We start from the raw sequence: 61,636 nt of genomic DNA, 5'->3' as shown, positions 1-61,636 counted from the left end.
TTTCATGAATCTCATGGTAATTTTAAATTTCTCTGATAATTGATATCATTTAAAGAAATGCCTTCTTTTTTTTGCTTTCGACAAGTAAATAATCATTTGTAACATTCACATGAATTCTATAAATTATTATTTTATTATTATTTTTTTTTGTTTAATGTAACTAAGAAACATGTGAGTGTATTTTCTACAGTGTATTATCATATTTATCGGGCATACATTTACATTTATTTACCATTGTAATAATATTAAGGTGTATTTAATTTATTACGTTACCAATCTGTACTTATATTATTTATTTTATTTTTATGCCAATTGTAATAACAATTTGAAATAAAATTTAATTTTATACTGACACTTATACCTTTTAATTAACCATCATTAAACTTCTCCGGTATTTATTTTAAATTAATCAATTAATTAAAATGAATTTATTGGATAGAATAAAGTAAAATATTGTAAAGAATATTTTTTACAAAATTTTGTTTTTGACAAAATAAAAGTTAACCATGAAAATTATTTAATTGTATTTATCAGGAATTTATGAAGTACAAAGTAGTCTCATTACATCACGTCCTTATCAATACATCACAAGAGATACGGACCTGCGCAATATGTTAACATCCTCCTAGTTCATGTTAACAATGTAATAACATGTATAAATAATTTTTAACATTGTAATCATTTTTATTTTGTATAAAAGAGTTGGAGTATGCCTGAGAAAGGGATCGAGGGTAGATATACGAGGGTGTAGAGTCCTAACAGAAGAGGGTTTCAACCCTTTTGCTTTTTATTCTTCGTAAAATTCGTAATTAAATCGATCATTTTTTCATTTCTTTTTAAAATAAAAAATAATTCATTATAAATAAATTTTTTTTTTTTTAATTTAATAAATATTCAACATGAATAGAAATCTCAATAAATAATTCTGCGATATTTATTTTTAATTCTTGACAATTTAATTAATTTTCTGAGTTGAATTAAAGTTTTTAGTGAATTATAATAAAATAATGATTTTATTTAAATATTGTTTATTTATTAATTTTTTTTTAACAAATAAAAATATAAAACTTAATTGTTTTTTATAAACAATTAATGATTCTATATGATTGTATATAAATTTGTATATTTTGTATTAAATTTTATCTAAAATAGTTAATTATTAAAACTATTTATTTATTTAATGATACACATATCCAATAAAAAACAAAAATTATTCAAACAATTTTTTTTTTAAAATCAACTATTTAAATTGGACAATAATCCAATGTATTTATAAAAATTTCTTAAAATGAAATAAACAATTTTGTTCATAAGAAAAAAGCTTTAAACATCAGTTCATTACCCTCTACTGTTATTTGTTGATAAGGAAATTAATTAAATAAATTCTTCCAAGCATTTCTATTTTCTTGAAATTAATTCTTTATATCAGATAATACGTAACTGAATCTAAAGATATTTCTAAAAAATTTTTTTTCAACTCTACAAAAGCTCAATAAAGCTCTACCATTGCATAAAACTCACCTTCATTGCTTTAAAATTCAACGAATTTTGGAATCATCCATAAATGTTATTTAAAAAATTTTTATCACACTTGAGATCTATTAGACAATGACCTGAAATGTAAAAAAAAATAGTTGAACAATTGTTTTAATTGTAATAATAATAATAATTGTTAAAGAATTAAAAGCTCAATAATAAGAGAAGTTTATTCTGACTCACCACATCAATATCTATGCAATGAATTGCTGAAAAAAAAATTCCAAAGTTTCTATCAACTCGGAAATGCCGTAAAAGAAACACTGATATATCAGGAGTGCAAAGAAAGATGCAAGCTGACACAGGAAGTAGTTGTCGGTGTAAATACCACCCTAGCGATAACATACATCTAGAAAATCAATGAATTCGGTGACTGTACAGCGATTTTACCAAGTATTACGATCGAATGTAAACAAACGAAAGTAAACGAGATAGAGAATGATTCGACATTATTAATAAGCCCAATATTACGTTGTCTATTTCTTCAATAGTGACGTAGTGGTCGAGTCACAGTCCCAGATAAATGCGAAGGTGTATGTAAGAGAAATTCTCTGGTCGCATTCCTACTCGGTTTAATATTGCAGCTAATTATAGTTCACTGTTCAATATGATGTTTTAAAAATAATCAATACTTGCAAAAATTTAGCTTCTTCAAAATATTTAATAAGACAGGAACAAGTGGAAATTTCTTCATCTTCAATGCATTTTTTAATTCTGATAAAAATCATTGGAGTTTGATGATCCTAGTCTTATGATAAAGCTATTGTGCTTTATGATTGTGATGAAAATCCTGAAAGAAAATTTGGAAATTCATTAAAAGGTTGACAAAATATGTCTAAGTGCACTTGGTACTTACATGATGAATGGTCTGGAGTTATGTGTAGGTATTAACAACAACAATATTTCGTCAATGTTGGTCTGATTTATCATCAATAATGATCATTCAATAGCTGGAAACTTTTTTTAATTGTTTACAACAAATTGCTATTGTTATAAACAATATGAAGTAGGTGAGAGTCATGGGTGGTGATTGACAAGAATATTTAGTTAATATAGATCCAATCTATCAGCAGCAGTCATCACTTCATCGGTAGCAACTATTTTTCATTGTTTATAACTCATTTAAATTGTTATAAACAATATAGAGTTGTCAAGAGTCATGTGTAGTTGTGTATAACCATACTTTGTTGATGTTGACCCAATCACATATTAATATTGATCATCCAATAGGTAGAATGTGTTTCCACTTCTCCATCACTCTATTTATCTCGTAGTTTCTTTGTTATAAAAAAACAGCTCGACCGAATTAGTTGAAACTTCTTTGAGATCTTCTTTATCGCATTATCTTTCGAATAAAATTAGTACAAAGTCGATATCTTCATTCATTCTCGAGATTTCGTGAACAAAAAAAACCCTGACATACCTACACACATCTTCTCAAAAACTACCCAGCATTATACTCCAAAATGCGGAGATATCATGAAATTACGAGTTTCAGAAATTAACTCCACTACAACCACTTCCTAATCGCAAGTTAATAAATCACCAAAACACCTCGTACAGAAGAGTTACATTCTTTCTGATGATTCATTTAGCTTCTAAAAAATTACATAAGTTACTACATAACAATCATTAACTTCAAAAACGAGAGCTAAGTCCTTCAGAGTAACTTCAAAGTTATCAAAATTAAATTATCTTCATCAATGATTCATAGTTTTAATTAAATCCAACTTTTTGCCATGCTCCTGTTGATTTCTACTCCACCAGAATGATCGAAGAAATCATTTTCCATCAAACTAATCTCCAAAACTATCAACTTCCTGACAAACAGGAAAAGCAGAAATAATGAAAAATGATTCAAAAACCTACCTAGAGATCACATTATCGTTTATCGCTACTCGTTTATTTGTATCCACTTAACCGGATATACATTTCTTAACTGATAAGATTAATTACTTGTTGAAAGATACAAAAATGCCAGTGGTATATTAAGTATTCACCTGGTAGCATGGATAAATAAGAAATAATAGCAAGAAAATTGATATCAAACATCTCATAAAAAATAATCAACACATCACTATGTCTATCAAAAGATGATATTGAGATCACGTATAAAGATACTAGCCACTGATGATGGAATAACCAATTGAATCACTAAATAAACATTATCAGAATTTCATTGACGTGTGAAAATCATGCTGACTTACAAACTATTCAAGGGATTTCTCAGCAATGTGAAATATTCAATAGATATTGCACAGACACCTTTTGGCGTATCAGTTCGAGGAAAGTTGACGTGAATGAAGCAAAATACATTCAGTCAATACCACGTGGTATTCACCAGACAAATAAGTGTGTTAATAATTCCAGAATGTGGTTGAAAAAAATCTGGATAAACCATGAAATAAAGTCATAAACTAGACAAATAAGAAGAGATTTTGTATAAAAATAATCAAGATTCAGAACACATATGTCTTAATTACTAGAATAATCAGAGTAATCGTTATAAATTGTACATTATTACCTAGTGATAATAGCTAATGACATCATAGACAACGTTTTGGATTTGACTTCAAGAAAGACTTGTCTTCAAAATCACAATTTAATCAAAGTAATCATGAAAAAGAGACGTCTATCCCCCGCCAGGAGTCCAACAAGTACGTACGTAATGTGATTGTTTACATTATCGCATATATAAAGGAAGAAGCACGAGGGTTTGTCAATCTCAGTGTTCGATCGTCATCAACTCGCGAGACTTGTTTTTAATACCACAATCTAATCTCCAACGATCAACCTGTGTTTCAACTTATTCATTATCAATAGTTATTGCATTATCTAATTGCTATATTTAAATTTTTATTTTGACATCATGACGACACTCATCAGGACCATCATCATCTTGGGTTGCTTGGTGTACATCAGTTCCTCCAAGCCTCTCCAAAGGACCAAAAGATATACCGTGCCATTCTGGCATTTGCCTTGTGGTGAAGTGATCAGACCAGAACCAAGTGATGTTAGTGATGAAGAAATTAAAAGTCGACTGGAGAGCATTAAGCTCCAGCATCAGCTCACCCTCAATGATTATCTCAACCGAGATTATGGATTCCTATATGAACGTGTACGAATAGGAGTCCATCATCATCAATACATCCCGAACTGGATACCAGGGAAAGAAGAGGTCAATTCAGTCCGGGCATTGCGTGGTGAATCAATGCAATTGGTAAGTTAATTATTTATATTATTTGTTATTATTTATTGCCTATTTTTCTAGCACATTAATTATCCATTTCATCCCATTCTTTTTTGGTCTAAATGATCCTGGTGTTTGTAAGTCAATTATATTTAGCATAGAATAACACTTTCTCCTTTCCTCTCTTCATCTCTGCTTCTTAATGAGTTTGATTAAATTCCTCCTTCGCATTCACTCCTGCACAAAATGAAATAATGTATTCATAAATATTAATATAGACCAGGTGGTGGTCTAATCGGAATTGATTGAGAATATAAGCTGCTAACAAAGACTAAATAGTTGATTAATTTATGATAAATTTTCATTTAGTTTCATTCAAATCACATATTTATCATTTAATTGACCATTGATTAATGTTAAATAACAAAATTTAATGAGACAGTAATTATTATAACGTACCAGGCAAGTAGAAGCTGTTACGATTCACTTCAAACTGCGTACGGCAGTCGAATACTCATACTCCCCGGGTTGTATGACTGTGTAATCATGCGCCTGTCGCGACTTGTTACTGATAACACCTAGATAAAGTTTATTGATGCTCTCTTTTATTCAGCTTTCTTGCATGTCCTTCATCCTGACAAATATTATAACCTCCTTTCACTCTACTTTGTTGAATTAGTGAATATTCAATACTAATTTAAATATTTAAGAGGAAGTTTATTGATTCAATTTAAAGGATTATTATTCAAAATAAATTAGATTGATTAAATCAATGTTCAAGTAATGAAGAGCTCTAGTTATTAACTTGGAGCAAAGCTTCCACTGGAATTTCCACCATCTTCGGGCTTTATTAGGTTATTTAATCAAAATTATGTCTTTTCTTGTCAATAATTTGATAAAATGTGTCTTTAATGTCACATGTTTAGTTATCTTTTGTAGAAATATAATTGGATTATCATTCCTAAGGGTGTTAAAATAGCACACCTCCAGTGTGTTTGAGGTTAAGTTGTGATACATAAACTATTGATCATTGTAGTGATTTTTAACACACTTCAGAATGTATTAGAATCTATAATTTGTTGAAGGGGTTTAAAATTGAACACTTGTATGTATGTTTACTTTGGCACACTTTGGATTTGCAGTGTAGAATGTTATTCTCATTGAAGTGCTATTTATCAATCACAATTAATTAATTAAATACTTGTCAATAAAGTTGAATCGATTCAGCTAACATTTTTTTCATCATTTTTAACCTGTTCGATCTTAATTTTAAATTTAAACATTTATTCCTGCTATAATTGAAGATAATAATGAAAAAATTAGTTTCAATTAAAGGCATTTTTTGCTTGGTTGTTCATTTGTTTTTTTTTAATTATAAAAAATTTGTAGATGGTGACAGATAATAATAAGAAATTATCTTTAATTATTAACTAACAAGTTGATATAATTATCAGATTAAATTTGCTACTGTTGTATTAATCTATGATTATAAATTATCTTCATTCTGAATTGTGAAGCAAAAATGATAAAAATTAAACAACTGTATTTTTACATAGCACTTCTGACTTACCTTATTAATAAATTGGTTCAAAAAATACATCAGTTGTATTTCAAACTATTTTTAACAATTTCTTCTTCCTTTATATTAATAATAAATTATTTCTTCTTATATTTTTTTATTGCAATTTTAACTCAGCTGAAAATTAACCTTAAATTGTATTGTGCAATTAATTATAACTCTTGATAATAAATAATTGCATCTTACCAATTAAAATAATCCATGAAATTAGTGATTTAAAGTGTGCTTCACACGTTTCTTCTTTTATTTAAACTTCTAAACTCAATGGTGCTCTTGAATCAATCACATAGCAATTATCAATATATTTTTTTTAAATTAAATAACGAATAAACAATCCTTATCAGCTAAATCATTGCTTTCCATGTAGTTTATGATGAAACATTATGCTAAAAGATCCAATAGATTCTTCATTCAGACCAATAAATCCAACTTCCTAGTAATAACAAATTTTTCATTCACAATTTTGCTCCAAACTTAACCTTTTTTCTCCAATCACTTATCTGCGAAATAATAAATGAATCAATGATAATGATGTCTAACAATGTTGTGCTTTTATTACAGATTGTCAGCTACCTACCTCAATTCCACATAGACCTGCAGAAGTTTGCTGTAGCTATTGAGGAGTTGCTGAATGACCAGACGACATTGAAGATCCGAGAAGCCTTAAGAGCAACGAGATCATACCTACAGATGATGCTGTGTGAGTTGGAGAGCAACATCGCAGTCTTTCCTGACATTGCACTGGAGGTGAGGGTGAATAGAAACATCATGAGTCCAGTTGAAAGAGATCCTGTTGACGAGACTAGGAGACTGGTACGTGATTGGGGAGTTTTATTGAAATACAGAAATTACCTTCATGCCTGGAGGTATGTTTTTGATTACTAAAAAGCTGGAGAGCTTTTTTAGACCAACAATGACAATCATGATGACTTATAAGGTGATTAATCCTAGAACATGAGGTGATAATTGAGTTAGGTACTTAATTAAGACAATAATAGATTAAGTGAAAAAAATGTTACCTGTATCCAGTCTCTCTTTGAAGTAATTTTAATAAGAAAAGTCTCGTAGATAATAAATGAAGTCTTAAAAGCAGAAGTCAAGGTAGTTTAGCACAAAATATTTAGTTATTTTTATTACTTAGATTATTTTTTCAATTTTAAAGTTATTTAATCATCTAAGGCTGGGCTGAACTTGAAAGTTTTGCTCTACTAGTGCCCACAGAATGTTGTCTTGATGGCAATGGAGCATAAAAAATCTAGTAATAATTTGGTAACAATTTTCTTTCCAATTAAATTCTATTAATCAGTGGATATCATTGCAAATAAGCTGATTAATTAGTCATATCTCTACTCTTGAGGATTTTCTAAGATGGAAACCGATGAAAAGTCCAGCCTTAATGAATGAAATTATTTGAAATGATAGTTTTACTTAGACCTTGAGCATAGAAAAGTAAAAGAAGTTTATTATAAATTAAAACGATGATAAAAATAAGGAAGTAAAAGTATCATCAAGTCATTGACAATTGGAGATAACGATATCATGACTATCAGGGAATACCATTTTCGATAATTCATCCATGCACTTTGTGTAAGTTTGCTCAGTAAAATCCTTAGATACACAAAGGTGCAAATGGAATATTATAAATACATATCAAGTGATAATCTAATAAATTATTAACTTATTTATTCTGCTTATTTCAAAATATTAGCTATTTAACATTATTTATTTGTAAATAAAATAAATATTTTTTTATTCATTATTTGTAAGTAATATTTGTCGTGAAAATAATATAAGAGAAAAATAATTATATTTAATCGTTATATCCAGTGAGAAATTGAAGTATTATAAATAATTGTATGTTTATGAAATTATTTAATTATTTGTAAATGAATTTTTTATACTTTGTCAATTGTATTATTATTTTTTAAGTCTCTTCATACGTTTTTTTTTTTCTTTTTCTATTATAACTAAATAAAAATGTTTTTATATTACATTCTGGTCTATATTTGATTTTTTTACCTTGAATATTTATTTGGAAATGATTCTGCGACATAGCAGCGCCACTCTGAGTTGGTAAAACAAACCGTCGATAATCAATGAACCTTCATTATCGACGTATTACCTACTGAGCAACACAACTGACATTATCGACTGGGAATAAATCCGATAATGAAGGTATCGACTCTGATGATAAACAATAATATTTTTGTTAGAATGATTTTCAATCAATGAAGAATAAATAAATGATTACTACACATTTAATTGAACCTTTTATTTAATGTGTCCTTGATTACCTCGGACAATTGATTATTTATTGCAGGTAAGAATTTTCTCTTCTTTTAATGGATGTTAAAAAAAAATAAAAGTGAATTGATGATACGTAATTTCAGTAAACATTTTTTGTATGAAAAAAAAAGTAATTTTCAATTTCACGCTAATAAATTGCGTAGAAAATAATCAATTAATTAACTTGAGAAGTTTGTGGAATGAGAGATCATTAAAGTCAAGTAGTCAGTCTCATACACATCACAGCCTTCAATTCTGTGGGTGGTCGACCTTGTTAAGTCACTTAGAGTCTATGCAGTTGTTGCATCTATCCTTTATTGCTAGCTATTTGAAGCTCGTTAAAATACTCAGATATTCGTTTCAATGGTCAAGAATCAATAATATCTGTAATGTCAGTTACAGCAATAATCAATCATTGATCTAATTATGTTGTGTTATAGCCATTTTAGAAAATAATGATAATACTTGAAGTTTAATTTAAGGAACAATCTGAGAGCAATTCTTCAACCAATGCCAAGTGAAAGTATCGTTAATCATATGAGACAATATCTTGATTTGATTGACACTTCAGACTTGAGATAAACGTGTCGAGGACATGACTTGAATCTGCGAAAACGAAAGGAACACAAGAAATTAATTGATCAATTATTTGACAATTGTTCTACAATACTTTATGAGAATTGGCAATTAATAGATAGTCTTCTTAGTTTACCATTTATTGATTAAAGGTCACTCTAGCACTCTAGTGTGTTTGAAAATATCATCCATCATCATCCTGGATCATGAGCTCATGTCTTAGGAATTGATAGGAATTTTTTTGATGAGTCTCTTTCTAACCTCACTACTTACATCTCGTTCTCTTGACTGCATCGTGGGTGTGCTAGGGTACTTGATGTTGTTATTTTATTTTGATGGTCATTGAACTCCAACGTTGATTACTTTCTCCGGATGTCGCCACATGTTTCCCGAGGACGTGAACCTCCTCCAACATCGCGTGCTCAAATTATTGGCAAACAACAGTGAGAGAAGATGTCTTGCATGCTTTATTATTGTTCTGGTGTAGGTTCAAGTGGGTTAGGATGAAAGTCGAGCTATTTATTTCCACAAGGCTTGAACTACATTATCTAACTCTTCTAATTCTTTTCTTTCTTTTCCATTCTACACAATCACTCGGTCGGAAATCACCAATCATCATCATATTTATTAACTGTACTTTTCTTGATTGACCTTTATATTTTGGTGCCAAAACATTTAAATTTCCCGAGTTTCTGCTTATGACTGTTTTTTACAGTCAAATTTATTAATTAGACCGCACACAATTGGGATAGATAAGGATTAAAATCAGGACTAAATACTACGGCCACGCATGCGCACAAGAAAGTTGATTCATGCGCATGCGTGGCCGCAATAATCAGCCTATTTCTATTCTTATTTCATTTAATTATGTAAAGACTTTTAAAAAATTGCACATAATACTTTATTCTTGCAATTTTTGGTGTTTTTAACTTTAAATTGTGTGGTGTAAAAAAATTTCGCTATTTAAAAATGATGGGTATTCTTTTAATTAATGTAAAAAAGGCAGGTCAAGTTTGAAAAGTCAGCATAAGAAAGACTTTCAGAAAGTAAAAAAAAAAATTTGAATAATTTTCCTTCATTAATAACAAATTGTTTACTTGTACGAAGACTAAAAATGGATAAACGTTGAATGTAAAACAAGAGTTACTGTCCTTTAAAGGATATTCCTGAGGCTTATTTCGTTAGAAAGATTTACGTCGGAGGTTTGAAGAGTTATTATAGAACAGTAAAAGAGATGAGTTAAGTGTAAGTGAGTTCACACGGTTATTTTGTATGTGTGTTTGTGTATGTATAGGGGATAATAAATGTTTACAACGATTCACGATTCCTTATCGATTCGACATTAAATCACATCCATGAATCCGCCGCTGAATAGGTCAATGTACATTTCCCATTATTGTGCTTGTATCTTTCATTCACGAGCGTTGTCTGTGAGAATCACGCTTTCATCCTCCTTTATGTGTATTATTATATCTCATCCTATATCTTTTGCCTACTGGGTCGGCGCCATTATCTATTGAACTGCAATTACCATCAGCGAGGATTGAGATGAGTTAGAATTCTTTATGATTCACTAATCGTTAATCATAAACTGGCGTTAATCGTGGGAGTTGAAGACTTTATGAATGAGGTAATTATGAATAATATCACAAAAATTGAAAAACAATTACTGTAGTTAAATTTTTTTTTTAAATAAATTATTTGTAAACAACAACTCATGCCACCTTTTTTTGCTAAAATTGTAGATAATGTTTAAAAAGCTGTAGATTGGCGGCAGAATTTTTTATCGAAATGAAACTGAGTGCATAATATAGATCGCATTTTCTAGTTTTTCAAACACTGATTATTAAAGCTTTTTCGATTTTTCAATGCTACGTAAAAAAATATTGAACTCCAAGGTCGATTCTCTTTTTTCTGCTGACATGTCTGATGAAGTTCTAAGAGAAAAGTATTGTTAATTCTCATAAAAAAATTTTTCTTTAAAAAACTTTTGATGTCATTTCAAAGAGGAGATTCCAAGCTTTCCAATGAGCACTGATTCACGTCTGTACCTCAATTTTTACCAGAGTTATTAAGCTCTAAAGCTCAAGAAGAGCTTTTTAGTTTCAGTAAGTAGAGAAAAAGAAAATGAATGATCAAAAATTTTTAAATGTCAAATAAGCAATCAAGTGTTTATTGTAATCATGTATTAGAGGAGTATTTTTGAAATTCTTATTACGAATAATTTGCTAATTTATAACCCATATAGCTTTCAATATAATCTTCTTAACAAAATAAAATTCTTTGACAGGTTTTCTTTATTTTCAATATCGGATTTCGTGCACATACCTGGTGATCATATGGAGTATACTCTCATCTCTCCTCCACTCCCTGTATAATCACGTCCCAAATGCCAGGACGCTCCCTCGTATTCTTCTTCTGGCGGCCTTTTTATTATACCTACCACTTTACCTCGAATCATACGATAATCTGCGGAGGTTTGCCATTCCATCGTGGAGAAATACAGCTTAACGCAACTGCATCGTGACAACTTTGCATGAACTCATAAACTATCGAGTCATCTTTATTTATTTATTGATATTTTTTTTTTGTTAAAGATACTAGTATTTGATTACATTGCTTCTGCTGCTGTATGGGAGTTCAAACAGATACTACATTCAACGAAAAAAAATTCTTCAAACAATTCAATATTTATACTTAACCTAAAAACCTGCAGAATATTCATTTAAAGGTAATAGTTGGTGTAATTGATTACTATTGTAGCAGAAGAATTTTTTTTTCCAGTGTACCTGATTATTTTTCCAATCAAAAATATATTATGGTTTAATTACATGATTGTCATTTCATTATTTAACAGTTTTAACATAGAACTATTTAATTGTCAATGAAATCATAAAATTAAACCCCTTGAATCATGACCAGAACGATATATACATTCAATTACCATTAGGCTCATGCGAGAAGACTAATTGGCAGACGCCACCTCGCGGCGCCCGCGCCAAGTATCGATATAAAATACTGCAATTAATGTATACAAGCATTGATAAAAGATAAAAAATGAATTATGCATTGTTAGAATGATTTTAAATCTTTTATTTAAATTAATTATTGAAAAATATGTAATAAAAATACTAGTACTTGTTAGAGAAATATTTCTAAAGCATTTTAAATTCAATAATTATTTTTCTCTTGTCTAGAAGATAAAAATAAGTAAGTTATCAATTAATTAATCGTTTAGTTAATCAAATGTAATTTTTTTTTAATATACATAAATATTTATGTGATCCTTGGAGAATAATTGCTCTCTTTACATTGCAATTATTAATCTTACAGCGATGACTAATAAACACAGTAGGCAGTGGGTGGTATGTGAGTTCCTGGGAGTGTCTACCAGATAAGTAGCATTCCCTCACTTCTATCCAGGAAATACAGGCTGCAGATCAGATTTAATGACTGTTCACTCCTGCTTTTTGCACTTCATAATAAAAATATTAACGATTTTACCGTTCATTATATCTTACATTATTAGATCTGTAGATATCACTTGTAGCTTGTTACAACAATGACATTATTTATTTACACTGATTCTTATCTGGGTTATTGTTATCATTTTTTGATATATAGACGACATTTTAATTTTTCTCTTAAAGTATAATAAGAATTTTTGCAAAGAAAAATATTCTTAAGTCGTTGAAAAATAATGGGTGTAAAGCAGAAGGTATTTATAACGAGTAAGATTTGAATGAATGATCCTCATCGTTGGAGCAAACAAAGAGCTGACATTTGAATGTCAGATTCAAATACTCGAGTGCAACTTTGAGGATTGAAGTTTATTCGTGACTTGAATTATTCCAATTATTTTTCTCTTTAAAATTAATTGAAATTTCTTAAAGGATCGTTTTCTTGACTTTTAATCTTAATTTAATTATTCTAAACTAAAAAAACTGTTTTGATAAGCATTAAAGCACGATTGAATGAAATAAGAACTAAGAGCTAAGAATTAGGACTACGCATGCGCACTACTTAATTCTTATGTATTATAATTCTTCTGCGCATGCGTAGTCCTTATTGTGTAAAGACCTATAAATTAACCTATAAATGACTAGTATTTTAAGCGCTACAGAGAATTGTTTACTGCTGCTCAATTTCTTTTTTCATTATTTTATTTTATTTATTAACAATTTATGCCTCAAATTGAAATTGCTTAGAATTTTTTGTCGTAATTAAAAGTGAGATTGGAGTAAATGAAAATAACTTTGAAATAAATGAAATAAACAGCGAAAATAACCATATAGAGAATAAACAACAAAGTGATTTGTGATTAAAAATAATCGAGTCTGTTTTCCAATTATATAGCGGTACTTTTTATATTATTGATAAATGTGGTATATGGGAATATCGATATGTAACGTCTTTAACAACTATTCCGATTTTACCCTGAGTGATAAATAGATCTCCCATTTAAGGATTTTGATCATATTAATCTCAATTCCTGAGGTCAGGTGCAGGAGTAGATTTGGATTACAATTTAACTTTCTACGTGAGTTGACTACAATATCCTACGTCTCATTCACTCCAAACAGGTATCGGTAACACAACGAGATCTAATATTAATTGACAGTTTTATGGTTTTATTTATTTCTTTATTATTGCACTTTTTATCGAGTTGATTATTAATCTCTAAAAGACTGGAAAGTTTGAACGTTATAAACTTTATAATATACTCGACTTGAAAAAGTTCTATTTAATTAAATGATTTAATTCAAATCCCCAATAAATTTGAAATTTTTTTTTAATTATTTAATAAAATAAAAACTCTAATTAAATTCATCATTGATAGAAGATCAAATACAGGAATCCGACCCGTAAAATAATAAAAAAGTATTCGAAGGTACCGCACACTTCTCGAAAAGGAACTCTAGTTCCTCTGAGTCCGCTAGGTGGCGAACGCTGCCAACTTTTCCGCATGCGATATCTCACTACCATATGAATCAATTATATATTAATTATTAATCGCCACAGTGACGATTGCTGCTCAATTCTTATCGACTTTTAATTCCACAAGAACAAGTTCAATTTACTATTTATTAATTAATTTGATATAAGATGGAAAGGACAAAATAATACCCTTAAAATTGATCAGATTGTTATCTATAGTAGAGTTGATAGAGGATTGAGTAGCAATTGTTTCTGACCCACAAATGATGATAATAATTTACACGTGCCTTCTAAGACTACAGTTTTAGAGCTAATTAGGTGCACGGAATTTACTTTTTTATACGTTCACTTACACAGAATTAACTCGGTGCAGTTAATTGGGTCTGTGTTGGTGAAATATTATTGAATATCAATGCGTGTATTCAAGCCCAAGATATTTTCAAAGCCCTTCAAATGCCCAAAATTAATTTTCAGGCCCTTAACACGCTCAATTCAGGCCCAAAAATAATTTTCAGACCTTTAATATACCCAATTCAGGCCCAAAAATATTTTCTAGACCCTTAACATGCCCAAAAATATTTTTCAGGCCCTTAACATGCTCCATTCAGGCCCAAAAATATTTTCTAGACCCTTAACATACCCAAAAATATTTTTCAGGCCCTTAACATGCTCCATTCAGGCCCAAAAATATTTTTCAGGCCCTTAATATACCCAAAAATATTTTTCAGGCCCTTAACATGCTCCATTCAGGCCCAAAAATATTTTTCAGGCCCTTAACATGCTCCATTCAGGCCCAAAAAGAATTTTTAGGCCCTTAACATGCCCAAAAATATTTTCCAGGTTTTTTTTAAGTTTTAAAAATATTTTTGAGCTTAAATTAGGCGGGTTATGGGCCTGAAAAATAATTTGGGCTCAAAATGTCTTCGAACATTTAATTTTCTTAACATTCCTGTATATACTGCCAGTATTGGGCAAAAAAAAAATACGACAGCCCATATAAAAAAATCTCGAGTCCTTGTTTGACAATTTAATTGTCTCTTACGTGTCAATTCAATATATCAAATGCTACGAGACTTGGCAAGAACGATACATCGAAATATTTAAATCGCTCTAAAGATTGTTTGATGAATAAAAAGAGGTTGATAGAATATCGAATAGAATTGATGTCCACAACTATTCTTCGGGAATCTCCAACAAGTTGCATATTCATCAAAGCAGTTTGCCTTTCCGGGCCAACATCAATCCCACTTGAGTATTTCCCAATTGAATTCAGATCTCCATATCTCAGTGGTAAATAATCTAACACCTAAATATAGCCATGAACACTCCTCCATTGTATTGTTCGTGATAGGTTGCGCTTGGTGATAGGCTCCGAGCATCCTCGCAATCATGACATGAACATTTCAAGATGTTGATACTTCAAAGACATGTAGGACCTTGTTGTGTCAGACTGTTTTACAACTAATTTTCATTGAAATAAATAAAAGCATGAATTGAATGTTTTGTTAACCTCTGCAGTAGTTCAGGGTCGGACTGGTGTTATTTAAGAGGAAAAAAAAAATAACATGAAATCTTAGCAGCTTGACAATCTCTATTGTATCGAACAATGAATTAAGGTACAAGAGGTGAGACAAGATTGGAATTTAAACCCACCTACGTTAGTGGTTTACTACTGCAGCAGCAGTTATATTATCCGTGACTACGCCAACGCATTGTCAGTTAAATAACATCAATAACAAACTTACATTTGTACATATTGTTGTTGACCCTATCGATATTTTTATTGACTATATCCTTTTTTATGGACATTTATATTAATAATTGTCGAAGGATGTGATGAAATACCTAAGACTTACATATTTTCCTTTTAATTGCACACACGCAAGTATTTATCGTGCACGCGTATTTTGCAATATACTAGTGTGTATGTCAACGCATTTGACCGTGAACTCGTTAGTAATATAAAAATATATTATTGTTGTTTGTTGGAAAGATTAGTGAAAAATTATAGTGATGAGCTAATGTGTGTTAAGTGTAAAGGTAAGTACTTTTTGGAACTTTTATTTATTTATTTTTTTTTTATTTAATACAATTAATATAATTCTTTTGAATGAATTTATTCCTTCTATTATCTAAATTATTTATTAATATTTTTATCTATTAAATTATTAGAAAATATTTATATTTATTTAATTATTGGAGAAAAAAAAAATAATTTTTGTTGAAATATAAGTACGATTTTAATTTGTAAAAAATCGAAAAATAAATATTTTTGCATGATTTTTTTTTTCAAAATTATTGTTTTTTTGTGCAGATTAATGAAAAAAATAGATCAACTTTATACGACGACTTGCAAAAAAGTTATTAACGATTATATACAAAAGAGGTGTGTTTATGATAACATTTAAAGTCTTAAAACAATATAAAATCTTTAGGTAAAATATTTTTTGTAATTTTTTTCATAAATCTGCTATGAAAATGAAGATTTTAGAACAAGTTTCATTAAAATCAGATGATTTTTCGATTTTCTAGAGCCAAAAAACTGCGAGGACTACGATAAGATACAATTACTTTTTTTTTTTATTCAAACAAATTTAAAAAAATTTATTTTATTTATATAAAAATTGATTTAAAATTCTTTTTCTTAATTATTTTTATGAAGAGACTCTATTCCCATAAATTTATTCGTTCATAAAACAATTTTTAGTGATAAAAAAGTTTACCAGATGAAATCGAAATATTTGAGGTTAGATAAGACCCATGGCACATTTATTATGCACTTCTTTTTTTTGGGCCTTCAATTTCTAAGTCAGTCGTGTCTCGGATTTGTTTGAAGAAGGTTCAAATAAAATTATCCTAAACCTTAATAATAACTGATAAATTAATCTTTTCTCATTTATTATCTCAATACTATTATTTTTTACAATAAAATAAATTCGGCTAACTTTTAGAGAGCATCGTCTTCAATAAACAATGAACAAAAAATAATAAATAAAATACAAACACATTGAATACATTTCAAAGAATATCATAAGGTTAAAATAATAATAATGACTGACAGATTATTATAAAAAAAAAAAACATCTCAAAATTTTCGTAAATAAACAAATGTGATCAATTTAGATAATTACAATATCAACTTTCACTAAAAATAAACATTTAGTAACACATATTACATCAAAGTTTTTCCACCGAAAGCCTCTTTTACTCCCATTATCTACTCTAACTCCAATGAATTTTCTAAAAAGATCCCAATTAGTAAAATAAGAAATAATACCACGCATCATAACTTGACGATTTATTTAATCGTTATATTATTCATGATGTTGTACAAAGTAATGTTAACTACATTATTAAAAGCCTTCAGATATTTTTTTTGTTTCATCCAATAGACTATTGACTAGACTGGTCATACAAGATGTCCTTAGACACTTATTCACACGCAAGTGGGTTGTGGATTAGATTTTCAAGAAGACCTGTACAATCATTTACGGTATATGAATATAATATTCACATACTTGAATACTTGATGCATAACAGACATAAGGATTTATCCCTTCCCTGATACACAAGAGAAGAGGTGCTGCCATAGTCGAGTATAAAACCGGTGAAAGCGTCTGGCGGCCCTCCAGATAACTCCACAGTACGTCAAAGAGAGGAGCTCTCATAAAATAAATTAACAGGAACTCTTTTTTATCTTACTAGTGATTACATTATTTAACGACGTGACTTATTTTTAAAAAATTTCATTTCATTTTCATTCCATTCAGAAGAATTATCATTTCTCGTTGAATCCTTGAAAACGAAAGGTGTCTGTCTATGCATAGATTTATCTACTTGAGTGCTATTTTGATATTTTCTCTCGGACGGGCGCGAAAAGCGTGACACGGTTGCTAGGACAAATCGAAGATTGTACCAAAAGTGAAACTATGAAAGTTCATCTGATATTGACGGTGGCTTTTTTAGCTACTCTCCATGCTGTCATGGGATATCCGCAGCATCTGATCGTATCACCAGGTAAGTTGTTACATTTTTTTTTTTTGTTCTTTTAAGAGGTGACGAAAAATTTCTCCAAGTGTTTTTCTAAATTTTCTAATTTTCTGATTAAAAAAAGGGGCAAAAAAAAGGATAGATATTAAACCGTGGGAGTTTTTTTTTGGTGAAAACTCGGAGTTTATTTTATAATTTTGGTGATAAAAAATTTTATTTCTTACGGAATGACTTTAAATAATTGAATTTATTACTCTTCTGATCAATTAAATTGTTTTAAAATTAATTTAATTATTGGAAATCCTCGGAGAAATTTTTCATTCAGTTATTAGTGCATGTAATTGATTATTAAAAATATTTTAACTATAATAAATTAATTTAAACATTTTTTTTATTTGTGTTTAATTGCATGAAAAATTATTTAGAATTTCTTAAGAAGCTTTTGGTACTCAACTTTTATAAAAAAAAGTTGAATTTGAATGCACAAAAAAAAATTATTATTATTAAGATTTAAATTAATTTTTTATTTAAATAAAATATTGTTAAAAATTACCTGTAAATATCTCTAGAGAATTGTATATTGTTTATAACAATTTTATATCGCTATAGTCTAGTAGCCATAATTTTAAGCCCTATCTTACACTGAAAAAAATAAATAGCAGGATCAAATAGAGAATTTATTAAATAAATTATTAACTATTGAATTAAATTAATTATTTACTTGTAGAGGGTAATGAGGAGAGTATTGGTGCAAATTTTTATTACTCGGAAACAATAATTACTATTTTTTGTCAATTGTCAAAGTTCGGCAAATGGCGTTTTTTGACCTTTATACCAAAAAACAAAAAATGAAACCTTTATATCATAATTGATGCATTTAAAAATTACACAGCCACTAGACTATGATGATTACAGTCATCCAGTCAGTGGGAATGCTTCAACAGGAAGTTGGACACTTTAAAATCCACCTAGATCCATTTTTAAACTAAAGTCATATCAAATCCAATTTTTCCTAACCTCATTTGAGGAGTGTCGGTTCGAAAGGTCCTATTTCCTAGTAGATGGAAATGGATTTTTGATTTTTTTTAATTTAATAAAATATACATGCATATCAATTAGCCTAATCTGCATTAAATACATTAACAATAATTATTATTATATTTTAATAAACCATTCAAATACTTTCTATTGTTTCCTGTAAAATTTGTTCATCAAGGAAATAGGAAATCTTTTGGAAAACAGACACTCCTCATTTATTTGGCCCTCTTAGGGGAAGGGAGGGACAAACACTTATTGCACTTTTTGTTTATCAATTTTACAATTGATTAATTTATTAAAAATAATTAACATTTGTTTATATAATAATTAATATATTGATTTACATTTTTTCTTGGTGTTCCATTTTACCCCTCCTTCCTTTACATAATTCTAAATATTATCAACACTTGGGACTGATTAGAAATTTAAATCAGGCATACCTGAAGATTATTGATGGTTCCTAATTAGAAGATAATAAGGGTCACATCATCATGACTACTCAAGGAGTGTGAGGTGTTGATTACAACCATAGATCTACTTTTATATATCTCACTTTATTACAACTGAATATTAATCATCAACTTTGATTGCATTCTGTCTCTCGTAAGTCAATAAAAGACTCTTAGAAATGTTAGAAACAGATCAACAAGTTTTTTGTCCAAGTGAAAATCCATAAAATGAATAGCTAAAAAATTTTTCGAAAGTTTGTTTGTCAGTAAAAAATGTAAACCCCATAAAAGTCACATAAACTAAACCCACAGATAATTATAATAATATTTATCTTCGTACTTCTAAACCCTTACAACAAGCTCATTCAGACACATTCGTCAAAACTAGCCATCACCATCAATCAAAACCGACGAAAAAAAAGGCCAACTTCTATTCATGCTCAGCAGCCTCACAGAAATATTGATATCTGTGTGGACTGAATACCCACATAAATATCACGGCACAATGTTGAAATAGATCGCGAAATAACAATAATTCACGTGTATAAAAGTATCAACGAACTCACGTGCTACACGTGATCTTACTAGACCGTATACACGTGCCAAGTCGGTCCTTGCCACGGCAGTGTATGCTGATCTCTTAACTACCATGAAAGATAGTTAAATTGATGTCGAGGAAAAGTCTCAGTGTGAGTCACGTGCATGAAATAACCAGTTGTAAGTCTCTGAACGTAGCTGGTTCGATTCACGCGACTTATTTGCAGTCTTGCCAACAAGCATCATCAATTAGTTCTTGCTCGTCTCATCTTCCTTTTTCCTTTCGTGTGAATGACATTTTTACACACTTTTTGCATCCAATTTACTTGCTAATTTATCAACAACTATGTAAATAAATTATTCATCTTAAATTTAGTGTAACAATATATTTTACTTTTAAACTTACCTGTTATTAATTTGTCTAAGAGGAAGAATTTTTTTTTTGAATTTAAAGAGGTTAGAAATATAGAGTAGTCAATATTAAGACTAAATGTTTTTTGTTTTTTTTCATTGTATATACAGTCAATCGTGCTTATTATTAAAATTCAAATAATTGCGAGAATTGAATAAATTAATGTACAATACCGAGCATAAATGCTGCTTAATTTTTTGGAGGTTATACATGCAATTTCCCTATACCTTCCTATATAAAATCATACAGTATTTATGTCCGGTGCTGTATATGATTAATTATTTTTACAGCTAACTTTAAATAATAAAATTTGTTAATACAAAAATTTATTTGTCAAGTTTTATTGAAATTTCTAGTATTATTCAATTCTTACATATCTCCTCAAATGCTTATGAATGGAATTGAATTATTTATGAGTGAATATTATTTTCCGTTATGTTTGCAGTGATGCGGAACGAGTGCACAAAATCATCTGACCTTCATCTTACATAGCTTAAGTCCGCTCCAAGTGTAAATGAATTGATTAACGCGATAACCTCTTATTAATGAGATATAGCTTTACCTTCGGAGTCTGTTTCCTTTTTTCGCTCTATTGGAGTAGAATATTGAGCCTGTACAAACTACTCACTGTTGATGAAAGTCACGTGTTTATATACGGAACGCCAGTGCAACAGTGTCAATGACAGGAACATAAATACCGAAAAAAATTATTGTAAAAGAATGTAAAAATTCAGACAATTTTTTTCGGTTAATGATTGACAGGGAGACAGTGAATAAAAAATTGTCTAAAAAAAATTTACGGATGTTAAAATAAGGATTTTTTTTTATAAATAATTTTTCAATATTTAATCTCTTTCTACGCTGTTTTTTTTAACTTGCGCATCACCTCCATTCAGCCTTTATTCAACCTATATATAGCCTCTATTTTATCTACATTTTGTGACCACGCATGTGCATAACTCACATTTCTTTTATTGTCGCATCTGTGCGCATGCGTACTCGTAAGTTTTCGCCATATTCCGATACCCGTTCTTCTTCAACCCAATTGTGTGAAGGCTGTCAGACTTTTTCTTAATCTTCCATCAAAATTTATTCATCTTGAAAATAAACAATAAGATTTTAATTATTTCTATCATTACCATTATTATTTTAATTGATCTTTTATATTTCCATTTGAATTTATTATCAGGGGCTATAGAATAATGTATTGAGACTCTTGAAAATATTTTTTATTATAAAAATTTTGATGTTTAAAGAAAATTACTGTGAATGAATGAAAAGAAAAAAATTAATTCAACTCTCCAATAGAAAAGCAATTACGATAAAAATTAATTTTCCATTTGACTAGAAACTAAAGCATTTATTTTTCACAATTAAAAAGTTAAACTCTCGGAACTCTAAACTGTATTAATGTCTATTAGGTAAAAGTGAGTTCCGTATGTATATAGCATGTCTCGTATAAATCAATCGAATAACCATGCAAAGTCTTGCCGATTGCTCCAACATTCTCCAACTGGGTGGGACGCTTTATAAGTGTAATTACATATTTGGCATAAGAATATCGTCAATTACATCATTTATTTCCATTATCTGATTCGATGGTTGTTAATATTCGAAAAAAAATGAATAATAATAAGGAACAGGTTGTCGGATAAAAAAATAAATTTATTATGAATTAAATTGGAAAATAATATAATTTATGCATAAGTCGGCATACCGTTAAAGCATAAAACAATTTTAATTGTTGATAAAACAAAAAACAAATAATTTTAATAAAAAAAAGTATAGACGTTTGTATAATTTTCACAATTTCATCGTGAAAGTTGTGATACAATTAGGAATAAAAATTGAAGGAAGTAAAAAGAAAGATAAAGGCCTGGAGCACATTGATCGTATCACTACAGTAATTGGTACAAAAGAATGTATCCATGCGAGTTTTGTTGTCGTTTTGCAAAAAAATTCTTATAGTTGTAATCATACTAATTATTAATATAAATCATGGAAAAAAATCACCCTTATCTTCTTTAATTGTCGATCAATTAAAAGTCAATTACTGTAATATATCGTTTACTTTGTGCATTGGAGAAAAAAATGTAGTCGTTAGAAGTCAATCTTTTAATCCAGATTAACGATAATAATAAAATGTTTATTGAACAGTTATCATCAATTAAGTACCATTTTTCTTACCAATGAATTCCTTTTTCAAACATTAATCTCAAAGAAATAACATTTTTAACCATTTTTACATACTTTGGGCTGTGGTTCCTTTTTTTACACACTTCAGTGTATGTAAATTTCCTCACATCTATTAGGGCCTATTTTAAACTTCGATATGCCAATGTGTGTAAGTTTTTAGCATATTCTAAGGGTCAATTTTTTTACACACACTTTAGTGTGTAATTTTTGATCCATACACTTCAAAGTGTGGGTTTTTTTCAACATACTTCAACAAGGATGTATTTATACACATCACGAAATATGATAATTTACACACTTTAGGGTGTGCTACTTTTTTACGAACACTGCAAATTAAAGTGCGTGAAAATAACACACTTCGAGAGAGTTCAATGTTATATTGCTATGTATATGTGTGTTTCTTTTAGCGCGTTTCAATTGGCAGTGTAATCTATGTAAATTTTTCTCATAAGGTAAATGTACATTATTCCGGAATAGTATATGTTCACACGAGAGTTACGAGCTGAATGTAATAATGGAACTAAAGACAAATTAGAATTACAGAAAATTCACAAATAATCCAATAAAGTAAAATGTAAGACACGATACAATATCTTAATCTATTTTTACACAATCAGTTTATGTAATAAATCATATTTCTTTCTTATGGGAAATCCTAATTTGTTCTATAAATCATTTTTAACCTACATATGTCTTAAGGAGGTTAGGTCACTACAACAAGGTAAATTAGATTCTTATGAAATTTTCAGACGATATTTATAATTGTAATTAATATTTGCTTTGATTCTTTTTACATTTTTTAGGTAACTATTTCACAAGATGTTGGCAATTAAAGTTGATCCTTATACGTTAACTTGAATTGTGATCATGTGATTATTACTAAAACTGTAATACCTTCCTCATATGGTAAAACAGTTCGTAATCATTGGGAATTAGGGCTCTTGACAAAAATTATTCCAAAAAATTTTTCACCCTCTAGAAACTATCCTGTAAAGTAAAATTAGATATTTTAAGATGGAGAAGAGATTTTCTATGGGGTTTTTTTTAAAGAAAACAAACATTATTGGTCGGTTTAGGTTTAAGATAAAAGAGACACATTTTGATGGACGGATTCAAAAAAATTATTCTTTTGAATCAGAATGATAAAAAAGGTACGGGAGGTGAGGCAAGGGAGGAGAAATCACGTGACCCCCATAAGATAATAAATTATGTTAAGTTTTCATTGCTTCCAGTGATGTTTTTTTCTACACATTTTGAGGTATGTTAATTTCTTTGCATACTAAAATTAACGGATCTGAGTCACCGAATATTGAAATAAATTTAATTGAAGGCAATTATTGCAAAATAATTGAAAAAAAAATCAGATCATTCAATGTATTTTTTCTAATGTCACATTCCATAACATATAAGGCAGATATTTAAATTCATCTGATTAATAGTCAGCTTTTCATCGATCAAAGCAGAGTGTTGATAGGCATTGCGCCCATGTTGGTTATTCTATTGATGCTACGGTGATTGCATTATTCTTAGGGGCTCGACTAAACGTCAAGGCCTACTGTTCCAATCTATCTCTCTACCAGTATAACAGTCGTACACACTTATAATATACCATGTATTGCATTTTGTGCTCACACCTGATTCTGCACGTGATCACGACTTCTAATTATGTATTAACTCAAATTGTATAGCCACAAACACTCACACTAATAACCCAAGACAATCCCGTGATCTTTTCTTCACACTGTAATTATAAATCTCCACACCTGATATAATATTTTACAACTTAAAAAACAGTCCCATTCTACAATTCATCTTATTCAATGCTTTCTCATGGACAATTCAATGAATTAAATTGTCATTTACGAATGATTCCATAAATAAAGCGGCTGTAGAAAATAAAAGTAGTTTAAATATAATGAAAAATGATTTCAACTTTAATTAAGTAAAAGTATGGTTTCCTTTTTATTCACTTGTCACTTGTTGTTTAGATAATTATTTATTTAACGGTATCTCTTTAAATCACTCAAAAGTGAATCTCCGGTTTCAAGGATACTGACTAGACAATGGTCGCTTTTATGGCACGATGTGAATGAGTAACAGTTTCGAATACAGTAGGAAATTGTATTATGTAGTACAGATTTAATTTATTACTACTCCTATAAATAGATTGAAAAAAAAAAAGTTGAATATTTTATATAAACCTATTGAAAAATTATTCTGATGATAAATATTATTTTAACGAAAGATTTCAAAATTAATCTAAAGGTGAGAAAGCTTTGCATAATGCAATATAATATTTGGTGAGTACAGTAATGTATTTTTTTTTAATCCAGTGAAGGATATTCTAAAAATAACTTGACCGATTAAATAATATCTCGTTACACCTGTCAATGGCTTCATAGTAACTTTATTATCCACGGTTCAAAGCCATAAACGAAGTCAGATTACTCATTAAATTGCTATGCAGAAAGCTGTAATTAACTTGGATAATGAGGAATCATCGATGCCATGGTAATTTATGTTGCTTTTGATAGATATAGTTGGTTTGTGAGCAAGATTACATATTTCCTAAACATTCAATGGATTAATATAAATTAATGTGTCTAAGAGTATAATACAGAGAATTGAAAAATGACTAGGAGTAGTTTTTTTTTAATAAAGAAAATAATACGATGTAAATATTTAATTGAATACGTTAGTATACTTGTGGTCTTGTCTGTTAGATTTGCACTTATAATCGGGAGATTCGTAATTTAATTCGAAAGGCTCTCGACACACTACTGTCACGATATAGAGAAGTAGACGAGAAAGGGAGAGACGAGTACCTATCTGCCGACAAATTACAAGAAGTATCAGAGACGGTGTTCTACCAACCGCGTGAGATTTCCTCGCGGATCGTGAGCTAACATTTCGCAATTCTAAACGAGTTGCGACGTAAGGAATAATTGTTTCGATATCGCTTCACGGTGATAGTCTGGTTTATATCCATCAACTCTCAAAAAACATTTTAATTTCACTTTAGTTACGTTTATAGACTTTTTTCCTCATTTTTAGTTAACACTCTCTTATTAATTAATCATTTTAATATTACGTTTTTTTCTCCACAAATTTTAACGGGTATTTAGCATTTTTAATTAATCAATTAATCAAAAGAGAAAATGGTCAGCAAAATAAATAAACATTGTTTTTTGGTTTAACTTTATAATTAATTATTTATCTAAATTAGGATACTTACCATTATACTACCGAGAAAAATATAACATAGATTCATTTATGTTATAAATATTTAATATTAAAAAAAATTCATTCCATTTTAGTTTAAGTTTAATTACTGGATAAATAGTTTTAGTGTGATGACTAAATATTTATGACAGTTAAAAATGTTAGTTATAAAACAAATCCATTTTTTTACTGGTGGAGATACTTATGCTCTCCCTAAATATGTGCACTAGTGTGGAACAGGCGAGCGCAGCCCGGCTGAAACTCAACTTTCAATGATGTTTGACTCCAAGTAGTCAATTACCAGCATAAAGCAATGATCAAAATAACAGATAGTCATAATAATGTTTATCAAAGAGAAAAAAAAATCAATTGTTAGAGAACAAAAAGAAAAATATTCAATGGAAAAATTATTATCCAACTTCACCGATTATTTTGAAATATTTATTAGGCATCAAGAGAGATATATTAACAGTTATACGTCGTGATTGTGAGGAAATGATAATGAAACAATTGTTTTTTTGTTAAAAATAAAAGAAAGTATGCTCACAACGGACTTAACTTAAAATTTAACATGAATCTAACTCAGTTGGTTAAGTACAAACTCTTCATAGCGTTAAATTATTATGCGATAAACTTTACTTTCTCCAGATTACTCAACTAAGACGAAGCATCACAATAGAGAATAGAATCTCGCGTCTCACTACTTCTGCAGTGTGAGAATAAACCACTTATTCGTGCAGCTTTCTTTGTTGATCATGATTCACTTGATTGAACGTTGATCTCTCGAATCTCTTCATCCGTAACATGTCAGCTAAAGGCCTACAGGATCATGTCATAAAAGCCACGACATTCTTTTGATCATATAACTCCTTTTAACAATACAGTCATTGCATTTATTTGATTTTTTTTTTTTAATAAATTAGTAATATCAAAAACACATTACATTTTATGATTATTTGAGTGTGCAATAATTTAAATGACTTAATTACAACCAAGGAAATTGCACGTAATAAATTTATTGCAATTCTTGGTGCTAACACTTTCGTCAATTATTACGCGAATACGTTGTGAAATTTAACATAATTTTACACTGGATTTGCTCTTCTAAAAAAAAGTTCACTTCAAATACATATTTTTGCATAATTTAAATTACATTTTAAATGAAGTTACTAACGAAAAGTGTTAAAAATAATTTAGATTTCTTTTAGAGTGACTTTAATAAATAATACCGATTAAATCATTAATCGTGATAACGTTATACTTGGTGGCTTATTGAATAAGATACAGATGATTCAATGGCGATTAAACAGTCCATTGCTACACTGCTATGTGACATCATCATGACACTAATCGTATTTTGCATAGATCATTATTCTTATTATGCATTCAAAGTAGCTGTGGAATAATGGAAAGCCACACGTAACTGATGGGTAGATAGGCGAGAGATAAGAAAAGGGAAAGACATTTATTGGTGATTTGTGGTTAAATTTTATGCACTTGAAGTTAATTATGTTTTATAACGATGAAATATGTCTTTTTTTAAATTACTAAGAACGACAAAATGTTCACCATTTTATCACATTTGAATATCTAAAGGAAATTAATGGTTTTTTTTTGAATTTGAATTTTTTCCCGCCATTATTTATGACAGCTTATCGGCGATAGATAGAATGGATTTGAGGTTAAATTTAACGGTTTTTTTGGGATAATTGGTTTATTAGTAAACGAGAAATCTTTATGGACTTTTTTTTTAATTTTTATTTAATTTATTTAAATTAAATGCCATCAAACAAATTATTTGGAATCATAGTATAATTAATTTTGAAAAAAAAGGGGACTGTTAGATTTTATAAAGAAGGAGAAAATTTTGTAGTAATTTTTACTGATCAATTTACCGGAAAATTTACTAAAAAACTAAACTAAAAATTCATAGGGATTTTTTTGAGTAAAAATAGCTAAAAAACTTAGGAATAAGCTTTTTTTTGGTTAGTAAAAATTTCTAGAAAGACTTTTAGAAGATTTAGTGATAAAAAGTATTGATCTAGTTGGTAATAATTACCGAAATATGTTTTCACGCCTTTTTTTTGGTTATTTTTTCAATCAGCGCAGTATCTTTATTAAATTTTCTAGTTACTTTTACTAAAAAAAATCTAGTAATTTTCCATTATTCTTGTCAGCAAAATTCCACCGTCAATTAACCGTAATTTTACGGTAATCTTCTGCAAAATCAATGACAAATATCATCGCACCAAGTACTGTATCCATAGCATATCAAAAAAAGAATATCCACTCATATTATTTTGTTTGTCAATTCCATTTGTTCAAACCCAATTATTCAAACAAATAGGCGCCATTTTAATAAGAAAAAAATTACCGACAGTTTGATAAACTCTGCTGTAGATTCAGCGTGAGTTTTAACGAGTTAAAACATGCAGTAATTTTCAAGTAGTGTTGAAAAAAAATTCTAATCTATTTTAATACGATTTTAACTCTATAATCAAGTTTCTATCAACACCGGTATTACTGACTTAATTGATTATTCAATATCAGATAATAAATTTAATAGAATTATTTGTCTGAATGACTAGTGCACCAATGGCTTGATATTCGTGACATAACGAAAGAAAAAGGAAGTGATTATGAAAATTTCACGAAGAAGAAAAAAAATGGTATGATATCGATGATGGGTCTATAGAAATATGACTTCTATCCTCCCCTCCTCCACAGTAATACTACATTCCTATCGTTTCCGCAATTCAAACACATAACACACTCACGTCTCCAACACATACCAAGCTCAGTATTATCTTCACTTTATTACCGGAATAGTTGGATTCATTTAGTAATAAAATAATAAAAGATGAAACTTACGATATGTTGAGGTTAAAAAGGACAAAACATATTGTGTGTTGTTTGAAAAGAATTGTAATTAAGTATTATTACCATGACAATTGTGCATCAAGATGACTTGGGCAATATTACATTCATAGAAATAAAAGTTGTCGAAAGTCGTAATTTATTTATTTATTCTGTTTGCCGCTAAATAGCATGGATAATTGTCGACATAGTTCTACATGATGTCACGTGTGAATTAGTGACAGGAATATAGTAAGGTAAATGAACAAATTTAAGTGAGAGCGTTAGAAATGTAAATGATGTCGGGATTTTTCAAACGTCAAAGCTACTGAGTTCCTCATAACTCTAGCCTTTTTTGTATTACTACTCCGCAACGATGAAGTAACATTTCACCCGTGTCCCGTGTCACTTTATGTCAGGATCATATACAACTATGGCGATGTATCGCGAGCAAGACGATTACGTGTCGATGATCGGTGTGCACATGGGAATAGGTGGATGGACAGCTACACGAATATGGATAGACTGGACAGCTGGAAGAATGTCTTCAGCTGCGGGAGGCCTGTCTAGAAGGTGATGCCACTATTTGCCATATAACGCACTGGGAGAGGGTGTTTTTAGCCTTAGAAAGTTAACTGTTTTTACCCGATTGCGATAACTTGACAGGGTTACGTGGAATTAGCTTGTCTGGATTCAAGTCATTTTTATGACTGGAGAAGCTTATAAATTTTCATTCAACGAGTTCATATTTATTACGTTGAACTGCTTATCAATCAGTAGCTGACTAATTTATTTTATTTAGAAATCATTTCGACTATTTTGTTTTATTTTATTTAATTAATAATAAAATTAATTTTTAAAAATTTATTTAACGTTGAAAAAAATTTTATAAAATTAATTTATTGATTTGGTAATATTTGAAAGGAATGTATTGTTATGCTGGAGAAAAGATTTAGGATTTCAGTCGATTTTTATACACACTTATTTAATTAATTCATTAAGGCTTTTCAAAAAATTATGGCGAATTCTAAGTTGAAAAATATTAGGATTGAATTGAAATTATGATCAACAGTGATTGGAGGTATCAGAGTTTAGGAAAACATTCTTTTCGACACTTTAACTCCACCAAAATGGCGGAAATAATGAAAACAATATAATATCTCAAAAGACGTAGAAAAAAAATTCTAGTGTGTATTGATTTTTACATACCCTGGGGTGTGGATTTTTCACACACTTTTGTGAGTACTTTTCAATTCATATAATTTAAAGTGCGCTTCAGTTCAAACATATTCTAGTGCACATAAATTTTTTACATACCCCGGAGTGTGGTACTCTATTTTTACACACACTGTTGTATGTTATTTTTCTCCATCATCTATAGTAGGCACTTAAATTAGCATTTTTTGGAGTGTGGAATTTTTTTTTGCATACCTCAATGTGTGTTATTCTGTTCACATCCTTCAAGGTGTGGTCCACTCGCGATAACAATTTTTTACATACACTGGAGTGTGGTATTTTCGACACACTGTAAAATCAAGTACTCTCCACACATTACCTTAAACTTGGGTTCATATTGAAATGATTCCTTTTTTTTCAATTCTTCAATGAAAATATTAAGTCTGTTTAAAGCCTACACAAAGGATAAAAGGAGGCTTTCTATATAAGACAAAATTTTTCGACTCAGGATCCATTTTTTTCCACACTTCTACGTATAATTCTAATTACAAAACCGACTTATTTTCTCACTTACAATAATAATAACATAAAATTCCAAAGAATGCTGTAGTAATTTTTTTTGTACGTATATTTTTATCTCAAATCCCGCAAACCACATCAGCCTCCAACAGCTCCATTAACCACTACACTATTTCGCTAACTTAATTTACGAGCGAGTTGTAGCGAACGAAAATATTGAAATCCAAGCCACCGCATAAGTATCCTCGAGTCAAGATATGCAGTAAGCGGGCGGACTATCTATGAGATTTAATAATTACACGAATTTTCGTAATGAGGTCTTATAGTAGGTGAAGGTATTATAGCTGATAGAGTCTTACATTCGCTAAAACGACAGGCACCAAACTACTGCATTCACTACCATGGGGGGCAAAAGACAGTGATTTGCGACCTGCTCAAGTAGATTACTCCTCCGTCATGCCAAGCAAGTTGTTCTGCCCGAGAAAATAAGTGTTGTTGCTTTTATGAGCTCACGATATTCGTGCATCGATGGATGCCAAACGAAATATGAAGGTACTCTTGTTGTAGGGGAGCGTCGACTCGATCCGGCTCATTTCAAAGACCATCATTCTTTTAACGTCCGGGATATCTACATGTATGTATATCTCTACTCAACATTCTCTTTCTTCGCTACACTATATATAGTTACGAAATATGTACATTGCAAATAACATAAGAACGTGATGTGAAGATCCAGGATATATCAACACATGTTGAACCCACTTAAGCTTAACTACGATCTATTTATTACACTTTATCATCTGCTTATGTCCTCTCCTTTGCTTCTTGGTGCACTGAAAATTTTCCCTTGCCATTTCAAGCCCATTATTTCATTTAATTTCAATTAAATAATGATGGTGATGATGATTAATCATTGAATACCAACGAAATAAAATATGCTGTCAATAAAAATTGTCATGATCCGAGGTATCATTGGAAATGAATCTCTGATTGTTGAAGCATTAAAGTAATTTTTTATTGCTAAAAAAAAAAATTTTTTCAAGTTGATGTACCAACGCTATAACAATAAAACAAGTCAAGTTAGATTTTATACGTCTTACGAAAAATCGTCTGCAACAAAATAAATATAAAGACATGGAAAAAAAAGCATATCGCAATCTCTGATCTCCAAATGACTCGGTGACTTTATATTGTCGACTCATCTACTGAAGAATCTACATTATTATACGATACGTATACATGGATGTATACAAACCACTTTCTCCGAATCCAGTCAGACTGGAATATCTTTCACTTATTTATATTGATGCCGATTACTCATCCAACAGTTGAATGAGAAACATCAAAAATAAACATACGTTTAATAGTAGGAGCTAGTATATTACCTAATAAATTTAATTAACACATTAAGACTGCAATTTTCGATTTATAAATCATCACATTACTATTTAATGACTGTCATTTTATTGTATGCTTTTGATTATTTAACAACCTTGACCATGAAATGATTTTTATCATAGTCAACCTTAAGGATAATCGAATTTAAAACTTTCTTTTAATTGATTCACGATAAACAACGTGATTTCATGTTGTCACTAGTCATTAAACTGGCTTTATTATCCAATGAAAATTCAGCAAGACACTGAGTAAAAACCGGATATACGGGCTATTTATCACTTGGACATTACCCCACAATCTTAAGTTATCTTTCAATTTAATCGATCACTTTACACACGTTCATTTCAAATTCTAACATGTGCTAATGAACTTTGAGATCTTTATCTGGTTTAATGATTAATATATAATTATTCAAGTATGTCGAGAGGAAAAAAATTCATCTTTTATGATTAATTTGTTGATATTTGTTACATTATAGGCTTCGTTCACTTTGAATATATTTTATTTTGTTGGTATAATTATTTTTTTATACTGCTTACCAAAGGAATTAATTTTAGTAATTAAAAAGTTTTATGAAATCGTATGGGGAATTTTTTTAATCGCACCTTTTTTATTTGCATGCTAAGAGAAAGATGAAGTTTAGTTGCAAATTATTTAATTGGAAAGTTTTATTACTTTTTTTTTGTTTTGTAAAAGATTTTTTTGAATTAAATTTAAATATATTTTCATTTATTCTTTGATAAAAAAATTATTTAAAAATGATGTTTACAATTGATTATAAATTATAGTAGGGATACTTACCATTATATTACCGAGAAAAAATATTTACAAGATAAAAAATGATTTAATTAATAAGAATGTTAATTGTTTAATTGATTAAAAATGATAATTAAGACATTTCTTATTGATTAAGCATTCTTTGGCGTCATAATGAATGAGAATTTTTGCACGAACTGTAAGTAAAAAATGATGAGTTTATTTTTTTAATAACATAAGTAAAAATTTTTTTATCTAACAATGCATTTTAAGTTGTAAGTAATTTTTTTATTACTCATAAGAACTCAAAATTTACTGTTAGATAGAAATAATTTTACTTTAAACTTTGAAACATGTACATGTCATTTTTTGCACTTACATTTAGTAAAAAAGTTCTCTCTGTGAAAGTTTATTTAGAAAAGTGGAGTTTAAATAAAACTTATTATTTATTAAGACTTCTTCAAAGCAAATATTCCAACTCTCTATGAAAAAATTTCCATTCAATTTTATAGCAAATATAATATTTTATTGTCACTTTAACGAATAAAAGTAATCAATAAAACCGTCTACTGTAAGAATTAATTATTCCTCTTCACAACCACCGAGAGGAAAGTCTTTCTCTACATCTCAAAAAATTGCGCAATCACTTTGCAAAGAGGATCCACGATTCTCCGGTTAAATATTTCCAACCGGCTTTTTCCTGCCTCCACACTGTGTCACTTTCACCGTACTTTTTTTTCGACGTTAAATATTAGCATAAAAATTGTACTGAACAGGACAAGAAAGAAAAAAAAAATTAGAGGTAAAGAAAGAGTCATAAAAATTTAAGTACACTCGTTGTCACCTAATTGTAGCATACAGACAAAAAGCAATAGCAAAAATTACATACGCGATTATTTTGCGCAATTACTCATTTACTTTCTATATAATGCACAAGGAAAAAGCTTTTGTGATCTCCAACATCATGTGAAAGTGCATTAATTTTCACGATGTGCTAATTACATGAAATAAAATAAATGAAAATATGCAGAAAAAAATTAATTGAAATCCAAGTTGTTAAAAGAAAAAAAGGAATAATAAAAAAAAAGATGAAGGCTTTGAGTAATGATCTAGAACATTGAAGGAATCTTTTTATGATGAATATGTGCACAATATTAATAATAGTAGCGACCTTGCATCTATAATTGATGGATACTAGATCACATTCAGGTGTAGTTTACTTATACAATATACCAATCAACAAGTAACGAACTGCATCCAGGTTAAAAAATGATTCCAAGGATGTTATGTACTTAAGTATAAAATGGTATCAAGGATGGTGTACATGAAACAGAGAGCATTGAAAACGCTGGGAAAATGTTATAAATAAAATCATCACACGATTCCATTGAACCCGTGGTTTCACATTAGAGACGATCAGGTACACGTAGAGAGAAAGTTTACTTTTAGTTGCATTAGATATATATCTATATAACCGCTAATGAAATAAAGACGAACGAGCGAGTGCTTCAGACCCACTGATCATCCCGGAAGTTCCTTGAACATTGTGTAATCCATCAGCAACATTCGATTATCATTGCTAAATTTTCCATTAGCCTAGAAACACGCAACCTTTTTTTTGGAGCATGCGAGTTGTAGGAATTAAAGTTAATCCCTAGAAAATTGAACGGAAAATGATTATCCAATTTTTTTTTTCCTTTAGAATAAATTAGATGATTTGCTAATAAAATTGCATGAAAAATTGGTACTTAATTTTTTTTTAAAGAGAAATTGATTGATTAAAGAATATATTTCAATTCAATATTGAAAGCGTTAAGGTAATTATTTAAATCATAGTACAATATTGGGTAAAATAAGAATAAGATTAGAAACAGGGTTAACAATTACGGCTGCGCATGCGCATTAATCAATTCTTCCATTATCATGCTTGTGCGCATGCGTAGCCGTAATATTTAGTCCTATTGTTATTTTATTCAATTGTCTGAAGACGTTAAATGAAAAACAAGAGTAAGGCCATTATTGTTCATAAAAATTTGTTGTTAGAATGAAATATTTAACCAAAACTAATGATGTTTCCAAGCCAGAAGACACCTTATGTATTGTATTAACCAAAAATTTCCCATTCTCATTAAAGTTCAAATTACTTACCCATGATTTCCATATTATTCATTTTAATTATGGGAATATATGCATCTCATTATTTTTTATTCTTCACATCATATTTCGACTACTTAAAAAAAAGAAATTTTAGAAACTTAAACATAAATTAGATCCATTTTAAATAATCAGAGAAAATATGAGATTAGAATATGGCCATAATTCACATCAAACAAATTTCGCAACTCTTCGATTATTTCCGTCAAAATTCCGTCATCACAACGTGTAATTCCAACCTCTAAAGCATCATAAGATCCTAATAAATATAAATAATAATTAAAAATTTATTTATTTCAATTCCTGTTCTCCTTTCTCATTCATTTTTTTTTAACAGTCAAGCAAAACTTCACTTCTCATTATGTTTTATCGATTGGAAATTTACTTCCTCCATAACATGCATGATATTATGAAGGAAGCCATTATTTAACGATAATATAATTGAATGACAAATGAGACATAAAATATTTTATGTGAATACATACATTTTATTAGTATAATTATTTATATCTCATTTGCATTAGAAGGCATATAATTAGGACAATCAATCCACTAGACAAATGATTTGTTATTTTTCTTGTATCAATTATGAATACCAATTGAATCTATAAATTTGTTCTTTACGTTCGTATACAACTTCCTGTATTACTTATTATATTTTCTTTTCAATCATCATGCTTCTAAGAGTAGCAATAAATAACCCATTACCAATTTGTTTGATCTACGATGAGAGGGGAATAGTGTAGCTCGTGCTTTCAGTAAATATAAAATCCATGTTCTAGAGGCTTGTGAATGCCGCAAGGGATTTTCTTGATATCTCGAAGAATATAACTGCAACTACCGCAGGAAATCACGTTTGCGGTACATCATAATAAACAATAATCATCGTAATGCGTAGTAATTCGTCGGTCTTTGCCCATGTTTGGTACTAGGAAATCATTTCTTTCCAACTTATACAAACTACCAATTATGTTTTCTATTTTTTTCAATAACATTTTTAAATACAATGCTGTAGAAGAATCAAAAAAGAAGTTAAAAAATTATTTTACTCAATTTATTATTTGCTAATTCTTCTACAAGAAAACTTACCTGTAATGAATCTTGCAATTTGTATGTGAGATATCTGATCGTTAAAATAAATGTTTTATTTAATAGAAAAAAACCGATAAGCAATGTAAAAAGACTTCCGGAAGATGTAACAAGTCGTCTTCTTGTAGATAAATAACTTATTTGCTGCCACTAGTGTACCGAAGGAAATAATTTGATGACTTTCTCTACTATTATATAGTTATTTATATATACAGATAAAAAAGTCAAAGCAGAAAACACTAGTAGTTAAAAGAGATTAAATGTATAATTAATTATCGATTGTTGGTTAGAAAACATCGCTAGCCTCAAGCAAATACCACTGTTTACCCATAGGCTATAATCGAAAAATTATTGATGGTTGAAAAAGTACTTCACTTATGCTAAATCTATTTTTAAAGACACCTTTTTACTTAATTATATTCTCGAGAAATGAAATATTTTACGCTACATTGAACTAAACAGACTCTAATATGTAATCAATACCTAAAGAAATTAATTTATTGATAATTAAATAATTAATTATTATTATCATAGTTGATACTAATTTATTTTTTATTTATAGACACTGGAGCTGTGGTACCTGGTAGTGATGCTGATCATGAAGTAAGTTTCTTAGATAGTTGATTTTTATATTCACTTATTCTACTTAATCCTTGGAACCCGTGCTATTGATGGATAACATTAACCTTGTTTGCACGTTTTGAATAAATAAATCGATTAATGTTCAACAGACTTTTAATTTTCGTCCTCTTTCAAAGCATATTGATTGGACTAGGCTGGTATATCCAGCAATGAGGTCCTAGGGTTGATTCCGTAGACATCTAATTGTCATAAAACTAAGAATGTAACTTACCTTTGCTTCCAGGACCTTGAAGCAGCAGCATCAGAAACTGGTGTGAACAAAGAGTACGAAGAAGATGATGATACCGACATGTTTATGGAGCCAGATGGTGCTGAAACAACAAATGTACAAGTGAAAAAAAATGCAGAAGTTAAAACAGAAAGCACAGTTGTTCCAACCAAGGAAGAGACCAGGATGACTGTGAGTGTCTCCAGCAAACCAGCCAAGAAGGAAGAGGAAGAAGAGGAGGCAAGTGTTGAAGAGGATAAGAGTTTGGAGCAAGAAAGTCAGAACTTTTTCCCATCATTTGCTGAACTGATAGCCAATCATAGATTATTGTACAACGACCAACAACAACGGTACAGGCCTAATCGATTCCTAGGAGGTTATTTCCAACGGGATCGTAGTGCTCCATACCAAGCAGCATCATCATCAACCAAGGATACTCAACATTCTTTACTTGGCTCTGGTAATTTCGGGGTTATCCGAGGTGGCACCTACTATTCAGAAGATAAAGAAAGTGAAAGTGATTATTCCATTGATGATTCAAGTATTTACAATCCATATTATTCAGCAAGTGTTGGCAGGGCTCGTGCTAATAATTACTACAAAAATCCTAAACCACAATCAATTCGTAGTAATGCTGATTTCTTTGCTAATTTCCGTGATTTTGCAGACATCACAGCACCACCCAAGTCCAGCTTCTCCCATCTCTCCATTGTCTATGCCAACAGAAATAGCACCAAGGAAGCTGCTACCGAGCCAAGGAATATCATTGAGACCTTGAGGATGTTAGAACAGCAAGAAGATGATGGCTTTATGGATCTTACCACAACCACAGAGATCCCAGAGAAGAAATTAAGCAAAGGAAAGAGAAAATTATTGAAGATGAAGAAGTATCATGAAGATAAGACCAGGAAATTTCGTATTAATGCTGAACCCTTGCTTGCTTTGAGTTGAATATGTTTCATTTTAAAATGTAAGAAAATCATGTAACCTTTATAAACATAAAATGTCATATGAAAGTGTGCTATGTTGTATCGAGTGCAGTGTGAGAGTGCTTAGGGACAAATAATTCCCAGCTGTCAAATCTGGCCTCGAGAAATATCAGAACCAAAGTTGAAAATGGTATTTTTTCGGACGTGTATGTTTAAGAGCACCTCGAAGATATGTATTAAATTAATACTTAATTCGTTCATCCATGCATGTTGTTAGTCTTAATAACAATTTGCACGACTTGATATTTTGTAAAAAAAAAAAAAATCATTCAACCTTATTTGTACTATATAGTTCCATGAGATAAAATAATTATTACTCATTTCCTATGCATAATAGTCTAGATATTTTTCGCTAAAGGATAAAATTTAAAACTGTTTTACAGTTACATACTATTTATAAGTCATTGATAAATGTGTGTTTTATACTCATGACGTTAAAATTGACAACATTTAAATTCTACTCTATTGTTATATATATATATTTTACTTGTTGTTGACTGTTGTAATTTTAATTTTAGTTATAAATATTAATTAGACTTAATGCGATTTATATTTTTAATGTAATCGATGTAATAAAAAAAAATGTAGACAATTTAAAACATCATTTTCTTTTTTTTTAATTGTTACATAAAACTATTCTAATAATAGTCATTCAGTATCTGTGAAATTGAGTTTCAACTACGAGAAATGCACAGAAAATTTGAAAAAAGATATATCCACTAGTCGCTTCTTTAACATCAGTCGATCATCAAGATCTCTATGTTATCGACCGCCGAGGTTCTCATCCGCTCAACAGTCGGTAAAACAGTCGTATATTTTCTCATTTTTGCCACTGATGGAGCTGCTATGCCGGGATGAATTGAATTAAAGAATTCGTTATTTATCTAATTGACTAGGAATCAATTTTAAAAGCATGTAATGAAATAGATTTATTGTAAAAAGGTAGATAAAATGGTTAAATTTATTTGAAAGTGATATTACTGAATATTATTAGAGAATGTTAAAATACTGATTGATTAATTAAGTGTGTAATTTATTTTAGTGAAGTTAAGTGAACGGTAAATTAATTACTTCAAAGGCTTTGAGAATTATTTAAATAATGAGATGATAGTGGAGACAATTTTTTAAAGGCAACGCATAGCAATGTGAGAGAAAGAAGAAATTTATATCAAAACCACCTCAGGGGTTTTATATTTTCCTATCATATAGCTTATTATATTTTCAATTTATTTCAATGTAAAACTAAAATATACCAAGTGATATATAACAGTGATAAATAGAATTTTAAAGAAAACTTTATTGAATATTCCGAGAATTATTCTCTCAGAGAAGTTGAATGGCTTATGGTTGTTGTTAACATCCATTTTTCGTAAGATGTTGAAGTTTACAATAGCCAAGATGGATATATTTGTTTAATGTTTGAAGTTTAGAGTACACTAGCAGATAGAAATATTCTTACGTGGTCATACCTTGACATCTACATGTATGAAGTATAACTATATGTACAGAAGTGCAGTAGTGAGAACAAGTAGGGGCGGCTTATATGAATGTTAAAATAAGTTTGAAATTGTCGCGGACAAGTTTGGCCCCAAGGGAAGTACCCAAGAGTCGAGTAATTCCGCAAAGCTAGCAGTTTCGGCCCTTTGGCGCACAGTGAGTAGTTGGCATCGACGCGAATTCTCGACTTTCTCATATCTACAACCTATCTAAGACTACTGTGGGTTCTGATGCCGTACTGTCTTTGTAGTGGGAACCAGAAGTTTCTCGTTACGTTTCCGAGAATACTGAGGTATGTAAACCTATTTTTTATTTATTTAAAAAATAATTAATCTAAGCATCTTTATTTAAAATGGCAGCCATTTTGTGTTGAATTCTTTATTAATAATCTTCTTTGATAAAGACAAAATGGGGGTGGGGTACTCAAATCGAATGGAGGTGTAATTAGTACTCAGTAAATGTATTTATATACTAAAACCATAGCGGCCTCTACTGGCATCAACAAAGTCTATTTTTCTTGGAAAAAAAGAGACTTTCCTCGCGTTAAAAAGCTGCATTTATTTGCAAACTTTTTTTCATAGTCGTAATTTTATCGTGAAAGTAATTCTAGAATACTTAAGAAAAAAATACAAAATATTTACGAAAATACTTAAAAATGTTCACACTCACCTAATTTCTGTTATTCTGTAAAATTCTTCTGTTTTCCGCCAAATATCCTCCATTTGCTTGCACTCCGACATAACACTGAAGTTAGACGCGTATCGTAAACAACATAATGGCGGTATGTTGGGACTATGTACATTTGAACTATCTTAACCTAAAAAAATTTTACATTCAATAGTAAACCTATAAAACTTACCTCTCGGCCATTGTATCTTTATATTCTCCAATTAATTAATAATTTAGAGGTTATACATACGATTTCCCTATACCCTCCTATACAGAATAACACAGCATTGATGTCTGGTACTGTAAGTATTAAAATAACGAAGATTAATTGATAGAAAAGCATTCTAACCATCATAATGTAAAATAATCATGTCTGTTTTAATTATTTAATTATATATGTGAAGTACTCCACCTACGTGAAGTACGTAGGTTTATATAAACACACATGAGGATGTGTATATATATATAGGTTATATCCAAAGAGATATTGAGAAGAAGATAGCGAGAATACCTAGTTTTGATTCACCTCGCGCGGCAGCCTACCGGTCACAAGTCTGACGGCGCGTAATTGTTCTCTTGTCTGGGGTTGTTCTCTTCTCACACTTGGCATTCGTTTCCGACTACCTAACAGCCAACTCTCCCGCTCCTATACCTTCGACGATTGTCTTCGCGCTTCGAATACATAAGCAGCTTTCTGCTACGTTGTATTTGTACCAATAATCCGCAATGCTGTGAAGCTTCTTACAAAGTATCTATGGTTCTTTATTCATATTTCTACAAGCTTTAGAATTTTATAGAGCCTTTGTAAAAGTATTCGTACACTGAAGGCTGGGCTCTACTAACCTCAAATCACCTCGAATTATTATTAGCGAATTATAAACTATTCATTTGTTTTTATCACGTAACCATTGTTTAGATATCTGAACAAAAGTGGCATACAGGTTGGGAAATAAAGTTTCATAGTAAAAGTAAAGTAGTTATTGCATAATAAATCATTTTTCACTGATCAGCTGATGACAAATACGTCCGCCATGACACTTCAGAATTCTATGAGTATAGATTTATTTTTTTTTATTTTTTTAACTGTTATAAATGAATTATATCAACAATATTCGTTTTTTTTACCCAAAAAAATAAGCTCAGCTTTCAATTAAAACCTGAATTGAGACAAAAAATCCATTTTTGATGACCCGAGAAGTTTGGCTGTACTAATTTGTTTAACAGCTTCCACTGGATTGGAACTGTCGAAGTGAATTAACAGATGCCGATTAAAAAAAAGAATATTACAGTTATTTGTGGAATGACATAAATAACAAGTAAATAGAATATAATGACATATCTAGCACGTGAAGAGATTTTATGTACAGCATGATGAAGAGTAGAAATGACGAGGTATGGTGGTGGTGGTGGTAGGTAGGTGACAGTCGACACAATGTCGCGGGGTTGTGCAGTAGGATCGCGGGACGATGAGAAACGTTGGCATTCACGGGGGAGACGACCCGCGGTAAATGCGATGTGATGCGAGTAACTGAGTGACTAATTGAATGAGGTGTCTCCCAGGAGCAGCAATCCCGTCACACGTCAGAACTACTGTGCCTACGGGACTTGCGCGCGCGCTATTTTCTCCTCTGATTCAACTACTATCTGATATATAGCCTCATATTCATCCACATATTGTTATACATATTTCAATCATTTTACATCAGCTTGATTGTCAATCATGATCTTGATGGATTTATTTTTATAATGGCATTAAAAATTGCGGTGATTATTGAATAATTATACACAGCTGAATTTAATTATTCTAGGGATTTTTATGGAATTAAATTAGTTAGGGAATTGTTTTAAAAATATTTAATACGTTGGGTAGATATTTGATGGAGTTTTGCTTTTGCTTCAGTGTAACTAAACCTGACACAGCAATGAGTTCGAGAATTTCAGCGAAATGATTTTTCTTGGAGGAAAAAAAAAGAGGGGAAATAAAAAAGTGAGAAGAGTAAAAATGAGTACGAGTGAGAGAAGCTTGTATTCCTTCGGGAACAAAGTCGAATAGCTATCAGAGGTGGGAGTAGGGAAGTCTAACCCTGCGCGAATAATTTTTTTTTCTTTCACGATTTCATTCTCTACTCTACCACTTTTCAGCTGTAATCCACCAGTGTTGTCACACTTTCTTTATCACACTTTTCATATCTCACCATCATACACCTGCCTCTGCTTTTGTGAGATATACGCCCAATCAATGATTGCTTCCATACTCAAACTATTTTTTAACGTTTTTTCGATTGCTAGGGACTTTTTTCTACTAAAAAATTTTTAAGATAATTCCTGGAGTTTTTTTTTGTTTTGTTTAGAAATCAACAAAATTTTACAATATGTTGCAAATTTTTTTTAGGATTAAAAAAATTCCTAGAATTCAGCAAAAATCCCTGGTAAATTTTTTTTTAATTTCTTAAAAAAAAAACTTTGATGTTTCTAGGGTTTGCAAAGTTTCTTAGAACATTTCATAAAAATTACAAGTATCTGAAAAACCTCTAGAATTTTTGTACAAAATAACTAGCATTTAAAAAATGCCTAAAAATTTTTTTTCGATATTCGTAATATTCAAAAAGTCCCCAGAATTTCTATACGAAATAACTAGTATTTCAAAAATCCCTAGAATGTTTTTTAAATATTCTTAGCATTGAAAAAATCCCTATAGTTTTTTTCACAAGTTACTAGCATTTGAAAAAACTCTAGAACCTTCGTGAAAAATTACTGGCTATTAAAAAGTCCCTAGATTTTCCGGCAAAAAATCACTAGCATTCGAAAAATCCTTAGAAAAGTTTTAAAAATTACTAGAATTAAAACAAAATAGTAGTTCTAACAATAATTATTGTTAGTCAATGAAATTGAAGCATAATTAATGAATTTAAATTCAAGAAAACTTATATTGCTAAGAAGTCAGAGCAGAATAAATGTGTCTAGAATAATTGATAAGATAAATAGACAATTTCTTGGCGTAAAATAAGTCAAGAACTGTGACATGTATTTCACACTCACGCAAGTCTGACAAACAACTCCAACAGAATGACATATCTAATTAATTAGCTCCATAGACAATGCACGAAGACGTCGTTTGTTTCTATAATGACTTAGCGAGGTATAGTCACGTTTATGCCTCAAGATCTGTTGGTATTACGGAGATTAATTCAAGTTGTCGACGAGTAGTGAGAAGTTTAAGTGTATTTGCGTTGTCGCTGGATTTTTACATAGAAAACCCCCGAAGCTACTGTTATTAAAATCTCCGTAAAGTTCATCTCGTTGGAATGAATAAGTGAGTGGTCTCGTTGGTGAAACGACGCAGGAAACGGGAGGAAAGCATAAAGTGAAGATATAAAACAGTTTACACACCAACACTCTATATATAGGCATGCTCTATTAAATTTTAAACTTTGTTTCTTATACTTATTTATTTATTTTTTATTTTTATTCCCTAGAAAACTTTCTAAATTGTCATATTTATTTTTCATCACACCACTTCCCCTACATTTTTCTTTTCCCACTCCAATATTTGCTTAAATTTGTTTACTAACCTTATCACTTACATCAATTGACTCGAACTGGAGGTCATCTTTTTTATTACCACCGCCACCTGGCGGTCTAGACGGGGAGGTAATTATTAACTGAACTACGCAGTAGATAAATATATTCGACAATAAGTTTATCATTTTTTATTGGACTGTGACCAAGTTTTATTGTATTTTTTTCATTAACAATTCCCTGGTGCAGCCCCTAGAGCCTTAGCTCGGTCGGAAGTTGATAGCGAGTTTTAGCGAGACTTTTGTTAATGTTCAGAATTAACGGAGTAAGGAGACTTTAAGTCATAAGGCCTCCCGGGAGTCCACGCGGGATTCGACGCCAACTTTCACGATTCTTTATTTCTTTATCAACTCTCTACCCCAGCGACCCCTTGGTCTTTCGTCTCGTACTTTGTCGTTGTCTTGTACGCTCTTATTCTAGTGTAGAAACTTTTGTATGAAAGAAAGAAAGCTCGGAAAAAAAGTTGAAGAAAAAAATACAAAAGTGCTACATAGAGTTGGAGAAAAATTTTCAACCTTCCTTATTCTCTCGGATTTTTATATATACCAATAATTAAAAACTATAAAATAGTCGTAAAGAAGTTTATGAGCATGGAATATATTTTTTTTTAATAGTCTAAATGTAGGATTAAATTTTTTTCAACTTTACAACTCGGAAGAAACAATTGGTACTGGTAATAAAATATTTATTGATGAAAAAAATATGGTTAGAAAATTAAAGTGAGTAAAATAATACAAATTTGCCATATGTTTAAATTGAAAAATTTTCTTGAGACATTAAATTCCTAATTACATCATAATGATTAAGTTTTATTTCATAAATTAATTTATAAAGCCATTTTTATGGGGAATAATAAATTACTCCGATTGGCTATTTCTCCTGATATGGTCATCTCTCCCGGACCCGTATAGCCAAAACATACGATTTGTATGCAGGTAGTTTTATACGTTTATATTATGACAAAAATTTTCTAATATTATCTAAATAAATGAAACATTATTTTAATATAAATTAAAATTAAATTAGAACAGAAAGTTTACTTTTTCTGCACTGTATTATTTCTGCACTGGTAACCACTGGAATTTTATCACAACAAATGAAGAAATAAGCGACACCTGTGCCATCTATGTAGTCATCTACCCTATTTAATTCTCATTTTCAATTTTTCATTACTAATAATCCGAAAAAAATTGATTAACCCAATAAAATAAGAAGCAGCTGTGCGAGTACTCTCAAGTAGTGCACATTGTCTGATGTATACATGATGGGAAACCGTGGCGGCACGCGTTACGCATAATGTAACATGATTGCCTCGTGTACGGTCAGACATACGATTATCGTAGCGGTTCACGTATGTACCAAATGCAGCGAACGTGTTCTCGTATCGTCGCGTGTGTCGAGGGGAATAGCAGAGGCGAATGGTAGTGCAGGAAGAGACAGACGGGCTACTCGCTCTCATGTAACTAATCAACCGACTGTCGAGCCAAATCGACCCCTCTCGTCTACGTACAAGTCGTAGGGACCAGCTACAACACCAGCCCCCAAATGTCCTCCGCGATATGTTCACGGAAATCCCATCTACGGTTCTACTATTTTGACGAGTCAATCGATTCTCCTTCGGCCATCAATTTTCACTCATTATCTCAATTGTTTATTTACATGATCAGATAATTTATTTTGTTTAATGAAACAATTTTATTCTTGCATTCTATGCCACAAATTCATTTTTATTTACATCTGAACAAACAAATAATTGTGTTTAATTAACATTAATTCATTTTTTACAATAAAATACTACTCTCCTGCTCTTTTAATGTGAGAGTTGTACGTACGTACAATTGTACGTACGTATGTCAAGATTTTCTCCAGAATTCATTATTTGATTATAACTTTCAGATTTAAGACATCTGAAAGCATTATAGGTAGGTTTAAAAATAGATGTACGTACGTACAATTGTACGTACGTGTGTCAGGCTTTTTTTTTATTTCGATATCTCGAGAACCACTGAAGATATTGACTGCGGACTACTTTCATTCTAAAGATAATACAATGAAGAAGATATGGAAGGAGTTTAAACAAATTCAGTCGAGCCATTTTTTTTTTTAATAACAAGAAGAGTGTAAAATGACTTGATTAAAAAAGACACTGGAAATGGATTTTACTTATGGAATAATTAGTATGGTTAAAAAATTAGATTAATATAAATATAATATTTTTTTTCATGATCATATATAATTCTAAACAATTATGAATTGTTAATAACAATTGCAATTTGTTATAAACAATTGAAAATGATTCCAATTTATTGAATGATCATTGCTATGATTATATTTGTTAAAAATCAATAAAATGTTGTTATAAATAGCTTGATGTGATTAAACAATTGTATATTGTTTATAACAATAGCATTTTTTATGAACAAAAAAAATTAAAAAATGACAAAATTACGGATTTTAATGAATGAAAAGTTGATCGTGAGGGCAACAAGTTTGTCTGGACTAATTTTTATATTTTATTTCAGTTGTTAGCAGCATGGATCCAACTCAAGCTTGGCATAAAATCAAAGACGAGGACGAGGTCAAACATGGGTGCTGGTTAATTTTGTAATATAAGCTCGCACTATCTGGTAACTGCTCACTAAACCAACGGGTATGTAATCTCCTTACCCTATTATTGTTTCATCGTGACATTATTTTACCTTGTTCACTTAAGGCCACTCTGTTTATTAATGAAAATTTGTCAGCCTGCATGTTAAGTGTATTCACATGAATGAATTTTAGTTGGAAAAAAAAAAAATTTAACATTCGACGATTGAATATTTATTTTTTATTGATGTAGAAAAATTTTGTATCGTGTATAAATATGTGTACATTTACATGAACTTTATATTAACATGAATATTTAATTGGAGTATTGAGAATAATGGCCTGGTATCGATTTTTAAATTGCGTAATAAATAAAATTAGTATGGAGGGTGACTGAAACGCGAGGGGTCGAACAGTAGACACTAACTTAATCAGGATAACTTCCCTCGACTTAATAAAGCTGTCTCAATTTTTGCCTCATTAACGTCCAAGTCTCGGCAAATTTTTCAGTCAATTTCATTAATTTTTCAATCAAATGAAAAAATTTATTAATTGTCCAGACAGATTGGCTTGTTCACAACATTTATTATTCACCTTTTTCGAAATTTTTTTTCATCAGGAAGAGCTTGCAATCCAAATTTTGACAGTAATCAGCTTGAAAGCACAAAAAATGAGCTTTAAAATGCTTTTAAGACTTCTAAATTAAATGCATTGAAAAAAAAGTGTTAATACTATCAGTGAACAATAGTCGATCAAATTTATTTTTAATAATTCTTCCTTTCAACTGATTTGCTCTTATAAATATCTTTTAACATCATTTACCACAGAGCTTTTTTTTTTGACAAAATTATGACAGTGCTAATCAAAATAATTTATGCAAATTAAATTTTTTCTTTTTCTATTCCACGTGATATCTCGTAAACGAAGTCGAAATCGACCATAGTTTACTGGAAAGAAATTTTTGCCAAGGAATCAGTCCATTAAATTCAGCGCTTTTTTTTCTACAAAAAAGCTCGATCTTGAGTTATGCCACGAAATTTTTTATTAACCCTGTTTTTTGTTGCACATTGACTGGACTATGGTTAACCAACCATACACACCCACTATGTGGAAAGATGTTTGATATTCTTAAAAAATAAAATTAATTAATTAAAAGACATATGCTAAAATGATCCCTGCTATGGTAGTAAAAAATTCCTGATAGCAATGGAATTTTTAATTAAACTGTTTCTAAGTAAAGAGCTAATAAGCAAAAGTTAAAGATCTCTTTAATTAGCAAGCAGAGATTTTTGTGTTTTCGATTGTCAATAAATACGAGAATTAATGTCATGAATTGTTCAGACGAATGTACTAGGAATGTGTGGCAAGTGCACATATATACACTGGGATGATTCCGTATACATGAGTGGAGATATGTAGGAGTAGAGTAGTATGGTAATGGAGGGCCAATCATGCGGTAACTAGTTACCCTAGGGAAACGGTCAAGCCTGCCAAGCTGCGGTCAGCCGCCGTCAATGTGTCACTTACGTATCTGAAATACCAAACCCTCTGGACATGAACATCGTAGCAGCAATAGTAGCTAGTGTTGCAGTTGAATGTCTGTTTAGCTCAATGCAGATCCTCCAGGCCGTCAGTTATATTTGCAGGTTGCATCTTGGCATACTGTCATCATGTATACCTCGGACGAATAGAACATAGCGCAACTTAAATCCCCGGTGGTTTGCTGAACCTCGGCCATCTCCCTGATGCTCTAGACCTAGCACAAGTCGTCAAAAGCAGTTGGATCTTGCACGCGTTCATATTAATCAACATAACGATCTACCATTTGCTGAGGTACATTTGATAATAACGCATCTATTATTATCGAACTCATGTCTCTGGTGTCACTCTCTGATGATTTATTGATGATGGCTTGGGTTTATGGTGCTGGAATTATCAAAAAAGGTCCAACCAACATGTTGGAGACTTGCTGGCATTTTTAGAATTATTTATTGCATGGAATTGTTCGAAAAATGATCTGAAAATTTAATTACTGATTTATTTATTACTGAAGAATTTTTTTTTACAATGAAATTGCATTGATGTATCGGAAAAAAAATACATTGAGATCATTGGATATCTACTGATCTCTCTCTCTCTCTCTATTTCTCGTACTCGCACGCGTTCCAGGCTCAATAAATAACTACGAAATAAAAAGTGGGGGTATAGGACACCCCCCTGGGGCCCCTAAACCTAGACTGTATACTCGAGCCACTTGCACCCTATCGTCAATTATACCCAACTCACACGCGAGATGTTTTATTATCACAATGCATATCTGTATTTACGTGGAATTTATTCACATTCATATATGCATGCAAATTCTTATAAATAAAATCTATAGTTTTTAATTGGAATTACCATTCTGGATAAAAAAAAAATATATTCATTATTTTAAAGCAATAAAAAATTATCTTCGATGTTGAATATTTTTTTATTCCAAATTTAATTGGTGAAGTTGAATAACAGAAGGTCGACGGTTTTTTTTTTAGAAAGATTTAATAAAATTGTCTGTTAAGAGGACTAGAGGAGACCTTTTCAAGTCATTTCTAATTAATTGTATTCTACATAATATAATTACTAATTTATTATTGTAATAATAAACATTTTAAATTTGGCCATCACTTGGTTCATTGTCAAGTACAGTATCCAACCATCAGTCTAATTGAATATATTAGATATCATGTCTTATTGTTAGCTAAAAGAAATGAAAAAGGTAGTCCAGGTCCAATACTGATGTATTAAAACAATAGTTAGTACCGGACTGCGGTTTCTTATCTTCAATCAGATGATATCCTTGAGAGAAGCATAAGCATTCTCCACCTCCATTAGTAGGTGATGGATTTGAGTAGTACATGATTTAGACATTATCCCAATTAGACCTAAACATGCTTCTCAGTTTTGGAATTGGTAATTTCTTTAAAACTATCAATAATATTACCTACCACTTATTTTTAATGTTGTCCCAAGTTTTTTCAACCCACGAACAAGCTTGGTTTGATGATATTAAACCGATGACATTTTTTTTACCTACATAATTCCTAAAAGTGAATAAAAAAAATACTTACTAATCCAAGATGAAGATAATATACATTAGGTCAACTCAAAAGTAATGTGTCTCTCCAAGAAATAAAAGACAAATCGATGAGGTAAACGTGTCTGCCATGAGTAGATGGATAGACGCGATGTGAACGTAGGTAGACATGTGAGGGTGCACTCGCTTAATTACACCGGAAGTCTCGGGGGAGGCCGAGAGAGGTTGTAGTAGCGACCTTATACTCCCCCGCACCACCTTCTGTTCCATTTCCTCTTTCTCCAAACCATAAACCGAACTCGAATCCTTTTCTCTTGTCTTCCTCTCTCACCCCTTCTCATCCTTTCAACCCCTCACTTCACTTTATGAATCCAAAAAAATCTTAAACAAAAATAATATTTACTCAAATTTACACATCAAATATGAACTTGTTATGTGTCATCAGTTGGCATTTTTTAAACGATGTGTTTAATATGTAGAGTATTTCGTGAAATTTAAAAATTATTCCGGTATCATGACACGATAAGCGTGTTGACACTTCGTGTCATGCCAGTATAAACGTTATGGAGACATTTAACGTGCGGACAATGTAAATGAACGATCGTGTGTTGACTAAATGTGGATCAAGTTGATAAAATTGTCGTCTTTTTAAATGGGATCCATTTAATTAGTTAATTTGGGTAATAAGTTACTATCATTAATGATGTGTGTTTTATGTATACATACGTACTTATCATGACTGGTTTTGATAAAGCTCTGGAAAAAAATAAAAATGATATTAATTATCACATCAACGCCTCCTCTTGTGGCACCCAAAACACTGTTTATGTTTTAACGAATTAAACGGTGTGAGATTGATGGTAGTACAAGGTTATTCCGTTGAAAAATATGACTTAAATATGTTCAAATTTTTTTTTGAGCTTTAAAGCTTAAAGTGATGAAAAAAGCTCGAAATTTTGAATTTACCTGTTTAATGATAGTAAACTCATCAATAATTAATTACAAGTATTCATAGAATTACATGAGTCCTGATCATTTTGTTAATCATTGAAGTCAATATTGAACTCAAAATTTGGATATTGAAATTAAAGAAAATATTTCGGAGCTTTTTGATTGATTAATGATCAGTGTAAGAGTATTATAGGTTAACTCAGGTTGAATAAAATCCCAAATGACAGTAAATCAACTTTTATTGGATTTTCTCACGAGACTAGGAGGATTATTTATAGATATCTCTTGTAGCTGAAGAAGTGTAGATAAAAAATATCTTATCACTGTATATATACATGCTCATCGTTAACAGGAATCTGATCGGGATCTAATTGAAATTCGATACTTTTTAACGAGGGCTACAAATTTTTTTCTTTCATCTCAGTTGCTTTCTTATCAAATAAAAAATCTCATCTTGATTATTGAGTTGAATGCAATTATTTCAATCAGATTATTTAGTTATTCATTTAGCTGTTGATGGTACTCAGTATACCTACATCAAAATTTCTGAAAAAGTATTTAGTAAAAATTATATTTTTATTATAAATACATTTTTTTCTGTTACAAATCATGTATAATCATTAAAAGCTCATTGATTAGGTGTAAAAAATAGATTTAAAAAAATCTCGAAAGCTTTTTTGAGCTTTCAAAAAGCTTTTGATGATCAAAAAAATATTCAGGTTTTATTTAAGAATTTTAAATGTGATTCATTTCTTGAAAAGCTCGAAAAAAGCTTTGGATTAGTTTCAAAAGTTATTTTGGAGCTTTCGAAATTTTTTCTGCTGATCAAAAAAAGCTCTAAAAGATATTTACATTGTATTTAACTATCACTGATACATCGAAAGCTTCGAAAAAAATTTTCCATTGGTTTGAAAAGCTCTTGATAAGCTTTCAAAATATTGATAATTATGAAAAAAGCTCGAAAAAGCTCTGACAAAATTTTTAATGCGATTTTTGACTGTAAGACAAATGATTTTCTGACCGTGTAGATGGTTAGTGAGTGTTAGAAGTAGGAGTAGTAGTAATTAAAAAATATAGCGATGTTGGGTAAATAAGAAAATTGACACAATGACTACAGTAAGGGTAAAATATTATCCGTGCTTGGCTATTGGTATAGAACTACTACGGCTGCAGACTGGAATAAGTGGTGCTTTCGGTGGCTGACTTTGGTCGACGGGGGTGCGACTGAAGAGAGTTTACGTCGACAGCGCACGGTAAACCTCTAGAATTGTGGCTACCCCTGTGCCTCCAGAGACTGTGTTGGGTATTGAAAATTACATCTTACTCCCTATACTTGTTACCAGCTATACCTTTAACCATATCTAGCCCCTTTCTCTTGATCCCCTGTATCCCTACCAGTCATATTCACTGTTCATGTTTCAAGCCAAACTTTGCATTCCGCAATCTCACATTTCTCGATAGTAATCGGTTAGACGTCATGCATTACATCATGAAAGCTCTGTTATTTTACTGCTCTACATATGCACAAGATATATTGACTTTAACTCCCTCCTTTTGCTTCCGGCGTGCTTCCAGCCAACAGAAATTTCGCGTCCGGTAACCGGTTCTCGTAAGTCAATGAAAGAGTAATAAAGTCGAGCTGTGATTCACCAGACGAGGCTTTTTTCAATAAATGCTGTGGGAATTTCATTTTTAAATCCGTGTCGGAGATTGTTTATTTAAAGCTTTTTTATCGAACATTTCTTTGATTGTTTACACAATTTTTTATCATAAAAAAAAATAAGAAAATTACCTTTCGAAATATTTCATAATTTTTGGAATATTTCGAAAGCTCATTAAAAGCTCAAGCTACTTAAAAGGTCATTTATTCGACTTTGAAATCTCAAAAAAGCTTCAATTTAAAAAAAAGCAATAAATTTTTTAAATTTGCAATTTTGACAAAGTTCAAAAAGTTTGAACTGCATAGAAATTACTTCAAAAAATATGACTGAGCTTTAAAAGCTCATAAAGAAAATAACATTAAACTATTGTTCTCTTTTATCTGATGATAAAAAATCCAAGGCTATAAAGAAAATTCAAAAATTTATTATAAACTCCAAAAGCATCCTTAATATGATTTTATTGACACATTTATACCAAAAAAGCATGCAAAAACAGACGAAAAAAAGTTGAATAAAAGAAAGGTGTATATCACCAATCTTAACGCTCTAGGGAAAAGCTCTCGTAGACACACTGATGTGCTCTTTGTCTCGACGACTACTGAAGAGCATCGAATGTCGTGGTGTAACCTGCTGCTCTTACTTTTGAACTTGGTGTGCTACTTGCTATAGAAAGCTTTCTTTACTGTTTTTTCCGCCATTTTCTAGTGCTTGTATTCCTTACATAGATGCATCTATATCTCGTCTACTTTCAACCAAGTCGCACGCTGCATATCCTCAGTATCTTTTCAGCTACCTAGCTCACGATTCTCTTGAGAATACACCGTTGACTTCGATATTCCGTATCGAGTTACGTTCGTTCCCGGAGTGCCAAACAATTCTAAGATACACGAGCGACAGCTTGATGCAAGCTCTAAGAAGCTCTTCACTGTACCTCTTTGGTTACCTTTTTTTTATTTACACTTTCTCTTGTGCTGTCATCTTTTTTTCTCTCCACATATCACTCATTCACATTTTTTTTCTTTATCAACTTGAGCTTTCAAAAGCTTCGAAAAATTTTAATTTATCGGAGCTTTCGAGCTTTTTCGAGAATTTTACGTAATTTACAATGAAAAAAATGAAGTAAAGAGCTCATCTGTGGTAAGAAAAATATTTAATTTGAGTAAAATCACTCAAAATTATTAACAAAATGTGTTATAGAGGTCCGTACCGCAGTCATCGTCGAAATTTACGCATACGGTCAGTCATAAAATATCAAACGTCATATTGATGTCTCATGAGAAAGAAGACGTATCTCTGTATACATAAAACATCAGTAAATGTGTGCGTAAAAGGTAAAGTAAGTTTAAAAAATATCCAACTCTCACAGAAATGTCCTGCAAGTTTTTCCAACTTATTCCGATGTTCAACTGTCGTTGGTGGATCACCAGAAAAACGTTTCTTCAGTGTTACATAACCCCTCTAACGCTACATTTTATAAACTCTAACAGCAATACTGTCATCATTTCATACTTTTTCAACTCCACTTTGTATATAGATATTTAGACTTTTATAGAAAACATATCACTCAAGTATATAGGCATATAAAGATGTATTCTAAACAGTTATACTCAAGGAGCTTTCAAAGCTCTATAGGTATTGAAAAGTCGTATTATTCGTTTCTTTGATGATGGAACATCTATTTTTCACCCTTTGATGTTTTTACGCATGGCTTTGAAGCTTAACACTACATTTGTGGAAGCCTAGAGTTGCATAAGAAAAGCTCTGGTGAGGAATTTCAATGAAAATTGATACAAAAAAAGCTCACAAATGTTTTTCTCATGGAAAACCAATGATTAAGTGAAACTTTACTTTCTTACCGGAAATAAAAACCCACACAGAAATAAACAACAGAGCCATGATGGGCCTAATATTTACCACCAGATGACGTTGTCATCTAGCTATGACCCAGTCATGGGCCCAATCATGTCTTGCTTGAGAACATGATCAAATACATTTTTATGGAACTAACTTCTACGAATCCTTTTACGCATGAAATAAAAGAAGTATTTTGCAAAAATATCAACCCTCACAGCATAGTCTTGTAGACAATTATATGCATCGTAGTGATAACACCCTTCTGAACAAGCCAGACGTCTGAGTAATATCACGGAGATGTGGTCATCTTAATGGAGTCGTCGTTGGTCGTGCTCGAGTGCGAATGCTGGAAAGCAAAATCTACGCATCAATGACTTTAATGAGATTCACAAGTCGAAGATACATCAAGATATATACATATATACCTAGATCTCCATCAAGTCTTCATCTCACTGGACTGTGATAATATCTAAGGTCCTTCATATCTACACATTTTCCTCCTTCAAGTTCCATTCCTCCCATTGATATTGAAAAAAAAAAAGGAATAAATGCAAAAAGGATCCAAAATTCTACCAGGATAGTTATTGATTGGCATCATAACTTCCTACTAGGTGGTGTAGTTTCTCTGAATTGTCAATTGTCGAGTGTAGTTTGGGGCTGCAGCAGATGACCATGGCTGGCATGAGGTATTGGGGTATGAGAAGACCTAGGGATCGCAATTGGGTTTTGTGTTGTTGGCTATGCGAATACTTGGACTTGGGAATTTTGGCTGGTTCGTTCGCGAGGGCACAAAGCGGTCTGCCGGACTTAACGTGATTAGCAGAGATACCCCAGCAGTTTCCTATTATCCGCGGTCCAGACGCCACCGCATCAACCCCTTTAATTCTGTACAATGATACACTTCTCAGCAACACTTTCATGAAATATATCTATATACATAAAACTTTTATTAATATTCATCTCCAACAAACAATCATTTCTATCTTTCTGTTTTATCAAACATAGGATTATTGTTTGCTTATCTATTGATGCTGATCAATTTTTGATGGTCTAGTGTCATCTAGCAATTGATATACCAAAGTGTTGGAGAGTTCATGAAATGTTTTCAAGAAAGAGGAGGAAGAAGGAGTATGTTGGTGAACAGTGAACTGATTATTTTTGAACTCTAAATGTTGACAAGTTTGTGAAAAAAGACCAAGACAGGTTGGGAAAATAGATGGAAGAATTAAAATGAGAATAAAGAGAGGAACGTTGCTACCATTCTGGTAGAAAGGGAGTGTGTCCCAGGGGCGTGCGACTGACCCGACATCCGGCAGCAGGATCCAGCCACTCATATTGCCAATTACCAACTCCACAAGCCTCTACTAGACTTGGATCATACTCCAAACACTTATACTGGCTTTGTCCACCAGTTTAAACATGACCTCTCTACAGTCCTCTATCACTTTTCCCGATTTATCCAACGTAAATGTTATCAGCACACAGACTCTCGTGGACACTAGTGTTAGTTATAATTGAATTGGCTTAAAAATAAACAGAAATGGTATAAAATAAGTTAACTTTTGCTACTATCTTGCACACATGCTGTTTGTGAGTAATTATGAACATGAACCACGCCTAAAAGTAGTATATTAGGTGTGACACGTAATCTAGCTCTCCGAGTATTTTTTCCTCATGGGGATAAGTGTCAACTGATGAGTATCGTTAGCGAATTAAATAGTCATCAGCTGATTGTACCAACGATATACCACCATTTTCGAATGAATTACAACATTTTATTGACTACTTATTTCACCAAGTTCTTTACCCAATCGATAATCATCAGGTAATGAAGTGTTTTTTAATTTTTGAAGTGAAAACTTCTTTAGCGGCGTTGTAGACTTTTTTTGTAATGGGTAAAAAATGTTAAACTCGCGTCAGGACACGTGACCTGATCGAAAATTCGTAAGACGGATGGAGAGTAGACAGCTGGCGTGGCGTAGGAGAGGGAGTATCCCCCTCTCTTTCTACGGCGCGGCGAGAATGTATGCCTGCGCCGGCTGTTTCGTTTAGGCGGCGCAGGGCGACATTAAGTCAATTAATTAATTAATAATTAAATTAATTAAATTAATTTTTTAATAAATTAATTGACATTCGTCAATTTGATTATTATTATTTAATCTTAGCACAACGAAATACAAAACTGCTATTGATGCGGTCTTTATTAGACATTTGAATAGGTTCGAATCGAAACTGTTCGTTTCTTTTACTTCAGCTATCATAAACCGATCGTATCAGTTTTAGAGATTGGCGATGATGGTTTTGATAAGAATGATAGTGAAAAAGTCGTTGAAATTATGGATGAAAGTTAATCTTTTTGAGAGATAAACTTTTTAATGTAATATAAATTGTCATGTTTGTGTACGATAGCGCAATAAATAAATATTGTATTCTACCATATAAAAGATAGTACTTTTATTCTGATAATTAAAGCAATTCGTGCAAACTTATTCCCTAACCATTCCAAAATATCCAAAACGCACAACGTTAATACTTAAGTTTTCACTTCTGCCGGCACTCCCGGAGTGCAACCCGTCGTTTTTTACATGAATTCCTCGACTTGAAATATTTTTTCAGTTATTCTACCTTGAAATATAATATATGAGCTTTAATTTAAGCTCTGATTGAGTGAAATTGTGCCATTTTTCATGAAACTGGAATCATTTTTCAATATGAACACGATAATCACGTGTTTCATCATTATTATAATTTTTTCGGACTATTCCTGAATTGTAAAAATTTTTTTAATAAATCTATGTTATAGATAAAAGAATGAGCTTTAATTTGAGCCCTGATTTAGCCGAATTTATCTATTTTTCACGGAAATATTGCAGATTGAAAATTTTGTTGAAAACAAAATGATTGTAAGTAGTATAACTCGATTTTAGTCCGACTTATAGAAAAAATTGAATTAATTTTAAAGTAGCGGTGTTTTCGATTTCTCAATAGTAAAAAAGCTTCAAGAAAAAGCTAATAAGCTCGAGTATATGCTAAAATATGATTGGAAAATTTTTATCGAGTTCCAAAGTGTGAAGTGAAATGATGAAGACAAGCAGTGTGATTTTTCGATATTTTATTTTCCAATTGAATTTAATTGTAATAGAATATTTATTCAGACTGATGACAAGTTCCGAAGTAAAAGCAAGTCTGATGATAATCCAAATGCGTTCTTTTCAAAGTAACATTTTCCACGTTGACGATACGGAATCCCCGCGGGTGCTCTGTCAAGACATGTATACCAAAGGATACGCGAAACTTTTACCATATGAATATATGTATACGTAGGTATATCTGTCCGCAACAACGTGTATAGCTTTCGAGTAGGGTGCAGGAAAACAGCCCGATAAAAGACATTATTCAAATTTGTCCCGTGTAAAATCTTCTCTGGATGTATGAAAAACCAAAAAAAAAGGAGATGAAACTAAAGTACTCAAGGATATGCTTCATCGTCCCATCTCTCGTGTTTTTGTCTTTGTATAAAATTGTGCTAGAGCTAGGAAAGCTTGGTAGTGAGCTTTCTATCACATGGGAAAGTCAAGAAAAATCACTAGAAAGCATAAAAAGAAGCTTTTTGAAAATCTTAAAGCACTAAACTATCTGAAAAAATCCAATAATAATTATTTAATCATATTTTCCGTTAAAAAAGCTCTCCAGAGAGCTTTTTTATGAGCTTACAAGTGCATTTTTCTGTAATAATAATAAAAAAAATCAAATTTATTGATGTTAATGAACGTCAAAAACTGTAGAGCTTTCAAAGCTCGATGTATTTTAACGTTTGGAAGTTTTCTCATATCAAAGCTACAGGCCCAACCGTAGGGCATGATTGTTTCAGTGTTGGATCAGAAATGGGCCAGTTTTTCTTCCTGTGAGGAAATTGAGGAAGAAAAATAATTTCGATCAATTCTTGAAATGAAAATACAGCAAAAGCTCGGGTAAAAAGAAACGACAGACTTTGGGAGCTTTTTTAAGCTCTCTATATTCCTTGAGTCTAACGATTAGTCTCCTTAATCGAGCTTTTTACCAAGAACTGTTTATTTCCCGTTGAATAATCGACTGTATTTTTTTTGATTTTAAAAAAAGCTCTAAAATTAGTTGTTATTGATGGAGACTAAGTGTTGAGACTAATTAGAAGTTTTTAAATTCGAAAAAAAATTTAAAGCACACGAAAATAATGGGAAAGTCCATTGATTCAACAGAGTCACTTTTTTTTTGCACATAAAATAAATCCACAGTTAATACGTCGACTCAGATGACTGCAATCTAAGCAAGTTTGACCATTCAGAGACGAGAAGAGCTGGACTGAATAGAAATAGAAGTTAGCGGTGGGACGTTGTGGCCAGAGGTAATTTGTGGAAGAAGCAGATCGACAAAAAGGGTTTGCTCATTCAGCTAGTGGGGATAATGCGACCCTTGAGATGCCGCAGACCACCAAGTGATCTACGGTGCTCTATTCGTATCCTGCACCGTGTATATACTTATTCTGACCCGATCCACCGCGCTTAAGCAGAGAAAAAAGAAACAAAAGAAAAAGAAAAACAAACGCTTTTTATCTCAACCTGAATTAAACCTCCGTGAAAAATATGCAAATTTAGAGACCACAACCGAATACTCGGCTTATTTGCAGTCACACGTATAATCTATGTGCGTATCACCGTACAAATAACCTTTGACTGCTGAATTCCAGCGTAAATTTACTGCTATGAATATTTATTATTACATTTCCAATTTTCTACAGTGTTTCAGTAAGTGGTAGGGAGTCGCCATCTTCGCTTGAGGAATTTTAAACTTGGAATATTCGCAAGCTTTTCAAAGACAAATAAGTGGATATCAAATTGTGGATAATCTGCTCACAAGTCTCAGGAGTATTTAAACAAATATTTTTTTTCAACTTTTTTGTTTTAAGTCAAATCCTTTTTATTCTTATTCCAATATTACATTTTTAAAATAATGTGTGTCATTGTTTTTCGATATTCATTTGAACCAAAATATTTATTGGAGAATGAGACTATAGGCTCATTCCTATTATCAGTATATTGATTCTTGGAATAAGGTTGCTGATTTATGGATTAAGACTAATAATATTCACAAATGAGACTAATAATTCCTAGAATTTAGTTGATGATTGCTTGGATGAGACTAACAATTCTTGGAATAAAATTGCTGATTCATGAAATGAGACTAATAATTCCTAGAATTTAGTTGATGATTGCTTGGATGAGACTAACAATTCTTGAAATTTGCAACTTCATTGCAATAACTCCATAATCGACATAAAAAAAACAATATTTAAAAATGAATATTATTGTTAATTTTTAACTCATTACCAACATTAAAGTGACTAAAAATTTTTTCCCCTTGAAAAAAAATATAAAATAGAAGTAATAACATACGCACTAGCTTGATAATCTCCAGGGAGCATAGCCCACCTATTTTTCACATGTGCTCCAGCTACTCCACAGCAGAAAATGCGGTCGCGCATTATTGCATTGTCCGGTTTGATAGAATCCCAAAATCCTTCAGCTCGTACGACGTGGCCTGCACGCGAGGTGCCTAGCAATGTACTCCACCTTGTGGCTCTTTTTTCCCCAAGGGTTCTTGGTAACCCATCAAACTTTTAGCTGGACAACGTTTCACTGTGGCACTCACACAACTATCCCGCCGATTTTTCTTTCTATTTCTTCCATTTTCTAACTCTCCTACCCATCTGACATATCTACAATCTACACAACTCTACACACATTCCCATTCCATTTATTCCCTTATCCTTCATCTGCTATCTCACTTTGTTGCTTTTTTTCCACCCATCCAAGTGTTGTAGATGATATTGGAACGTGCCAAGAACCCAACTAGTCCATAGATCTGAGAATCTTGTGATGAATATTGCAAGGGGTGTTTATTGTTTCTGCTCACAAATCATCCACCAATGTCTCACGGGGCTTCTGATGCTGTACCATATCTTTTATTCTTTTTTCCTCTCCTGTACCACGTGGTCAACACTGACAAATTAAACATTTATAACCACTCTTCCAATAAGAGTGCAATAAGAGATTGCTTCCAATACTCTTTTGCAATCTCAGGGTTTTAATAAAAATATTACCAACATTGAAAATAGTTATTCACCAAGTCTCTTTGTATTTACATTTAAAAGTATATCATTGTCTTTATTATTTATTTATTGTTGTAAAGAAATAAATGATAGAGAGAAATTGATTTTCAAGATTAAATTTAATTTTAGAACCAATCAAGTTTATGGATTGACTTTTGTAGAAGTGAAATACAAAATCACACAAGTGTGTAAATATATTCAAACGTAATATTCAAATACTGACCGCAATCGTAAATTTAATTTCTGATGTCCATAATATTTTTATGGATTTCAAAAAATCGATGAGATATTATATTGCTTTGTTCAGTGAATATGAAGTTTATTGTAATATTTTTGCATTAAGCAACAAAAAAGTACAAAATAAAATTTTCTTTTCCAATTTCTTCTCACGTTTTATCAATAAACAAAACATTAAGAAATCTTTTAAAATATTATTTCTATCTTTTAATAAAAAAATGCAATTTATAGAACAAAATATAATATAACATATATCCTATTTAAATATCAGACCGAATTTAATAATACCTGAATCATGTACTATTCAAATCCATCATCTACTGGTGGAGGTGGAGAATGCTTATGCATCTCTCAAGGATATAATCTAATTGGAGATAAGAAACCGCAGCCCGGTACAAATCATTGTTTCAGTAGATCGACATGGGGTCAGCACTGTACTTAATCATAAACCAAAGCATGATTTGAAATATTTACACTCAACATATTGTGTTTAATTCAAACTCGGTTCAATTATTAGACATAAACAATTTCTGTAAAACATTTCCTTGCTCTCAGTGATAAAAAATATAATCCACCAAGTGGTTGATCTGTGGAAATAATAAAAATTAGTTTATCAACGAAGCAGCCTCACCTAGTAATTGAGAGAAATCAAGTCTATCACGTGATTTATTTTCCCCGTTTTCCTCAATCGTCTAAAAAATCCCCAAAGACTTATATTCTTTTACTACACCGTCCATTATATTCTTCTCGATTCTACTTCAAGTATTTTCCAAGCTTTTTCTGCATGACCATCCAATGCACCCACACATTCTCTAAAAAATACCTAAGACATTCGAAGACATTTTAAATTGGCTATTATACTATTTAACTTGAGGGAAAAGAGATTTTGACTTTGCTGTATCTCTGGTTTTATTCTTTTTTCGATTCCTTCATGTGTGGGAGAACAGACTACACATTGGGGACTGTCGACGACGGACAATGTCTCAGAGCTTCCATCTGTGTAGCTATAGATCATAAGTACACACATGTGAAGACTACTCTATTCAAACCAAAGTAAATACTGTTAACCGTTGGTATTTGCCTACGTCCTTACCCAGTCATCTAACATATGTACATGATTCTTCAGTAGAAATAATAAATGTATGGTCGGCCAATCATTATTTCTCATGCTTTTGGACTTTTTGAAATATTTATTCAGCCATTTTTTAATTTTTAGCTTACAATTATTCACTTTTATTTTTACATTTTAGTTCATTTTAAATTTCTACACTTGAAACCATCATTCTAGGATCTCTAGGACTATCTCCAGGACAATATTTTATTGATTCTCAATTCTCCAGAGATTTATACACTCCTGTACGGATACAAAAGAGAATACACGATCATACAGACTTTAAATAGACTTGATACTTGTTTGTTTAGACACGTACAATTTATATCTCATTGAATTTTCAATTATCTTCAGTCGGTAATAAAAAATTTTTTTTTATTCTGATTATTCATGATAGGAGGACTGCTGTTGGGTATCATATTATTTCTTCTTTATGTGGAATATGTTGAATATATTTATTCAATTCATTATTTTTATTTAGTTAGTTTTTTGTGGGAGAGAAAAAAGCGAGTTTGGTGATATTTTTTTATGAATTTT

General features: G+C 30.9%; 2 protein-coding genes across 2 annotated transcripts; both read left to right on the top strand.

Annotated features, from left to right (window-relative positions):
* Window positions 1-4,396: 4,396 nt before the first annotated feature.
* Window positions 4,397-7,879, top strand: LOC118071502 (uncharacterized). The gene is made up of 2 exons (XM_035090687.1): window positions 4,397-4,756; window positions 6,867-7,879. The coding sequence occupies exons 1-2, from the start codon at window positions 4,406-4,408 to the stop codon at window positions 7,188-7,190; spliced, it is 675 nt and encodes a 224-aa protein (XP_034946578.1). The 5' UTR covers window positions 4,397-4,405; the 3' UTR covers window positions 7,191-7,879.
* Window positions 7,880-17,743: 9,864 nt separating this feature from the next.
* LOC118071513 (uncharacterized) lies at window positions 17,744-38,191 on the top strand. Its single transcript, XM_035090705.1, has 3 exons — window positions 17,744-18,122; window positions 36,460-36,500; window positions 36,763-38,191. Exons 1-3 carry the CDS (start codon window positions 18,035-18,037, stop codon window positions 37,696-37,698), a joined length of 1,065 nt encoding a protein of 354 aa, XP_034946596.1. The 5' UTR covers window positions 17,744-18,034; the 3' UTR covers window positions 37,699-38,191.
* The last annotated feature ends 23,445 nt before the right edge of the window (window positions 38,192-61,636 follow it).

This window comes from Chelonus insularis, unplaced genomic scaffold, assembly GCF_013357705.1.
Source record: "Chelonus insularis isolate UGA/USDA-ARS -01 unplaced genomic scaffold, ASM1335770v1 contig_85_pilon, whole genome shotgun sequence".
Classification (NCBI taxonomy): domain Eukaryota; kingdom Metazoa; phylum Arthropoda; class Insecta; order Hymenoptera; family Braconidae; genus Chelonus; species Chelonus insularis.
This window is presented reverse-complemented; position numbering and strand designations above follow the sequence as displayed.

Excerpts from the sequence above, each read along its gene's own strand:
- LOC118071502 (XM_035090687.1), top strand. The coding sequence starts at position 4,406 with ATGACGACACTCATCAGGACCATCATCATCTTGGGTTGCTTGGTGTAC. Across the intron at positions 4,757-6,866 it reads GTGGTGAATCAATGCAATTG|ATTGTCAGCTACCTACCTCA; the intron begins GTAAGTTAATTA and ends CTTTTATTACAG.
- LOC118071513 (XM_035090705.1), top strand. The coding sequence starts at position 18,035 with ATGAAAGTTCATCTGATATTGACGGTGGCTTTTTTAGCTACTCTCCAT. Across the intron at positions 18,123-36,459 it reads GCATCTGATCGTATCACCAG|ACACTGGAGCTGTGGTACCT; the intron begins GTAAGTTGTTAC and ends TTTTATTTATAG. Across the intron at positions 36,501-36,762 it reads GTAGTGATGCTGATCATGAA|GACCTTGAAGCAGCAGCATC; the intron begins GTAAGTTTCTTA and ends CTTTGCTTCCAG.